General features: G+C 43.7%; 1 protein-coding gene across 1 annotated transcript; it reads right to left on the minus strand.

Moving 5' to 3' along the window:
- Nucleotides 1-28457: 28457 nt before the first annotated feature.
- Nucleotides 28458-50149, minus strand: LOC308239007 (uncharacterized protein). Its single transcript, XM_080651563.1, has 3 exons — nucleotides 49866-50149; nucleotides 32308-32431; nucleotides 28458-31268 (listed from the first exon to the last, which is right to left on the minus strand). Exons 1-3 carry the CDS (start codon nucleotides 49866-49868, stop codon nucleotides 29035-29037), a joined length of 2361 nt encoding a protein of 786 aa, XP_080507689.1. The 5' UTR covers nucleotides 49869-50149; the 3' UTR covers nucleotides 28458-29034.
- Nucleotides 50150-72089: the final 21940 nt, after the last annotated feature.

Consider the following 72089-nt stretch of genomic DNA (forward strand, 5'->3'; position numbering starts at 1 on the left):
GAGCATCCTCCCGTAAAGCACCCCCACTAAAGGATAGTGTCTTTGAAAGGGCGCCTAACTGGGTTGCAAATTTGATCCTTGTTTGGAAAGCATAGAAGAGGCAATTGACCCATGTTTCCTTTCATATCAATGCTTCTTTGTCACCCTCTCTCCTTCCCTCCCTTCCTCTCTCCCTCTAAAATTCATAAACTAATCCCTAAGAGAATTAAACAACTAAGGTGTTGATGTTTCAAGTACATATGGTTAAATCTAACGCTATCTCTCTAGAAGAGTTATCAGAATCATCTGAACTCAGTGGAAGTGTGTCTCCTTTCATGTAAGAGGCTACAAGAATCGATATCACGGATTTCAGAAAAACGCCACATTATTAGTGACATAAGTCATGATCCCCATCTTGTTTTTATTTTAGCTCTAAAATGTGATGGTTTCTGATTAAAGGCATCTCTTTATATTTTTATCTTAGGTAGTCTTTGGGGATTAAAATTAACTTTCCCACGGAAGAAGCTGTTTCTGAGGGTTTCCAACATAACTTTAGACACTGGAGTGAGCAGTGCCCATGGTGAACTAGAAACTGTGCTTTCCCTAGTGAAACCCATGTGTTAATGTCTATAAATACTGCCAGTGACGCAGGAGGCATGAGGCAGCCAACTTGCAGTCTTTCTCAAAGCAGAGAATCCTGTGGAGACCACATGGAGGCTGGTGTTGGGATTCGAAAGATGATTTCCTGAGACAGATGTATTGTAAATGTCTAAGGCTCCTCAGGATCTCACATATTATTTCTTCTATTGCATATCCTGCCCCATTACTGTGTCCTCCAGCGGATTTTTTGAAATTCAGTGGAAGCTTACCATCATCACTGTCTCCTTGTACATTTTTTGTTTGTCATTTTCCTCTGGAGAACTATGTTTGTGGTGAGTAAACTAAAGCACCTTACAGATGCACTTTTACTCATAAATAAACAAACATTTTTAAGCCCGTGGATTCTTTATGTGCATTCAGGACTGTAAATTTCCCTCTGGCAATGATTTTTCTGAAGGGGCTGCCCATCAGCCCTTCTGACGGCAGCCTGGGGCTGGAGGCAAACTGTGAGGCCTCCTGAGGAGAAGGTCAAGTCTTGCCACAGCGCCCACATGCCAGTCAGGACCCCCTTTTTAATTTTAGTTGTCCAAGGAAGCCACAGTGACCTCCCTTCACCTCCCAAACGGGGGAATAGGGGGTGGAATCTGCTAGCAGGCTTTCCAACTGGACTCTACCATGCCTTCTCAGATTTACTCAGGGTGGCCCACACTGACCACCACTGGCTTTACCTTATGCCTGAGCTCCTGTCACCTGTCACAGCTGTCCTGTTCATTGTCTGTGGGCTGTCCTCCACTAGGACACCAGCTCCTAAGGGAAGGGGACTCTATAACTCTGTAGTCTGAAACAGTTGGGCTCAACAGTGTCCTTACAAGTCTCAGATGTACCCACCCTTGGCTGCTGCCTCTACATCCAGTCTGATTCCAATTCTCATCCCTAGAGCCTTCCCTCTGCCCACCCACTCAAGGACCCTGCCTCTCTCCAGCCCTGTCCCAGACCCCAACCTCTCTGCTCCTTCACCCACACACCCAGCAGCACACTATGCCCAGAGTTCAGGTTCCATCAACTCACTTGAGGAGCATGTCTCATCTTTAGTGGAAACATCCCAGGCACAGCCAACAAGGAGTGTAGAGGGGTGGGCTGTGCAGGCAGTAGACCAGTCTCAGTGCAGCACGGTGGATGTTTACCCATAAAGAAAAGATCAGGGACACATTCTCTCTCTGGATTGATAAATATCTAGAACCTCCTTTAGTGGCTAAACTTTAAGACACTTGTAACACAGCACAGGACCACCTGGCTCAGCAGCCTGCAACCCCTCCTGCTGGGCAGATAGGGAATCAGCCTCTGCAGAGACAGGTCCTCTCCCTCCCTGGGCAGGGCAATGGCTGGAGCACTTAATTACAGTGGACTAGGTTGGCCCTGCCTGGGTCACAGCTTTTCTTGGAGCACATGCTGATTGCCAGGTTATGACCCCCCAGGAATTTCTGCAGCAGAGTCTGCTCCATTTCCCACTAACCAAGGCCCCAAAGAACAGAGCATCCACCAGCCTGCACTGTGACTAGAGAGGGCCTCAGAGCCACACACATGGCCCAGCACCAATTCTTTCTGGCAGCTTCCCTGGGCCCTGTCCTGCTCACAGCCTTGAAACCGGAGAGGAATCGGGACACTTCATCTCCCTGAATCTGAAATAGGTCATTCTCCACATCCAGCTGGAAGGTGCAGAGACCAGAAGGGCATGTCCTGGAGGATAATTCTCCTGGTGCTTTTAGTCACAGAGATCACACTGATGCCATCATCCCCTGGGGGTGATTGTGCAGCTCAGCACTGGTTCCCCACCTGCTACACTGACAGCAATGGTAGCTTCCATACTGTTCTCTGGGTCATTGCCTGCTCTGCCCTCATGAGAACCATGGCTGCTGGTCACCACGGCGCCCTGGGCTGTGCTGGTGTTCACAAGTGTGTGGACTATTTGGGTGATTAAAACATATATGTATATTTTGAAGAGGGAGAAAAATAGGAATATATATATCTATGGAGAGAGAGAGAGCGAGAGAGATCCATTATTGTTCCTTTATTTTTATACGTTTTTGTTTGGTTCTTTTAATCACCTTGACCAGGGATGGAACTTGCAACCTTGGCATTATTAAGATGATGTTCTGACCCACTGCATGGTCAAACAGATGTGAAATTTTAAGTGAAATAATCCAATAATGTACCTGAGAATAGATAGATACAAAAAACAATAACAAAAAAACCATCATGATGACAGATAGTGGTGAAAGGCTGGAATAGTGTTCATGGGTTCCATAAGTATCGTTTTCACATGGATATATTTCAGGTAAGCTGTTCCATAGGCAGACTGTATTTTTGCATCAGTTGTTTTTTATGCCAAAAGTGAAGCACTGATAAGGGCCTCAAGAACTTGGTTTCAGCGATTCAGGCTTGCAGAGAGATTCCAAAAGAGTATGTTTCTTTTTTTTTTCTTCTTTAATGTGCATTTTAAATTAATTCTACTTAAATCAAATTTGAAAAATGTTTAAACTTGATGTTTCCCAATAATTTTGCTCTTTTATTATGAAAGTTCTTGAGCATATTTGGTATTGCTGTATCAGCATATTGGAAATAAAATATAATGGTGTTACTGAAATATCTTATCATGTCCATGTTTAGTTCCATCATGTTGCCAGTTTGAACCTCACAACGATGAGAGTATTTACAGCAGGGATATTAACAAAGATTACCAATGTAGACTGCACTTAATGCATTACTGAAGGTTTGTACCTAAACAGGAATAGCGGAGAATGTTAACAATGCACCGCCCTTTCGGTAACTTACATTTTCAGAACCAACAGGTGGCATTAGGATCCCAATCACTGACTGATCATTGCAAATATGGGAGTCGGGGCACCCAGTCGCGCTGGAAAATGACAAGTCTCATAATTTGGATGTGTTGTCTTCAATTGATCTCTTGTTTTAAGATATTATTTCAGGTTCTGTGATGCTCAGAATGCTCCTTGAGGTGAAAATTATTGTTTCAATTATTCCTGAAGATCACAAATATTAACAGATTTATATACATACTATTTAAATTTATTTTTAAAGAGAGAGACAGAGAGAGAAACACTGATTGGCTGGCTTCTGCAAGGACCCACACAGAGGACCGAGCTGGCATGCCCCCTACCGTGTGCCCTCACTGGGATTGGAACTGGAAACCTTTCTGTGCATGGGAGCATGTTCATCCAATTGAACCACTCCCGGAGGGTTATTTCTTGTTTTGCATATGAAAATATCACACTATGAAGAGAAAAGTAGGTGTTTGTGGCAAGTTCCTCCGTCAGGGGCTTGAGCCATCAGGGTGCAGGAGACTGGAAGAGCCCATGGGTGACGACAGGTGGTTGATGGTTTAGTACAAACACAGCAGCCCAAACCTGGCTGGTCAATGGCACCTTATTCACACAAACAGAAGAAGCTTCATGCCAATGAGTGGTGCTTGAGCTGAATTAACACAAACAGGTCAGATAAGGGTGCTCTGTACAGTGCTAATGCTGAGTGATTGTGCTCGCACATACATAGGGCATAAGAGGACTTACCATTGTAATACTGCTGTGTCCTTTCCTGTATGCATGGGCATGGCAAGTTGGCCTTGAAACTCCAGCGTACTCTGCACAGGGCCCATACAGCAGAGTATCTGTCCAATATAATAAAGAGGGAATATGCAAATTGACTCTGCCACAAAGGTGGTGGCGCCCACAGTGGAGGCGGGGGTTTCTGTAACAAAGATGGCTACACCCACAGCAGAGGCCAAGTTCCCGTAATGAGCCTTAACGAGCAATCAGCAGGGAACTGAGGCTGCGCCCCCACTACCCCCATGGGGCTTGACTGGGGACCTCAGGCTGTGCCCCCCACCCAGTAGGATTTTCCAGGGGACCTGAGGCCATGCCCCTACCCCGGCACCAGGCCAGGGGACTTCAGGCTGCATCCCCGCCTTGGTGCCAGGATGGGGGACCTTAGGCCGTGCCCCCCATCCAGCAGGGCTTGACGGGGGACCTCAGACCACACGCCCTGCCCAATGGGGCTTCACGGGGGACCTCAGGCTGCAACCCCCTGCCATTGCACTGGGCCAGGGGATCTGAGGCCATTCCTCCCACCTGGCGCGGCTTGACAGGGGACCTCAGGACATACCCCCCGCCCTGGTGCCAGGCCAGGGGACCTGAGGCTGTGCCCCCTGCATGGCAGGGCTTGACAAGGTTGGGACCGGCCAGGTCTGGATCTAGCCCAAAGGGGGTGGGGGTGGCCGTGTCTGGGTCTCATGGGATTTTGAGGTGCACGTGGGTGGGCGGGAACTTGACTCTGGGTCCCATGGTGCGCCCCAGACTTTGACAGGAGGAATATTTTCATATACATTTTACTAATTTTTTTCATATCTGACACATCTATTACAGAGGAAAGGCAAATAGTAATATTAAAATATTTCCTCTAATTAATCCCCTTTTAATGGGCACAATTTTTGTGCACCAGGCCACTAATATATATATATTCCTAAGGGACCAAACAACTGAATGACCTTTTGACCCTTTGCTATGATGTGCACTGACCACCAGTGGGGAGATGCTCAACACAGGAGCTGCCCCCTGGTGGTCAGTGCATGCACACAGCAGGATCATTACTCAGCTGACTGACTGAGGAGCTCCAGATGCTGGGCTCACAGTTGGCGAGCCCAGCTGGAGCATTGCCAGCCTCTCCCGCCTCCACAGCAGCATTCTACCTCGCAGCTGCAGATGCAGGCGCAGCGGGGCAGGGATGAGCAGGTGTGGTGCCCGGCCCGGGTACAGATTTATTTATAATACCCGAAACCTGGAAATAAGCAATTTTATAGAAGATCAATAGATAAAGTTGTTATCCATAGAATACAATACTACTCAGCAATAAAACAAATTTGGTATTCACATAAGCATTTGTATTGGATCTCAAAATATCTGTAGCATAAAGGAAATCAGTATTTGTTAAAAAGTACACACCTTATAGTGCCTATAAAATTATGAAATATAATCTAATGTAAAGGATGAAAAATGAATGATTGCATGGAAGACTGGGAAAGTCAGAAAGAGAGATTATAAAAGGCCAGGTGGAAAATGCAGAGTGTAGGAAATGTAGGAGTACAGTGGTTGGTATGAAAAATAATTAATACGTAAAAATATCAGAATAAACTCTGCTTTCACCGGTTACCTCAGCTGGATGGGTGTCATCCAGTGCACTGAAATATCCTGGTTCAATTCCAGGTCAGTACATAGTTCCTCCTGGGTCACCAGTAAGTGTAGTGCAGGAAAGAGCTCATGTATGTATCTCTCTATCTCTCTCTCTCTCTCTCTCTCTCTCTCCCCTTTCCCTCTTCTTTTCCAATAAATAAATAATTAAATATAATAAAGGAATTTTTAATAATATTTTTTAAAAGCATAAGCAGTGCGGTATGTGTAGTCACAACTGAAAGTCTACTTTTGCCACTCCTTGAATACAGTGACAGATACGATTTCACCTGTGGTGGTTTCACAGCTTTATCTCTAGGTCAAGGCTGACAAAATAACACACATTTGAAAAGTGCGCTTTCTTGCATGTCAGTGCTCCTTTCCTGAGAGGAACAGCTTTGCCTCAATGGCAACAAATAGTGGCAAGCAGGGAAGACTACTGCCATGGAATCAACAGGAATGGTTACCGGTTACAAAAGACACATCCTAGGACTGATTACCAGATTATCCTTCCTCCAGCATTGAGCTCTTACATATTGAGAAATGACCTTGCGGGGAACACCTTATAGAAACCAGGGGAATCCTCAAAACAATTAAATTATTTTCTCTGCCAATGACTTCAGCTACAGGAAAAGTTTTGGAGGTGATGAGAATGTCTGTAAACAAAGGACACAACCCATAGGCCCAGGAATATTTTTGGATTTACATTCAAAGCAGACATTTTCAATCTAATTTACTGCAGTTTTTCCTATCGCTATGAATATAGTGTTTCTGTCTCAATAGTAGTTTAACCTCAGAGTCTTAAAACAAGTGTCACAAGACTATGAAATTTTGTACTTCATGACACATGTCTCCTTTGCTTTCCGTGGGGAGGAGTTCCCCTAAACATTGCTGATACATATGTAACACATACTGTGAACAGAACATAATTCCTATTGTGAACAGAAGGACAGCAAAATCCTCCTTTTCTGGGTGACCACTGTCCTCACCAATAACCAAGGTACTGGGGTGTAAATTAAAACTACAAACTCATGCAGTCTTTCTTACAAGGCCTTGGGCAGCAATGCAAAATAAGCAGGTTGTGGACAAAGAGTGATTTTCTGCCATCATTCTCTCCCTTCCAAAGCACTGAAGGTTTGACGTCCCCACAATATCTGTTCACATTTACATGCTGACAGATCACAATAGTGCTTTCAAATCATGACAGGCAGGGAATAGAACCAACACAATTAAAGGTACAACAGAAAAAACACCTTTACTGAAATATCATAAACCACAGCCAGTGGGGTTCAGATTGGTGAACTAGAACATAAGCCAATCATCACAGCATAATGTGAGAACGACATTAAGAGGGACTACTTCTTTGCTGTTGATGGGTATTCTGGACAAACCCTGAGTCAGGCCCATTCCCTAGTCAGAGAGGAAGGAATGAAGACACTGACAAGAGTTCAGAGTATTTATGTATTTACTTATTTACAAATCTGTAACTTTATTTAAATTTCACCAGTTGTTTCTTTATAAAAAACAATTTTATTATTTTTTTCAGAGAGGGAGAGGTAGAAATAGTAACATCAATGATGAGAGGCAATCATTGATCAGCTGCCTCCTGCATGCACCCCACTGGGGATCAAGCCTACAACCCCAGCATGTGCCCTTGAGTGGAATCAAAACCAGGACCCTTCTGTCTGCAGACCAACACTTTATCCACTGTGCCAAATTTCCTAGGGTGTGTTCAGAGTATTGAGAATTTATTTAAGCACAAAAGAGCATGCAGGTTTGTAACTGATTCACACTGTTCATGTGAGCCAGGTGGTAGAGGAGAAATCCCTGCAGCCATAAACCTTCACAGTGATATCAATCACATAGTAGACCTGGGCAGGATAGCCATTGTAGGCAGCTCCTTAAAGCCTCTCTTGTACCGGAAACTTGAGGAATCTAGCAGAGTGTATTTCCTAATAAAAAGGGATCATACTGAGATAAAAATGTATCATAGATTCTCCTTCAGTGTTGTTATTCTGGGTAAGAAAAAGGAAACATTACCTACACATTTAAGGCCTGTCTCCACTGTGAAGTCTCCGGTGTCTTATGAGGCTACAATTTTTGGTAAAAGATTTCCACAATCTGTACACTAATAAGGCTTTTAACCAGTGTGAACTCACTGATATTTATTAACATTAGACTTACTTCTGAAGGACTTCTCACATTCACTGCACTTATAAGGCTTTTCTCCAGTGTGAATTCTGTTGTTGAATGAGTTTACAATTCTCACTCAAGGACTTCTCAACTGTACATTCATATGGCATTTATGCAGTGTGAACTCGCTGGTGTCTGTTGAAATAATACTTATATCTGAAGGACTTCTCACATTCACTACACTTATAAGGCTTTTCTCCAGTGTGAATACTCTGATGTTTAATGGGGATAGAAACCGCATGGAAAAACTTTCCACAACCTGTACACTCATATGGCTTTTCTCCAGTGTGAATTCTCTGATGTTGAAGGTATTTAGAACTCCTACTGAAGTACTTCTGACTACCTGTACACTCATATGGCTTTTCTCCAGTGTGAACTCGCTGGTGTCTATTGAAATAAGACTTATATCTGAAGGACTTCTCACATTCACTACACTTATAAGGCTTTTCCGCAGTGTGAATTCTCTGATACTGAATGAGTTTAGAACTCTGACTGAAGGACTTCCCACAATCTGTACACTCATATGGCTTTTCTCTAGGGTGAACTCGTTGGTGTTTCTTGACATTAGACTTACATCTGAAGGACTTTCCACATTCACTGCATTTATAAGGCTTTTCCGCAGTGTGAATTCTCTGATGTTGAATGACTTCACAACTCTGACTGAAGGACTTTCCACAATCTGTACACTCATATGGCTTTTCTCTAGTGTGAACTCGTTGGTGTCTATTGACACTAAACTTACATCAGAAGAACTTACCACAATCTGTACACTCAAATGGCTTTTCTCCAGTGTGAACTCGTTGGTGTCTATTGACATCAGTCTTACGTCTGAAGGGCTTCCCACATTCACTACACTTATAAGGCTTTTCTCCAGTGTGAATATTCTAATGTTGAATGAGTTTAGAACTCTCACTGAAGGACTTCCCACAATCTGCACACTCATATGGCTTTTCTCCAGTGTGAACTCGCTGGTGTCTATTGACATCAGACTTACTACTGAAGGACTTCTCACAATTACTACACTTATAAGGCTTTTCTCCAGTGTGAATTCTCTGATGTTTAATGAGGGTAGAAACCACACGGAAAAACTTTTCACAACCTGTACACTCATATGACTTTTCTCCAGTGTGAATTCTCTGATGTTGAATGAGTTTAGAACTCTTACTGAAGTACTTCTGACTACCTGTACACTCATATGGCTTTTCTCCAGTGTGAACTCGCTGGTGTCTATTGACATCAGACTTACGACCGAAGAACTTCCCACATTAACTACACTTATAAGGCTTTTCTCCAGTGTGAATTCTCTGATGTTGAATGAGTTTATACCTCTCACTGAAGGACTTCCCACAATCTGTACACTCATATGGCTTTTCTCCAGTGTGAACTTGTTGGTGTTTCTTGACATTAGACTTACCTCTGAAGGACTTCCCACAATCTGTACACTCATATGGCTTTTCTCCAGTGTGAACTTCCTGGTGTTTATCGAAAGAAGACTTATATCTGAAGGACTTCCCACATTCACTACACTTATAAGGCTTTTCCGCAGTGAGAATTCTATGATGTTGAATGAGTTTAGAACTCTCACTGAAGGACTTCCCACAATCTGTACACTCATATGGCTTTTCTCCACTGTGAACTCTCTTAGGTTGAATGAGGTTAAAGATGCCTCTGAAAACATTCCTACATTTGTCACAATCATAAATCAGTTCTCCAGAACAGACACCATGACATTCAACAACTTTCTGTTTCTTGCTGGCAGCTTTTACACATTCAGCCCATTGGTGATGACTTGTTCCACTGAGATATTCTTGTGAAACCTCATAGCCACTGTGTGGCTCCTCAGTGTTATGAGAGGCTGGCGCCTGGAGAAGCTCTGAGGGAGCTTGGACATCTTCCCTAACCTCCCTGTTGTTTGAAGGTACCTCTGATAAATAGAAGCTACACCTGGTAACAAATGAGGGTCTGTCCATAGTTTCTTTCCAGGAGGTCTCTTCACTGATATCCTTCTGTTGCTGGTGAGGGTTTGCACTGAAACAGAAGTCTCTCACACATGAGTCACTGAAGAAGCATTTGTGCTCAAAGTATTCTGCTTGTAACTCAGTCAGGTACAAAATATCTTTTATCACTGTGAAACACCGCTTACAGAAATGTGACTTCTGGATTGCTGGAGCTGTATTAGAAGCCCTGACATGTGACTCTCCTTGTACAGATACACTCTGATCAGAACAGGCCTCCTCCTCATCCTTTTTATGCCAACAACCTGAAAACAGAAAAAGGGTGAGGAAATGATTGAGGACTGTGGGGACAGGGGGAATGTCCATTACAAAAATGTGTAGCCAGTAATGACACCTGGGCTCCATGCAATTTTCAGAAAAGAAGAGATGTGATAGAAGCATTAATAAGAGGCTTCTGTGAAGTTCTGGGCCTCTGCAGATCCTAAAGGAAGGAAGACCACACCAGGAATATGACACAAAGATGGAAAGCACCACATGGAAGAGTGGTAAGACTTCCAGCCCTTCCTTAGTTTAACAGTGTTCAGCAGGGCTTGCTGCAGGTGACATAGGCAAGCTCTGCAGAATTTTTCTTACGTCTTATTTCAAGAAAAATTCCATAAACGAGTAGCTGATGTTTGAAACCTACTTGAGCATGTATGTGTAATTCATAACACATATGTAAGTCAGTGTTAAAGAATACAGCAGAGGCAGCAATGCATAGGAGCAGATGACGTAAAAATGCCATAAAGGTAAACATAGCCGGAAGCCAGGAACTCACAGGTGAAATGACATGTCAGAAGGAGTCAAGTAGGTAAAAGATAAGGTAGAAATGTGGTGTAGCGAGTGGCATGTCCATCTGAACACTGATGGAAAAGAGCTGGTTCCTGGTATGAAACAGAGGGTCTTACAAGAATAGTACATGGTTCATGCAAGTAAAGACCGTAATCTGGCACAGATAGTCATCCAGGAATTTAGCTATAGGAAAGGGGTAGAAATGGAAGCCATGGATCTGAATATGGTCACCCTCCCAGGAAGAAACAGCAGGTGGGATCAATTAAGCTGTCTGTAAGACCCCTTACTCCCAGAAACTTCCTGCACTTGCTGAGGCAAATGTTGTAAGAGAAGTTTGTGGAGTCTATTGCTCAGGGCATTCCACAGTGCTCAGCACTGGCAGCCATAGTACATTTGAAAAGACAGTTAGGAATATTTGCAGAACCTATGGTCTGGCTGTGAGACAGAGAGTGCTATGCCTGGAGAATAAAGTAAGAGAGAACATCACCTCAGGACACTGAGATGTGAAGTTCTTACCTACAGATGCAACAAGTGCAAACACTTCCAGGATCACATCGCAGTACAGACGTCTCTGAGCCTCATCAAGGAGCACCCACTCCTCCTGAGAAAAAGTAATGACCACATCCTCAAAGTGCATATCCTGTCAAAATGGGGACAGTACAGCCATGATCAGATTCTCTTCTAATATTCCAATTCTGTCATATTGTTAACTCACCACATCCATCTGCTCCCTCTACTCCCCACATCAGAGAAGATACCAGGCCTCGGTCCCATAAAATTCAATCTATCCTTCTATTCCTACTGATGCTCTGTCTTCCACAACAATAAAGGCAGTTGAGCAAATAGAAGATACCTGTGCTCTGGGCCTCAATGTGAGTCACACTGCCCCTTCGCAATAACAGTGGGTGTCAGGACCTTAGGGTTATGAGAGCTGTTGTACATAAAGGGAGTGTGAGTGATTTGGCACTGGTCTTGTCAGGTAATATGCTTGTTTTCTCTGAATTTTTCCTCCAAGACTCCAAAAAACATGGCATCACACTTCACCATTCTGACTCCAAACCGAGATTGTTGAGGCCATTACATTTCACTACATCACTTTTCGTCACATAATTCTTTGAACCACACTCCTCTCATGCAGCTTCATTCCAACAGGAACAATCTCACTGGTAATATGAAAATGCTGTGACAAGGACAGGTTGTTGCCTAGTTAGCTTCTTCTCTCAAAATTCTAATTTATCACCTCTATAATGTATTTCCCTCTTATCGTCTCCCTTGCTCATGTCAGTGGAGGTTTTCAAGCACAGGTGACACTGATGTATGCTATCTCATTCCTATTGATCACTGGGGCAGCCCTCAACAAAAAACAGCAGTTGAATGTGTGTGTCTGTGTGTGTCTGTGTGTGTGTATATATATATAGTAAGCTGTTCATCTGGCATGCAGAACTACAACAACTTCTCTTTTCAGGAATTACCCTAAAATTCCCCATGTCATACCATCCAGTCCCCACTAGCAATGGACTCACCCTTCTTTCATTATTATGTTAATGTCAGGGCCCTGCAGCCATAAATTCACATACCCTCTCCAAGTGCAGGACATTTTTTCCTACCACACCTGTCCCACACCTGCACTCCCATATCCTAAGCACCCAAACTCAACTCCTTGGCCTCATACTCACTATTGAGCAGGTATGACCCAGAGAATGCCTAGAAAATTCAAACTGGGTGATGTACTACCCATAATCTCATAGTTCACAACCAGAGAGGAAGTGTTGTGTCCTGCTGTGAAGGTCTCCATCACTGATTGTTTTTTTCCCTCCCACCTCACCTAATGTGAACCACATCAGATCTCAGATATTCAGAGCCCACCTCCACTGGTGCTGCACTTGATGTCTCTTCACCATTCTCAGCCTTTTGTCACTTAAATCCCATCACTTGTGGTCTCTACCCCATGCCCAGTGAACTCAGAGATGACCACTCATGCCCCTAAGCAATTCCGCTAAACTGACTGCAACAATCCAGGCACAGTGTTGGTAATAAAAAAAAAAAAACAGCCGAAACCGGTTTGGCTCAGTGGATAGAGCGTCAGCCTGAGGACTGAAGGGTCCCGGGTTCGATTCCGGTCAAGGGCATGTACCTTGGTTGCAGGCACATCCCCAGTGGGAGGTGTGCAGGAGGCAGCTGATTGATGTTTCTAGCTCTCTATCCCTCTCCCTTCCTCTCTGTAAAATATCAATAAAATATATTTAAAAAAAAAAAACACAAAAAAACAAAAAAAAAAAACCTGGTAAGTGTTTAGAGAAGAAAATAAGCACCAACCAAAGTCTCATCTTGTTTGAAATACTCTTTGGCATCCAATTCTAAACACAAACACCCCCCCACACACAAACAAACAAACAAAGGTGATCTACAACTCCTATGTGGTCTATACATTTTCCACTACATTTAAGGAAGTCTTCCTATTGAACTCTCATCAGAATTCTAGACGCTCTTGAACTGCTCTCTGAAATACCCTAACAGGCCAGAAAATAAAAGTTTTTGTATCTGCTATGAACATAACACTTCCTACTATGAATTTCTCCATCTGAGTTGATGGTGTTTCCATACATTCAGGTGCTAAATCGAAGCCTTAATTTCAATTGAGACTATGACCTCTCTGTCTCTCTCAAGCCCAACATTAGAAAATCCAGGTGGCCACACCTAAATCACCGATCCAGTATTCAACTGCTACTTCCATCTCCACAGCCACCATCATGAGCCAGATACCATCATCCTCAACCAATCTATCACAGCTGCTTCCTTCCTAGTCTTTCTGCCTCCTACCTCACAGGCATATTGTTCATCATGCTGCAGCCACCAGGAGTCTAATGAGATCTGGTTCAGATCACCTGTCATCACTTCTACAAATCTGCCATACTCCCATCACCAGCAGAACAGACTCTAAAGTTGTCACAAAGCTCCTCTAGATATTATTTTCTCCCATTTTTAATACGTCCCTCTTTTTAATTATTTCATTTTATTTTTAAAGACTTTTTAAAAAAAATATTTTCTTGATTTGTTACCGAGAGGAAGGGAGAAAGATAGAGTTAGAAAAATCGATGAGAGCAACATTGATCAACTGCCTCCTGCACAATCCCTACTGGGGATGTGCCTGCAACCAAGGTACATACCCTTGACTAGAATCGAACCTGGGACCCTTCAGTCTGCAGGCCGATCCTCTATCCACTGAGCCAACCTGGTAGGGCTACCTCCCTATTTTTAAAAAGAGGATGCCTACAATTCTCTGAACAGGTTTGGTCTTTACTCCATGTGTTTACACATCCTGGGAGGACCTCCAACATCTCATTCCTCTAATTGCCAAAATCAGGGAGTACTTCATACAACCCTAGACCTTAATTTAGGATCTGGGCTTACTATTTGTTCAAGCTTCCCAGGCCCAAAGGCTGGAAGAGTGGCAGAGAGTCCCAGGACTCCACTATCTCAGAGGCCACAAGAGTGTGAGGCCCTGAAATAAGCTCCACAAACCAGTACCCCTAAGCGATGTTGCATTTGCAGGAATTTGTGGAAAGCAAAGGTCTGTTGAGAGCCTTGCAAACACTGCCAGGATCCATGGGCTCTGGCCGCTCAGTACCTTTCCCTAGGCCCAGGGCCAGATAACCTGGAGATGACCACATTACATCAGGGCCTCAGTCCTAAAGGCACACTCTTGCCTAGTTTGCTATCTTTCAAAGGATTTCTCACTCCTGCCCCCTGCTGGTATCCTCTCCCTTCTAGGTTCTTCTTCCTCTGAGCAGTTAGGAAGGTAAGAACCCTATTTCAGATAATGTCCCTCATTTATTCTCCACCACCGATGGCCCCAGGTTCCTGAGAATGAAACTGAAACTTCTCACACAATATTTCGCCTTGTTTTCTTTTTTGCCTTTAGATACAAAACAAGCCGAGGATTCCTGAATTCTTTCAGCTCAGCCGCACCAACCGAAACTTTACAGGGTGGCATTGCAGCCTGTCACCCTCTTTCATCCCTCACACCATCTATCACCCACAAGTGACTCACTGTTCTGGATGTTGTGACCTGGGCTTCAGGACCTGACAGGCACCCAAGGATGGAGGTAAATGGAATGAGGAGGAATAGAACTCTGTAAGCAAAACAGAGTCAGGGAGGCACATAGGCCTCAATACTGGCTGTTGCTGCTCAACAAGCTTCAGACAAACCACTGCACAAGGGGGCTCTGCCTCTGATGCCTCATCCTCTTGTGATCCAGCACTGGAGCCTATGAATATGTTAACACAACAAAGAGCTCAAAATGCCCACCTTGAGAAAGAAGCTGAAAGAAATACCCAGCCAATCACCACAGGTAAATACACCTGTTCTGGGCTTTCATTGGCTAAACACAGCCATCATTGGGCGCCTTGCCCTTTGGGTAACTTACGTTTTTTTGGCCCAGCAGGTGGCATTAGGATCCCAGTCACTGACTGATCATTGCAAACATTGGTATTGGAGTGCCCCAGGGGCACTGGGAAATGGTAACTTTCGGATTTGGTGGCTGGTCCCAGGTTTCTGGGAAGTGCAACTGATCTCTTATTTGGAGATATTATTTCAGATTCTATGAGCATTTCAGAATGCTCACTAAGGTGGAAAACATTATTCAGTTATTCCTGAAGACCACAAATCTGAATGGATATATTGTTTTTTATTTGATTTTTAGTATAGAGAGTAGAAGGGAAAGGAAAAGAGAGAAACACTGATTTGTGCCTCCTGATGGCCCCTCCCACCGACTGGGAATCCACCAAGAAAGCCTGGCTTGTGCCTCACCAGAAATCAAACTGGTACCCTTTCTGTTTATGGGACTATGCTCAACCAGAGACCCACTCCAGTCGTCACATTTTTTAGTTTTAACAAAAAATATCACATTACTAAGATAAAATATACATAATCCTATCGTATTTGTTTAAAAACAAAATTTGAAAACATACATAGGTGAACAAGTTGACATTTCCTACATTGTTTACATGTTTGTAGTCATTACACATTGTGAAGCTATGGGGTTAAGAGTTACTGAATGTTTATTACATGTGCAAGGCCATGGATTCAATGCTTCACATGCATTATTATTTTAAGGTAAATCGACTGCTTGTGGAGTTTAAGTCTCCCCAAATTCAAGAAGATTGAAATCATACCAAGCATCTTCTCAGACCATAATGGCATAATATAAGAAATAAACTTCAATAAAAGCAACCCAAAATACTCAAAACACTTGGAAGCTGAATAACATGTTATTAAATATTGATTGGGCTACGAATGAGATCAAAGAAGAAATTAAGCACATCCTGGAGATTAATGACCATAAAAACACAAAAATGCAAATGCTATGGGACACAATGAAAGCAGTCCCGAGAGGGAAGTTCATAGCTCTACAGGCATACATAAAAAAACAAAAAAAAACAACAACAAGAAAAAATGGTTATAAATCATCTAACTCTACAACTCAAAGAATTAGAAAAAGAGCAACAAGAAAAGCCAGAATGAGCAGAAGGAAGGAGATAAAGATTAGAGCAGAAATAAATGACACAGAGACCAAAAAAAAAAAAACAAACAAAAAAACAAAAACAAAAGATCAATGAAACAAAGAGCTGGTTCTTTGAAAGGATAAACAAGATTAACCAACCTCTAGCCAGGCTTACCATGAAGCAAAGAGAGAGGACCCAAATAAACAAAATCAGAAATTATAGAGTCGAAATAACAACAGACCCCACGGAAATACAAAGGATTGCTCTAACTGGTTTGGTTCAGTGGATAGAGCGTCAGCCTGCAGACTGAAAGGTCCCAGGTTCAATTCCGGTCAAGGGCACATACTTTGGTTGCAGGCACATCCCCAGTAGGAGGTGTGCAGGAGGCAGCTGATCGATGTGTCTGTCTCATTCATGTTTCTAACTCTCTATCCCTCTCCCTTCCTCTATGTAAGAAAATCAATAAAATTTATTAAAATAAATAAGAGAAAAATCACTAAAAGAAATTTTTAAAAAAAGAAATACAAAGGATTGTTAAAAAATACTATGAACAACTATTCCAACAAACTAGACAACCTGGAGGAAATGGACATATTCCTAGAAAAATACAACCTTCCAAAACTCAATCAGGGAGAATCTAAAAATCTCAATAGGCTGATAACTGTGGAAGAAATAGAAGCAGTCATCAAAAAGCTTCCAGCAAACAAGAGCCCGGGGCCAGATGGCTTCACAGGAGAGTTATACAAAACATTCAAGGAAGAACTAAAACTTATCCCCCTCAGACTATTCCAAAAATTCAAGAGGAAGGAACACTTCTAAGCTCATTCTATGAAGCCAGCATCACCCTAATACCAAAACCAGATAAAGACAACACAATGAAAGAGAATTACAGGCCAATATCCCTCATGAACAGAGATGCAAAAATCCTCAACAAAATTCTAGCAAATCTGATCCAGCTGTACATCTGTAAGATCATACACCATGTCCAAGAAGGATTTTATCCCAGGGATGCAAGGATGGTACAATACCCGCAAATCAATAAACGTGATACATCACATAAACAAATAGAGAAAAATCACATAGTCATATATATTGAAACAAAATGCATTTGACAAAATCCAACACCCATTTTTGATAAAAGCTCTCAGCAAGGTGGGGATAGAAGGATCATACTTCAACATCATAAAAGCCATATATGACAAACCCACAGCCAACATCATACTCAATTGGCAAAAACTAAAACCATTTCCCCTAAGAACGGGAACAAGACAGGGATGCCCACTCTCACCACTGCTGTTCAACATAGTACTGGAAATACTAGCCATTGTTATCAGACAAGAAGAAGAAATAAAAGGCATCCAAATCGGAAAAGAAGATGTAAAACTGTCATTCGCAGATGACATGATACTGTACATAGAAAACCCTAAAGACTCCATCACAAAATTATTAGACTCAATAAATGAATTTGGCAAGGTAGCAGGATACAAAATTAACGCCAAGAAATCTATGGCATTTCTATACACCAACAATGAACTTACAGAAAGAGAGTCTGAAAAAGCAATTCCATTTACCAATGCACCAAAAGAATTAAGATACCTAGGAATAAACTTAACTAAGGAGGTTAAAGAACTATATGCAAAAAACTACAGGACACTGAAAAAAGAGATAGAGGAAGACATAAACATATGGAAGAACATACCGTGTTCATGGACTGGTAGAATCCACATCATCAGAATATCCATAATACCCAAATCAATCTATAGGTTCAATGCAATCCCCATTAAAATACCAACTGCATATTTCACAGACCTAGAAAGAACTTTCCAAAAATTCATCTGGAATGAAAAAAGACCCCAAATAGCTGCAGCAATCCTGATAAAGAAGAACAAAGTAGGTGGGATCTCAATACCATATTTCAAGCTGTATTACAAAGCCACTGTTCTCAAAACTGCCTGGTACTGGCACAAGAACAGACATATAGACCAATTGAATAGAATAGAGAACCCAGAAATTGACCCAAACCACTATGCCCAGTTAATATTCGACAAAGGAGGCATGAACATACAATGGAGTCAAGAGAGTCTCTTCGATAAATGGTGTTGGGAAAATTGGACAGATACATGCAAAAAAAATGAAACTAGACCACCAACTTACAACATACACAAAAATAAACTCAAAATGGATCAAGCACTTAAACATATGACGGGAAACCATAAAAATACTAGAGGAATCTCAGACATATGCCGAAGGAACTTCTTCACTGATACTATTCCTTAGGCAATGGACAATAAAGAGAAAATAGACAAATTGGACTACATCAAAATAAAAAGCTTTTGCCTAGCAAAAGAAATCATCAGCAAAACAACAAGAAAGCCCACATATTTGCCAATGATATTACCAAGAAGGGTTTAATCTCCAACATTTACAGGGAACTCATACAGCTTAACAAAAGGAAGACAAACAACCCAATCAAAAAATGGGCAACGGACCTAAATAGAATCTTTTCGAAAAAATACAGAAGGGAGGCCAAGAAACCCATGAAAACATGCTCAAAGTCACTAAGTGCCCATCAGCAGATGAGTGGATTAGAAAACTGTGGTACATCTACACAATGGAATACTACACTGCGCTAAAAAAGAAGGAATTCCTACCATTTGCAACAACATGGATGTAACTGGAGAGCATTATGCTAAGTGAAATAAGCCAGGCAATGAAAGAAAAATATCACATGATCTCACTCATCTATGGGAAATAATGAACAACATAAACTGATGAACAAAAACAGACCTGGAGACAGGGAAGCTTCGATCAGACTGTCAAACCTCAGAGGGAAGGTAGGGGATGGTAGAGGTAAGGGGGAGAGATCAACCAAAGGACTTGTATGCATGCATATAAGCCTAACCAGTAGTCTCAGACAACAGGGTGGGTGGGGGCATGACTGGGTGGGGTTTGGGAAGGTCATGGGGGGGTGAGGACAAATATGTAATACTTTAATCAATAAAGAAATTAAAAAATACAAAAACAAAACAAAACAAAAAAGCAGAACAATAATGCCAGCAGTTTTATTTATAAAACCCCAAACGTGAAAATAAACAAAACCATAGACAGATCAAAGGATAAGTGGATAATCCAAATAATACAATATTTCTTAGAAACAAAAAATCAACTATTTACATAAATGTCATTGCTGAATCTCAAAATAACTGTGTAGCATGAAGGATGTCAGTGTTGCTTAAAGATTATACACCTTATAATGCCTATAAATAATGAAAAATATGAACTAATCTATTTCAAAAGAAGTTATATCAATGCTAGCATGGAGGGCTTGGGAAGCAGAAAGAGTATAAAAGGGGAGGAGGGCCTTAGCTTGTTTGGCTCAGTGGACAGATAGTTGGCCTGCGGACTGAAAGGTCCCAAGTTTGATTTCAGGCAAGGGCACATGCCAGGGTTGTGGGCTCGAACCCCAATGGGGGCATGCAGGAGGCAACCAATCAATGATTCTCTCTCATGGTTGATGTTTCTATCTCTCTCTCCGTCTCCCTTCCTTTCTGAAATCAATAAAAATATATTAAAATAAAAGGGCATGAGGTAAATACAGGGTGTGGCAAAAATAGATTTACAGTTGTTGGTATTGAAAATAATTAATAAATGATAATACAAGTATAAACACCACCATATCCAGTGTGGTTCAGTTAATTGAGCGTCATTCCATTCATTAAAATGTCACTGGTTCAATTTCAGGTCAGGGCACATGCGTTCCTGGATCCCCAGTAGTGGGCTTATAGGAGCCGGAGGTTGATGTTTCTCTCCTCCTCCCTTCCTCTCTAAAAATCAATGAAGATATCATTTCAAATATATAACGTAGTTATTTAAGAACACAGAATAAACTGTGTTTTGCATACTCACAACTGTAAGCCTACTTTTGCCTCACCATGGATATGTGTAACAGAGAAGCTTATTTCACCTGTGAACGTTTCAGAGCGTGATCCGTATGTTCAAACTCACCAAAGAGTACACATCAGAAAAGTACATTTCATTGTTTGCCAGTGATACATATGCCTAAGTAAAGCCTTAAAAAGCAGATCCAAATAAAAACCTAGGTATGCCTCCGTTAGAAAATTAAGTTGAGCAGATAGAAGTTACCTGTGCTCTGGACCCCCATGTATGCCACACTGCCTCTTATCAATAGAGTGGGTGTCAAAAACATAGGTTAGAGGTGGATGTTGGCCATAAAGAGAGTGTGAGTGATTTGATACTGTTCTTCTCAGGAAATAGCCTGTAGACCCTCGGATTGTTCCTCTAAGACACCAAAAACATGGCATCTCACTTCACCCTCTTGACCCCATTCCCAAGGTGCTGAGGCCAACACTTTTCACAATCGGCTGCACATAGTTCTTTGAACAACACTTCTCTCACACAGTTTCATTCCCAGAGGCACCCCTTCAAAGGTAATGCAAATTAGCCATGGTGAGGATAAGTTATTTCATAATCACCTTCTTTTCCAAAATTATAGTTCACCACCTCCAACATCTATTTCTCTCTTACCCTTCTTCCTTACCCATGCCAGTGGAGATTTACACGCCTGGTAACATTGATGTATGCTATCTCATTCCCATCAACCAGTGTTTCCTCCCAACAACAAAAGTCAGGTGGTTAGTTAAATGGCACCTAAGCCCTTAACCTAGAATGTAGCACCCAAACCCCTTTCTTTACAGGCAGTTACCCTAAAATTCACCTTATTGTTACATCCAGGCACAACCAGAAACAGACTCTTCCTTCACTCACTCTTCTGTCAATATCATGGTGCTGTGGCCATGAATTCACATTCCCTCTCCAAGTGCACATGACTCTTTCCATCACACCTCTCTCACACCTGCACTTCCACAGCCCCGGCCCCCATACTCATATCCTGGCCTTTTACTTATTACTCAGCATGTGTGGTCCAGAGGATGGTTGCCAAATGGAATTAGGATCAAGCACTGCCCAGACTCTGACAGTCCACACTCATAGAGGCAGCCTTGAGTCCTGCTATGTAGGCCTCTCTCCATGGCTGTTTTTTTCCTTCAACCTCAACTATTAAGAACAACAATCAGATCTCAGAGATCCATAGGCCACCTCCTGTGATGCTGCACTTGATGTCCCTTCACTAGTCACAGCCAACATCTCTCAGTTAACCGTCACTCAAGTCCCAGCCCCGATGGCCCTCTGCAGCATGCCCAGTGAGTCTCACAGATGACCACTCAAGCCTCTTAGCTAATCCACAAGACTGACTGCAACTCCCCACAGCCAGGACACACCGAGGGTCACAACAAAATCCTGGTGAGATTTTCAAAATGTTGGTATGTATCAGCCCTAGTCTCATTTTGTTTTAATTAGTTTTCGGCCTCGGCCACCGAAAAACCATTATCTGTCCCCCACACTCTACATAACAACGTCTGTCCTTGTGCTGTGTTATGACACCAACCTCCAACCAACAGTGGCCCCAGCAAGAAAGCCAGTCCTCAGGCTCACACTTTCCCTTCTGGGCTACTACTACCATTACCAACCTGACCATGATTCCCTGTATGTAAGTGATCTGCAGTCCTGGCTGATGTGTCTCAGTTGGTTGAGCATAGACCCCTTCACTGGTAAAGTCACATGCTTGGGTTGTGAGCTGGATGCACTGTAGAGGTTGTGCAGGAGGCAACAAACCGTTGTTTCTTGCTCATCCCTGTTTCTCCATCTCTCTCTCATTTCATTTGTAAATATAAAATCAATGAAAATGTGTATGTATTTTAAAAAACATACCTGCAGGTTACTAATTCAGCTCACTGTTTACTCCAAGCCTTGGCACATTCTGGAACCTATGTCCTGGAAGAACTGCCACTCATCCCACTGGTGGCCAAGAACAAGGTGTACACCATGAAGGCCTAGTCGTGGCCTTAGGATTCAAGGCTCAGTGTCTGTTCAAAGTCCCCAGGTCCAAGGGCTACAGGAGGGGCTGACAGTCCCAGCGCATCACTATCTCTGAGGCCACAAGTGTGTGAGGCCCTGAAATAAGCTCCACAAACCCGTACACCTAACGATTCTGCATTTGCAGGAATTTGTGGAAAGAAAAGGGTCTGTTGGGAGCCTGGCAGCCACCAGGCTCTATGGCTCAGGCTGCTCAGTACCTTGCCCAGCCCCGAGGCCAGGTGCCCTCCAGATCCTGTATGATCTCAGGGCTCAGTCCTCAGTGCTCACTCTTGCCAGTTCCCTTACCATTTACAGGACTTCCCCTTCCTGTCCACAGCTGCTGTCCTCTGTCTTCTAGTCTGTTCTTCCTCTGAGCAATGTTAGGAAAAGTTAGACCCTTACCCCAGAGAATGTCCCTCTTTCTTTCACAACCCACTGTCCTGAGAATGAAAGGAAAACTCCTCGTGCAAAACCACACCTCATCCTTGTTGCCTTTAGACCCAAACAGGCCCGGGTTTCCGAATCCTCCCAGCTCAGTCGCACCATCACGTCCTTACAAGGTGGCACTGCAGCCTTCCACCCTCTTCCCCCATCACCCATGTGTCACCACGAGGGACTCACCGTCCTGAACGCTGGGACCTGGGCGGCAGGACCTGAGAGGCGGGTCCCCCAGGCTGGAGGGTGAAGTGGGGTCAGGCTGCGGGAACGCTGTGAGCAGAGAGGAGTCCGGGAGGCACGGAGACCCGATCTCGGTCTGTTGGGGCTCAAGGAGCCTCAGACACACCCCGCACCGCAGGCAGCTGCCCCCCAGGCCTCCTCCTGCTCCCGACCAGCGCCCTGAAGCCTGTGACTCTGTGAACAGACCTAAGAGGTTAAAATGTCCACCGCGAGGAGGAAGCAGGAAGTCCCGCCCTAACCGGATGCGCAGACACCAAAATGCCCTTTAGCACCGCCCACATGAGTGCAGTTCCTTCTGGGTAATGCAGTTTTCTCACCGCCCAGGACAGTACTAGCCTCCCAGTCCATGGGAATGAAGGTGTGTGGCAGAGAGAGTGAGGCCTGGGGCGGACTAGATGGGATCAGAGGCCTGGCTAACAGGAGCCCATGAACAGATCTCCAAGGGGAAGGAGGTGGGAGGAATGCAAGAGATCCAACCAAGAATATATACAGAGGGGGACATGGGAGACATAGATAAAACTATGAATAAAAAATATATGTATTTTTGTAAATTTTAAAATAATGAGCCCACCTGGTGTCGCTCAGTGGTTGAGCCTCGACCTAAAAACCAGGTCATGGGTCTTTTTATTTTATTCTTATTATTTTTAAATTATTTATTGTTTAAAGCATTACATATAGTTTTACATATAACTCCTTTTTCCCCCATTGAGCTCTGACCAGCCACCCCCTTCAGCATATGCCCTTACCCCCCATTGTGTCTGTGTGCATTGGTTATGCTTATATGAGTGCATGTAAGTCCTTTGGTTGAACACTTGCCTCCACTCCCTCCCTTAAATTCCCTCTAAAGTTTGACAGTGTGTTCGATGCTTCTGTGTCTCTGAATCTACATTTGTTCATCAATTAATGCTGTTCATTATATTCCACAAATGATGAGGTCATGTGATACTGGTTCTTTTCCTCCTCAGGGCACATACATGGCATGCAGGCTCAATTTCTAGTGTGTGGGTGGAGTCATGCATGAGGCAATCAATCAGCAATTCTCTCTCATCATTGATTTTTGTTATCTCTCCCTCATCCTTCCACTCTCTAAAAACAACAAAAAATTTTTAAGCAAAGTATACACATATATGCATAGGCCTTGGACTAAGACAATGTAGTGAGGGACTAGAAGCAGTGGGGCAGGGTAGGGGGATGGAAGGGTGGAAATTGGGAACATTATAATAGAGTCACCAATAAAAAGTAATAGTGTGTACAACGGTGGGGCTCAGTGTTTGGGCGTGTACCCATCAACCAACATATCGCTGGTTCGATTCCAGATCAAGGCACATGCCCAGGTTGGGGGCTCCATCCCAGTGGGAGGAATGCTGGAAGCAGCTGGTCAATGATCATCTCCCATCATTGATGTTTCTTCCTCTCCCTTTCTCTCTAAAAAGTCAATAAAGACATTTAGAAAATGAACAGTGTTAGGACTGATTTAACTCAACAACAACGAAGTGATTGTGGGCCATCACGTTTTCCTCCAAGTCTTGTAAACAGAGTCATGCCTTGTTCTGTCTTTACACAGGATGTACCAGGCATAGCTCTAGGGAACGGGAGCGTGCCTGGAGCTGGTCTGCCTCAGCTTGGCCTATAGTGTTTGAGTTCTTGACTTCACGCAGAAGATTTCACAACAGGAGTTCAGAGATTTTGAGGGAACATTTATTAAAGATGGGGATAATGAAAAACATCGAGGGCTTAGGATAGAACAAGGAACAGCAGAGAGACTGGGTGGGGCTCCTTGGGCTCTCTAGAAACACTGCTGTGAGCTCACTGGAGAATCAGCGAAAAGGAGGGCTTGAGCTCAGGTTCAGGGGGTTAGCCCGGGATGAGCTGTCACTGCTCACTGCTGCCTCGGTTGCAGGTCGTTCGGGATCTCTTAAAAGCTTAGGAGAGCCTGGCTGGTGTGATTCAATGGTTGAACATTGACCAATGAACCTGGAGGTCACAGTTGCATTCCCAAACAGGACATGGTCAGGTGGTGGGCTGGATCCCCATTATGAGGCATGCAGGAGGCAGCCTATCAGTGATTCTCTCTCATCATTGATGTTTCTATCCCTCACTTCTCCCTTCCTCTCATAAATCAATAAAAATACACACTGAGTGGCCAGATGATGATGATCTCTGAACGCATAATAATCTGGCCACTCAGTGTATAGCCTATATAATAAAAGGCTAATATGCAAATTGTCCCCTCAAACAGGAGTTCGACCAGCAGGCATGCTGGCCAACCGCCCATGTCCCCGCGCCCTGGCCAGGCTGGCTGGACACCACCCATACATGAACCAGGCCTCCTATATATATATATATATACACACACAGACACTGAGTGGCCAGATTATTATGCATTCAGAGATCATAATAATCTGGCCACTCAGTATATTTTTGAATGTATGTTCTAAATCAATTATACTTACATCAAAGTTTAAAAAATGATTAAAACTTGACATGTCCCAATTATTTTACTACTTTATTATGAAAGTTCTTGAGCATGTTTGTACCTATTTATTAATAAGTTGGAAATAAAATATAAGGTGTTACTGCACTATCTTATCATGTCCATGTTAACCTGGCTGGTCAGCGGCACCTTATTCACACACTCAAAAGAAAGAAGCCTCATGCCAATGAGTGGTGCTTGAGCTGAATTAACACAAACAGGTCAGTTAAGGGTGCTCTGTACAGTGCTAATGCTGAGTGATTGTGCCTGCACATACATAGGGCATAAGAAGACTTACCATTGTAATACTGCTGTGTCCTTTCCTGTATGCATGGGCATGGCAAGTTGGCCTTGAACCTCCAGCGTACTATGCACAGGGCCCCTACAGCAGACTATCTATCCTATATAATAAAGAGGGAATATGCAAATTGACTCTGCCACAAAGATGGTGGCGCCCACAGCGGAGGCAGGGGTTTCTGTATTAAAGATGGCTGCACCCACAGCAGAGGCCAAGTTCCCGTAATGAGTCTTAATGAGAAATCAGCAGGGACCTGAGGCTGTGCCCCCGCTACCCTCATGGGGCTTTCCAGGGGACCTGAGGCCATTCCCCTTGCCTGGCAGGGCTTGACAAGGTTGGGACCGGCCAGGTCTGGATCTAGCCCAAAGGGGGTGGGGGTGGTTGTGTCTGGGTCTCATGGGATTTTGAGGTGCATGTGGGTGGGCAGGGACTTGACTCTGGGTCCCATGGTGCGCCCCAGACTTTGACAGGAGGAAGATTTTCATATACATTTTACTAATTTTCTTTCATATCTGACATATCTATTATAGAGGAAAGGCAAATAGTAGTATTAAAATATTTCCTCTAATTAATCCCCTTTTAATGGGCACAAGTTTTGTGCACCAGGCCACTAATATATATATTCCTAAGGGACCAAACAACTGAATGACCTTTTGACCCTTTGCTATGATGTGCACTGACCACCAGTGGGGAGATGCTCAACACAGGAGCTGCCCCCTGGTGGTCAGTGCGTGCACACAGCAGGATCATCACTCAGCTGACTGACTGAGGAGCTCCAGATGCTGGGCTCACAGCTGGCGAGCCCAGCTGCAGCAGTGCCAGCCTCTCCCGCCTCCACAGCAGCATTCTACCTCACAGCTGCAGATGCAGGCGCAGCGGGGCCGGGATGAGCAGGCGTGGTGCCCGGCCCGGGTACAGATTTATTTATAATACCCGGAACCTGGAAATAAGCAATTTTATAGAAGATCAATAGATAAAGTTGTTATCCATAGAATACAATACTATTCAGCAATAAAACAAATTCGATATTCACGTAAGCATTTGTATTGGATCTCAAAATATCTGTAGCATAAAGGAAACCAGTATTTGTTAAAAAGTACACACCTTATAGTGCCTATAAAATTATGAAATATATGAACTAATCTAATGTAAAGGATGAAAAATGAATGATTGCATGGAAGACTGGGAAAGTCAGAAAGAGAGATTATAAAAGGCCAGGTGGAAAATGCAGAGTGTAGGAAATGTAGGAGTACAGTTGTTGGTATGAAAAATAATACGTAAAAATATCAGAATAAACTCTGCTTTCACCCGTTACCTCAGCTGGGTGGGTGTCATCCAGTGCACTGAAATATCCTGGTTCAATTCCAGGTCAGTACACAGTTCCTTCTGGGTCACCAGTAAGTGTAGTGCAGAAAGGAGCTTATGTATGTATCTCTCTCTCTCTCTCTCCCCTTTCCCTCTTCTTTTCCAATAAATAAATAATTAAATAAGTAAATAAATATAATAAAGGCATTTTAAATAATATTTTTTAAAAGCAGAAGCAGTGCGGTTTGTGTAGTCACAACTGAAAGTCTACTTTTGCCACTCCTTCAATACAGTGACAGATAAGATTTCACCTGTGGTGGTTTCACAGCTTTATCTCTAGGTCAAGGCTGACAAAATAACACACATTAGAAAAGTGCGCTTTCTTGCATGTCAGTGCTCCTTTCCTGAGAGGAACAGCTTTGCCTCAATGTCAAAAAATAGTGGCAAGCAGGGAAGACTACTGCCATGGAATCAACAGGAATGGTTACCGGTTACAAAAGACACATCCTAGGACTGATTACAGGATTATCCTTCCTCCAGCATTGAGCTCTTACATTTTGAGAAATGACCTTGCGGGGAACACCTTATAGAAACCAGGGGAATCCTCAAAACAATTAAATTATTTTCTCTGCCAATGACTTCAGCTACAGGAAAAGTTTTGGAGGTGCTGAGAATGTCTGTAAACAAAGGACACAACCCATAGGCCCAGGAATATTTTTGGATTTACGTTCAAAGCAGACATTTTCAATCTAATTTACTTCAGTTTTTCCCATCGCTCTGAATATAGTGTTTCTGTCTCAATAGTAGTTTAACCTCAGAGTCTTAAAACAAGTGTCACAAGACTATGAAATTTCGTACTTCATGACACGTCTCCTTTGCTTTCCGTGGGGAGGAGTTCCCCTAAACATTGCTGATACATATGTAACACATACTGTGAACAGAACATAATTCCTATTGTGAACAGAAGGACAGCAAAATCCTCCTCTTCTGGGTGACCACTGACCTCACCAATAACCAAGGTACAGGGGTGTAAATTAAAACTACAAAGTCATGCAGTCTTTCTTACAAGGCCTTGGGCAGCAATGCAAAATAAGCAGGTTGTGGACAAAGACTGATTTTCTGCCATCATTCTCTCCCTTCCGAAGCACTGAAGGTTTGACGTCCCCACAATATCTGTTCACATTTACATACTGACAGATCACAATAGTGCTTTCAAATCATGGCAGGCAGTGAATAGAACCAACACAATTAAAGGTACAACAGAAAAAACACCTTTACTGAAATATCATAAACCAGAGCCAGTGGGGTTCAGATTGGTGAACTAGAACATAAGCCAATCATCACAGCATAATGTGAGAACCACATTAAGAGGGACTACTTCTTTGCTGTTGATGGGTATTCTGGACAAACCCTGAGTCAAGCCCATTCCCTAGTCAGAGAGGAAGGAATGAAGACACTGCCAAGAGTTCAGAGTATTTATTTATGTATTTACTTATTTACAAATCTGTAACTTTATTTAAATTTCGCAAGTTGTTCCTTTATAAAAAAGAATTTCATGAGAGGCAATCATTGATCAGCTGCCTCCTGCATGCACCCCACTGGGGATCAAGCCTACAACCCCAGCATGTGCCCTTGACTGGAATCAAAACCAGCACCCTTCTGTCTACAGACAAACACTTTATCCACTGTGCCAAATTTCCTAGGGTGTGTTCAGAGTATTGAGAATTTACTCAAGCACAAAAGAGCATGCAGGTTTGTAACTGATTCACACTGTACATGTGAGCCAGGTGGTAGAGGAGAAATCACTGCAGCCATAAACCTTCACAGTGACATCAATCACATAGTAGACCTGGGCAGGATAGCCATTGTAGGCAGCTCAGTAAAGCCTCACTTGTACCGGAAACTTGAGGAATCTAGCAGAGTGTATCTCCTGATAAAAAGGGATCATATTGAGATAAAAGTGCATCATAGATTCTCCTTCTGATGTTGAATGAGTTTAGAATTCTCACTCCAGGTCTTCCCAACTGTACATTCATATGGGTTTTATCCAGTGTGAACTCGCTGGTGTCTGTTGAAATAATACTTATATCTGAAGGACTTCTCACATTCACTACACTTATAAGGCTTTTCCGCAGTGTGAATTCTCTGATGTCGAATGAGTTTAGAACTCTGACTGAAGGACTTGCCACAATCTGTACACTCACATGGCTTTTCTCCAGTGTGAACTCGTTGGTGTTTCTTGACAGTAGACTTACATCTGAAGGACTTCCCACATTCACTACATTTATAAGGCTTTTCCGCAGTGTGAATTCTCTGATGCTGAATGAGTTTATACCTCTCACTGAAGGACTTCCCACAATCTGTACACTCATATGGCTTTTCTCCAGTGTGAACTCGTTGGTGTTTATTGACATTAGACTTATATCTGAAGGACTTCCCACATTCACTACATGTATAAGGCTTTTCCGCAGTGTGAATTCTCTGATGTTGAATGACTATACAACTCTGACTGAAGGACTTCCCACAATCTGTACACTCAAATGGCTTTTCTCCAGTGTGAACTCGTTGGTGTTTCTTGACATTATTCTTACGTCTGAAGGACTTCCCACAATCTGTACACTCAAATGGCTTTTCTCCAGTGTGAACTTGCTGGTGTCTATTGACATCAGACTTACGTCCGAAGGCCTTCCCACATTCACTACACTTATAAGGCTTTTCTCCAGTGTGAATACTCTGATGTTGAATGAGTTTAGAACTCTCACGGAAGGACTTCCCACAATCTGTACACTCATATGGCTTTTCTCCAGTGTGAACTCGCTGGTGTCTATTGACATCAGACTTACTACTGAAGGACTTCTCACAATTACTACACTTGTAAGGCTTTTCTCCAGTGTGAATTCTCTGATGTTTAATGAGGGTTGAAATCGCACGGAAAAACTTTCCACAACCTGTACACTCAAATGGCTTTTCTCCAGTGTGAATTCTCTGATGTTGAATGAGTTTAGAACTCTTACTGAAGTACTTCTTACTACCTGTACACTCATATGGCTTTTCTCCAGTGTGAACTCGCTGGTGTCTATTGAAATAAGACTTATATCTGAAGGACTTCTCACATTCATTACACTTATAAGGCTTTTCTGCAGTGTGAATTCTCTGATGTTGAATGAGTTTATACCTCTCACTGAAGGACTTCCCACAATCTGTACACTCATACGGCTTTTCTCCAGTGTGAACTCGTTGGTGTTTCTTGACATTAGACTTACATCTGAAGGACTTCCCACAATCACTACACTTATAAGGCATTTCTCCAGTGTGAATTCTCTGATGTTGAATGAGTTTATACCTCTCACTAAAGGACTTCCCACAATCTGTACATTCATATGGCTTTTCTCCAGTGTGAACTCGTTGGTGTTTCTTGACATTAGACTTACATCTGAAGGACTTCCCACAATCTGTACACTCATATGGCTTTTCTCCAGTGTGAACTCGCTGGTGTTTATCCAAAGAAGACTTATATCTGAAGGACTTCCCACATTCACTACACTTATAAGGCTTTTCCGCAGTGAGGATTCTATGATGTTGAATGAGTTTAGAACTCTGACAGAAGGACTTCCCACAATCTGTACACTCATATGGTTTTTCTCCACTTTGAACTCTCTTATGTTGAATGAGGTTAAAGATGCCTCTGAAAACATTCCTACATTTGTCACAATCATAAATCAGTTCTCCAGAACAGACACCATGACATTCAACAACTTTCTGTTTCTTGCTGGCAGCTTTTTCACATTCAGCCCATTGGTGATGACTTTTCACACTGAGATATTCTTGTGAAACCTCACAGCCACTGTGTGGCTCCTCAGTGTTCTGAGAGGCCGGCGCCTGGAGAAGCTCTGAGGGAGATTGGATATCTTCCCTAACCTCCCTGTTGTTTGAAGGTACCTCTGATAAATAGAAGCTACACCTGGTAACAAATGAGGGTCTGTCCATAGTTTCTCTCCAGGAGGTCTCTTCACTGACATCCTTCTGTTGCTGGTAAGGGTTTGCACTGAAACAGAAGTCTCTCACACATGAGTCACTGAAGAAGCATTTGTGCTCAAAGTATTCTGCTTGTAACTCAGTCAGGTACAAAATATCTTTTAACACTGTGAAACACCGCTTACAGAAATGTGACTTCTGGATTGCTGGAGCTGTGTTAGAAGCCCTGACATGTGACTCTCCTTGTACAGATACACTCTGATCAGAACAGGCCTCCTCCTCATCCTTTTTATGCCAACCACCTGAAAACAGAAAAATGGTGAGAAAATGATTGAGGACTGTGGGGACAGGAGGAATTTCCATTACAAAAGTGTGTTGCCAGTAATGACACCTGGGCTCCATGCAATTTTCAGAAAAGAAGGGATGTGATGGAAGCATTAATAAGAGGCTTCTGTGAAGTTCTGGGCCTCTGCAGATCCGAAAGGAAGGAAGACCACACCAGGAATATGACACAAAGATGGGAAGCACCACATGGAAGAGAGGTAAGACTTCCAGCCCTTCCTTAGCTTAACAGTGTTCAGCAGGGCTTGTCTGCAGGTGACATAGAAAAACTGCAGAATTTTCCTTATCTCTTATTTGAAAAAAAATTCCATAAACGAGTAGCTGGTGTTTGAAACCTTCTTAAGCATGTAAGTGCACTTCATAACACATGTGTAAGTCAGTGTTAAAGAATACAGCAGAGGCAGCAATGCAGAGGAGCAGATGATGTAAAAATGCCATAAAGGTAAACATAGCCGGAAGCCAGGAAGTCACAGGTGAAATGACATGTCAGAAGGAGGAAAGTAGGTAAAAGATAAGGTAGAAATGTGGTGTAGCGAGTGGCACCTCCATCTGAACACTGATGGAAAAGAGCTGGTTCCTGCTTTGAAAGAGGGTCTTACAGGAACAGTACATGGTTCATGCAAGTAAAGACCATAACCTGGCACAGATAGTCACCCAGGAATTTAGCTATAGGAAAGGGGTAGAAATGGAAGCCATGGATCTGAATATAGTCACCCTCCCAGGAAGAAACAGCAGGTGGGATCAATTAAGCTGTCTGTAAGACCCCTTACTCCCAGAAACTTCCTGCACTTGCTGAGGCAAACGCTGTAAGAGAAGTTTGTGGAGTCTATTGCTCAGGGCTTTCCACAGTGCTCAGCACTGGCAGCCATAGTACATTTGAAAAGACAGTTAGGAATATTTGCAGAACCTATGGTCTGGCTGTGAGACAGAGAGTGCTATGCCTGGAGAATAAAGTAAGAGAGAACATCACCTCAGGACACTGAGATGTGAAGTTCTTACCTACAGATGCAACAAGTGCAAACACTTCCAGCATCACATCGCAGTACAGATGTCTCTGAGCCTCATCAAGGAGCACCCACTCCTCCTGAGAAAAGGCAATGATCACGTCCTCAAAGTGCATATCCTGTCAAAATGGGGACAGTACAGCCATGATCAGATCTCTTCTAATATTCCAATTCTGTCATGTTGTTAACTCACCACATCCATCTGCTCCCTCTACTCCCCACATCAGAGAAGATACCAGGCCTCGGTCCCATAAAATTCAATCTATCCTTATATTCCTACTGATGCTGTGTCTTCCACAACAATAAAGGGAGTTGAGCAAATAGAAGATACCTGTGCTCTGGGGCTCAATGTGAGTCACACTGCCCCTTCTCAATTACAGTGGGTGTCAGGACCTTAGCGTTATGAGAGCTGTTGGACATAAAGGGAGTGTGAGTGATTTGGCACTGGTCTTGTCAGGTAATATGCTTGTTTTCTCTGAATTTTCCCTCCAAGACTCCATAAAACATGGCATCACACTTCACCATTCTGACTCCAAACGCAGATTGTTGAGGCCATTACATTTCAGTACATCATGTTTCATCACATAATTCTTTGAACCACACTCCTCCCATGCAGCTTCATTCCAAGAGGAACAACCTCACTGGCAATACGAAAATGCTGTGACAAGGACAGGTTTTTACCTAGTTAGCTTCTTCTTTCAAAATTCTAATTTATCACCTCTATAATGTATTTCCCTCTTATCGTCTCCCTTGCTCATGTCAGTGGAGGTTTTCAAGCACAGGTGACACTGATGTATGCTATCTCATTCCTATTGATCACTGGGGCAGCCCTCAACAAAAAATGGCAGTTGAATGTGTGTGTGTGTGTGTGTGTGTGTGTGTGTGTGTGTGTGTGTGTATAGTAAGCTCTTCATCTGGCATGCAGAACTACAACAACTTCTCTTTTCAGGAATTACCCTAAAATTCCCCATGTCATACCATCCAGTCCCCACCAGAAATGGACTCACCCTTCTTTCATTATTATGTTAATGTCAGGGCCCTGCAGCCATAAATTTACATACCCTCTCCAAGTGCATGACATTTTTTCCTACCACACCTGTCCCACACCTGCACTCCCATATCCTAAGCACCCATACTCAACTCATTGGCCTCATACTCACTATTGAGCAGGTATGACCCAGAGAATGCCTAGAAAATTTAAACTGGGTGATGTACTACCCATAATCTCATAGTTCACAACCAGAGAGGAAGTGTTGTGTCCTGCACTGAAGGTTTCCATCCCTGATTGTTTTTTTCCCTCCCACCTCACCTAATGTGAACCACATCGGATCTCAGATATTCAGAGACCACCTCCACTGGTGCTGCACTTGATGTCTCTTCACCAGTCTCAGCCTTTCGTCACTTAAATCCCATCACTTGTGGCCTCTACCCCATGCCCAGTGATCTCAGAGATGACCACTCATGCCCCTAAGCAATTCCGCTAAACTGACTGCAACAACCCAGCCACAGCGATGGTAATAAAAAAACAAAAAACAAAAAACAAAAAACAAAGAAAAACAAAACCTGGTAAGTGTTTAGAGAAGAAAATAAGCACCAACCACAGTCTCGTCTTGTTTGAAATACTCTTTGGCATCCAATTCTAAACACACACACACACACACACACACACACACACACACACACACACAAACAAAGGTGTTCTACAACTCCTATGTGGTCTATATATTTTCCACTACATTTAAGGAAGTCTTCCTATTGAACTCTCATCAGAATTCTAGATGCTCTTGAACTGCTCTCTGAAATACCCTAACAGGCCAGAAAATAAAAGTTTTTGTATCTCCTATGAACATAACACTTCCTACTATGAATTTCTCCGTCTAAGTTGAATGTGTTTCCATATATTCGGGTGCTAAATCCAAGCCTTAATTTCAATTGATACTATTACTTCTCTGTCTCTCTCAACCCCAACATTAGAAAATCCAGGTGGCCACACCTAAATCACCGATCCAGAAGGCAACTGCTACTTCCATCTCCACAGCCACCATCGTGAGCCAGTTACCATCATCCTCCACCAATCTATCACAGCTGCTTCCTTCCTAGTCTTTCTGCCTCCTCCCTCACAGGCATATTGTTCATCATGCTGCAGCCACCAAGAGTCTAATGAGATCTGGTTCAGATCACCTGTCACCACTTCTGCAAATCTGCCATACTCCCATCACCTGCAGAACAGACTCTAAAGTTGTCACAAAGCTCCTCTAGATCTGATTTTCTCCCATTTTTAATACGTCCCTCTTTTTATTTATTTTTAAAGACTTTTTTTAATATTTTATTGATTTTTTACCGAAAGGAAGGGAGAGGGATAGAGAGTTAGAAACATCGATGAGAGCAACATCGATCAACTGCCTCCTGCACAGTCCCTACTGGGGATGTGCCCGCAACCAAGGTACATGCCCTTGACCGGAATCGAACCTGGGACCCTTCAGTCCACAAGCCGACACTCTATCCACTGAGCCAACCCGGTAGGGCTACCTCCCTATTTTTGAAAAGAGGATGCCTGCAATTCTCTGAACAGGTTTGGTCTTTACTCCATGTGTTTACACATTCTGGGAGGACCTCCCACATCTCATTCCTCTAATTGCCAAATTGAGGGAGTACTTCATACAACTCTAGACCTGAACTTAGGATCTGGGCTTAGTGTTTGTTCGAGCTTCCCAGGCCCAAAGGCTGGAAGAGTGGCAGGAGAGTCCCAGGACTCCACTATCTCAGAGGCCACAAGAGTGTGAGGCCCTGAAATAAGCTCCACAAACCAGTACCCCTAAGCGATGTTGCATTTGCAGGAATTTGTGGAAAGCAAAGGTCTGTTGAGAGCCTTGCAGACACTGCCAGGATCCATGGGCTCTGGCCACTCAGTACCTTTCCCTAGGCCCAGGGCCAGATGACCTGGAGATGACCACATTACATCAGGGCCTCAGTCCTAAAGGCACACTCTTGCCTAGTTTGCTATCTTTCAAAGGATTTCTCATTCCTGCCCCCTGCTGGTATCCTCTCCCTTCTAGGTTCTTCTTCCTCTGAGCAGTTGGGAAGTTAAGAACCCTACTTCAGATAACGTCCCTCATTTATTCTCCACCATCGATGGCCCTAGGTTCCTGAGAATGAAACTGAAACTTCTCACACAATATTTCGCCTTGTTTGCTTTTTTGCCTTTGGATACAAAACAAGCCCAGGATTCCTGAATTCTTTCAGCTCAGCCGCACCAACCGAAACCTTACAAGGTGGCATTGCAGCCTGTCACCCTCTTTCATCCCTCACACCATCTATCACCCACATCACTGTTCTGGATGTTGTGACCTGGGCTTCAGGACCTGACAGGCACCCAAGGATGCAGGGTAAATGGAATGAGGAGGAATAGAACTCTGCAAGAAAAATGGAGTGAGGGAGGCACATAGGCCTCAATACTGGCTGTTGCTGCTCAACAAGCTTCAGACAAACCACTGCACAAGGGGGGCTCTGCCTCTGATGCCTCATCCTCTTGTGATCCAGCACTGGAGCCTATGAATATGTTAACACAACAAAGAGCTCAAAATGCCCACCTTGAGAAAGAAGCTGAAAGTAATAGCCAGCCAATCACCACAGGTAAATACACCTGTTCTGGGCTTTCATTGGCTAAACACAGCCATCATTGGGCGCCTTGCCCTTTGGGTAACTTACGTTTTTTTGGCCCAGCAGGTGGCATTAGGATCCCAGTCACTGACTGATCATTGCAAACATTGGTATTGGAGCGCCCCAGGGGCACTGGGAACTGGTAATTTTCGGATTTGGTGGCTGGTTCCAGGCTTCTGGGAAGTGCAACTGATCTCTTATTTGGAGATATTATTTCAGATTCTATGAGCATTTCAGAATGCTCACTGGGGTGGAAAACATTATTTCAATTATTCCTGAAGACCACAAATCTGAATGGATGTATTGTTTTTATCCTTTTTATTTGATTTTTAGTATAGAGAGTAGAAGGGAAAGGTAAAGAGAGAAACACTGACTTGTGCCTCCTGCATGGCCCCTCCCACCGACTGGGAATCCACCAAGAAAGCCTGGCTTGTGCCTCACCAGAAATCAAACTGGTACCCTTTCTGTTCATGGGACTACGCTCAACCAGAGACCCACTCCAGTTTTCACATTTTTTAGTTTTAACAAAAAATATCACATTATTAAGATAAAATATACATAATCCTATCCTATTTGTTTAAAAACAAAATATGAAAACATACATAGATGAACAAGTTGACATTTCCTAGATTGTCTACATGTTTGTAGTCAGTACACATTGTGAAGCTATGGGGTTAAGAGTTACTGAATGTTTACTACATGTGCAAGGCCCGGGATTCAATGCTTCACTTGCATTACTATTTCAAGGTAAATCGACTGCTTGTGAAGTTTAATAAAAGGCAGGACTAGAAGTCAAACCCGTGTGTCTCTAACAACAGAGCTCTGGCTCCTATGTTAGGCTCTACTGCATCCTAGAGAGTAGAGTTGGTAATGTATAACCATTAGGATGGGCTAGATATTATTGTGGATAACAAACTAAAGAAGGTCCCTTTCTTGGTTATGCTACATGTCCTCCCTGGTTCTCCTGGGACTGGTACAAAAGGAACCCACCATGTAGATACCTCCTTCATACTCAGAGATGGACAGCGACAGTGGCCACTCTCAGTGCTTCCAGATTTTTCTGTTAGAAGTGACAGCTTCACTCCCAGCATATTTCATTGATCAAAGCACAATTCAGGGGGTCAGGATGAGAACTTGACCTTCTTGATGGGCCTCATTTCTGTGATCACACGTGGCCACCTCTTTTGGGGCTGTGCAGAGGCAAAGGAGATGGGTGGGTTTTGGTAGGCAATGACAGTGGAAAAAGCCAGTATGGTTCTCTCTTTCTTCATCCACGTGGACTTTGTCCCAGAGCTGCCTAAAACCATCACGGTCAAGATTCAAAGGAGTTAACTTCAACAAAAGGAGACTGGTTAGATATCATTGGCAGCAAACTTAGAACCCATTTCTGAGCGTGACCTTTGATAAATTCCTGGCTGTCTCGCTTCCCCCATTATTGCTGAAGTGAAGACCCACATGTTAAGAATGTGATTGGGAAGGATACAGGACTTGAAGCATTCCAGCATCCATGTTCTTTGAAATCAGCATCAATCACTACTCTACCTCCAAGTCTCTATCTTTTGCATTGGCCAGGTGAGTGCTCCTTCAGGTGGGGCTAATTGTCAAAATGCTGACATTAACACCAATGTTGCTACTAGGTATCCATTCATTCTGTGCCTGAACTTGTGCTAAATGTGGCCGCTCCATAGTTCTCTCCATCCTCATTGGAGAGAGCACTAGGCCTAATTTTCCCTCCTCATCCCAATGTTCCTGGGTGTCCAAGCTCACCTAGTAAATTATGAGAGCCCAGATGTCAAAAACTGATGCTCTGAGCAGCCCCAGGCACATTCCCTATGAAGTATCAGCCTAGCTTACACATGGGCAAGAAATTGACCTGCTCATCAGGGACCAGGAAGACCACTAAACTCTCCTAGCCCTCTCCAGTTATTCATTCCTACGGGGGAATCAGGAACCTAGAATTCTTCCCCCCATATACACACATCCACTGATTCCTTTCAAGGATCCAAGATCTCCCCGATCCTCCCCGAAGGCTTAGAGTACTTCCAAAACAGCACCTCCATATTCTATACCTTCTTTCTGCCATCAGAGTCTCCCCCAATTCCCCACCTTTGCTCAGACTGGGGTTCTATGACCCTTCACTTCATCCACCCATAAGCCTGACATGGGAACCAAAGGGGTAAAACAGAGGCTTGGAAGAGCAGGTGAAAAAGGGGCTCAGCTTGGGAAGCAAGGAAGATGAACATACTATCCTCTAAATCAACCCTATGGAGATTGCCTATGCATTTGCCTGTTGTTGGGGTGCACACATACACAATCTCACAGGGAACATACAGACACCATAAGCAGAGAAACGCACAGGCACAGAACACCCCCAGGCAAAGACGGGTTCTCAGGAACAGAGCTTGTGCCCAGGCTCACACAGACCCAGACTACAGACTTGGACATCACTTTGAGGGGAACACACACAAACACACAGATAAGATCACATGGGGACACCAAGACAATGTCAGAAGGCACACCAACACACACAGTGGACACACACCGGCACACAAAAGAAGAGACATACATGGAGACAGAAGAGTGACACAAAGGGAATAAAAACACACACAGATACAATCAGGCACACACAAAGTAGCAGCAAATTCACACATACAACCAATACTCACACATGCAACAGAAACACTCTCTCAAATGCTGAGTCCTACTAATACATGGTTTGAAGGAAACATTAAGAATTATAGTGTTTCCTGGCCACGTGGCTCAGTTGGTTGGAGCATCATCTCATAACACCCTAACCCCCCAAAAAGATTGTGGATTTGATCCCTAGTCAGAGCATGTACAGGAAGCAAGTGATCCATGTTCCTCTCACACCGTTGTTTCCTTTCTCTCTCTCTCTCTTCCTCTTTCTCAAAAATCAATAAACATATCCTTGGCTGAGGATTAAAAAAGAAAAAAATAATTAAGGTATTGAATTTTGAAGAACATAGAGTTAAATATAGAGCCATCCTCTAAAACAGTTGTCTTCTTCATTTGAACTCAGTTGATGCCTGTCTTTTTTTACTTAAGAAGCTAATAGAATCAATTTGTAAAACATATATCTGGCGGGGAGAACACCGGCGGCACAGAAACCATGCCATCTTGAAAACCATAAGTGTTTGAGACTAGGATCCTAGCCACGCCACCACACAGTCTGGTCTCGGTAGCAAACCAGTACCATACAGCTGTTCTGGTAGAAGATCTGGGAGCACAGCTGCAGACACCATGACTCCAGGCACCCCAGCTGCAGATTTCTGTGAGTCACAAAGCCAATCCCCCTCCTGCACTGTCCCCGTGGGACCGGATCGGAACTGCCAGACCCTGCACTAACAATAGGGCTTTCTGAAAACACACAGCAGTGGCAGCTCTACCTGACTTTAAGTCTTGGTGTCGGACACAGAAAGTTTGTTTCCTGCGAGAAGGCTCCGCACCAAGGCAGGGAGACTGCTGAATTTGACCCTAAGTGACATCTTTGGGGAGACTGTTTGCAGAGACCAGATTCCACGCCCACGCAGGGCAGGGAGACAGCACTGAATCTGAGCCTGGACTTGTGCACTAGGGGAAGTTTGTTTCCCGTGAGCAGGCTCTGTGCCAAGGCAGGAAGACTGCTGAATTTGACCCTAAGTGCGCATCCTTGGGGAGACTGTTTTCTGCAATCAGATCCCGCACCCATGCAGGGTAGGGACACAGCGCTGAATCTGAGCCTGGATGCTTTAAATCAAGGTATTTGTCTCCTGCAACTAGGCTCCATGCCTAGGCAGGGAGACTGTGCTGAATTTGATCTTAGGCATGCATCCTTGGGGAGACTGTTTTCTGCGACCAGATCCCACGCCCACACAGGGCATGGAGACAGCGCTGAATGTGAACCTGGATGTGCAAACTAGGGGAATTTGTTTCCCACAAATAAACTCCACGCCCAGGCAGGGAGGCTGTGCTGAATTTGAGCATAGGTGTGCGACCTTGGGGAGATTATTTTCTGCGACCAGATCCTGCACCCATGCAGGGAGACAGTGCTGAATTTCAGCCTGGGGGTGCAAACCCGAGGAGATTGTTTCCCACGACCAGACCCTACACCAGGGGTCCTCAAACTTTTTAAACAGGGGGCCAGTTCACTGTCCCTCAGACTGTTGGCGGGCCGGACTATAGTTTAAAAAAAAAAAACTATCAACAAATTCCTATGCGCACTGCGGGCCCAGGACAAGTCGGCTGCTAAGCAGGACAGGCAGCGGCACCAGGCGAACCGGATAAATCTCCTCGGCGGGCCGCATGTGGCCCACGGGCCATAGCTTGAGGACGCCTGCCCTACACCCTGGCAGAAAGGCTGTGCTGAATTTGAACCTGGACGTGCAAACCCAGAGAGTTTGTTTCCCTCACCCAGGCTCCACGCCCAGGCAGGATGTGCTGAATTTGAGCCGAGGTACACAACCTTGGGGAGATTGTTTTCTGCGACCAAATCCCATACCCATGTGGGGAGACAGTGTTGAATTTGAGCCTGGGGGCACAAACTCAGGAAGTTTGTTTCCCAAGACCAGACCCTGCACCCAAGCAGGGAGGCTGCGCTGAATTTGAACCTGGACGTCAGAACTTGGGGAGTTTGTTCCCCAAGACCAGAACCCGTGAACACACAAAGGGGCAGCACTGAATTTAAACCTAAGTGCATGGATACGGGGAGATTGTTTCCCGCAGTGCACACCCGCGGAACCAGACCCCACACCCACACTGAGCAGCAGTGCCACCTGACTTTGATTCAGGGCAAGCGCACACAGAGGCTGTTTTCCGCAGGGCAAGAGTGGACCTCCTGCCAACACAGTGCGACTGTGCAACCCAGTCTCCCAAGCAGATCGGGGACCCTGAATCTCCACGCAAGGGGCAGCAATGAGCACCAGGGACTAGACTCTGTTTCTCACTGCATGCGCCTGGGATCCCTGATTCCCAGTACATTCACACTAAGAGCAAGTGACTCTAATTCTTAGCGCATGCACACACAGGGACCCTAATTTTCGGTGCGAGGTAGCACCAAGCAACAGAGACTCTGATACTCGATTCTCAGCGCGGACACAGGAAGCATCTGACTCCTGACACGCATTAGGGGACTTTGATTGTTGGCACACCTAAGCAGGTTCTCTGTTTCAACGTGACACAGGCCGGGCCCCAGATTCTAGGTGCACACACGAGGCCACACTAAGCGCCTGTGACTGACGCGGGGCGAGCGTGGCTCACACCATCCCATAGCAGCTGCACGTCATGGTGTCAGAGCTCTTCAGTGACACTTGGGGGTGCAAAACTCCCACTGCACATGGCCCAGGCCCCCGCGACTCTGGTGATAGTCAAAATGAGGAGACAACAAAACAATCCCAGAGGAAATAAAAGGAGGAATCGCCAAGAAAGGAAATAAGTGAAACGGAAGCATGCAACATGACAGAAAAAGAATACAGAGTAATGGTCATACAGTTCATACACTGGATGGATGAGAAAATCAACAATCTATGCAAAAATCAGGAAGAAATGAAAAATGATATAGCTACAATCAAAAACACCATGGAAGGCTTCAACAGTAGACTGGAAGAAGCAGAAGACTGAATTAGTGAATTAGAAGATAAAGTACAAAAACAAGCCCAATATGAACAGCAAATAGAGAAAAAAATGAAAAAGCAGGAGGAGAGCCTAAGGGAGCTTTGGGACAATGCAAAACGAAATAACATACGTATAATAGGGCTGCCAGAAGGACATGAAGAGCAGCAAGGATTAGAAAATCTATTTGAAGAAATAATGACAGAAAACTTCCCTGATATGGAGAAGAAAAAAGTTACACAAGTACAGAGTCCCAAGCAAGATGAACCCCAAAAGACCCACACCAAGACACGCCATAATTACAATGGCAAATGTTAATGACAAAGAGAGAATCTTAAAGGGTGCAAGAGAGAGACAGAGAGTTACTTATAAAGGATCCCCCATCAGATTATCAAATGATTTCTCAATAGAAACATCAAGCTAGAAAGGAATGGAAGGAGATATACAAAGTGATGCAAAACAAGCATCTAAATCCAATAATACTCTATCCTGCAAGACTATCAATAAAAATTGAAGGGGAAATCAGGAGCTTCGCAGACAAAAAAAGGCTAAGCGGTTTATCACTACCAAGCCAGCAATGCAGGAAATGCTAAAGGGAATGCTGTAAAAAGAAGAAATAAAAAGGTAAGAAGGAACACAGGCTCAAAAAAATAAAAATGGCTTCAAACAAGTACTTTTCAATAATAACTTTAAATGTAAATAGATTAAATGCTCTAATCAAAAGACATCGAGTGGCTGAATGAATAAAAAAATGACCCATATATATGCTGTCTACAGAAGACCCACCTCAAAACAAGGGACTCACACAGACTGAAAATGAAGGGATGGACAAATATCTTCCAGGCAAATGGAAATGAAAAAAAAAAAAAAAAGCTGGGGTAGCAATACTTATATTAGACAAAATAGACCTCAAAGTGAAGGCCATAACAAGAGATAAGGAAGGCAACTTCATAATACTAAAGGGATCAATACTACAAGAGGATATAACCCTGGTAAACATATATGCACCCAAATTAGGAGCACCCAAATACATAAAAAATCTCCTGGAAGATATCAAGGGAGAGATCGACAATAATACAATCATATTAGGGAACTTTAATACACCACTGACTTCACTGGATATCCTCTGGACAGAAAATCAGCAAAGATACAGCAATCCTAAATGACTCACTTGATTAGATAGACTTAAGTGACTGCTTCAGAACATTTCACCCCACAGCCACGGAATATACATTCTTCTCAAGTGCACATGGAACATTTTCAAAAATAGACCACATATTGGGTCACAAGCAAAGTCTCCCCAAATTCAAGAAGATTGAAATCATACCAAGCATCTTCTCAGACCACAATGGCATAATATAAGAAATAAACTACAATAAAAGCAATCCAAAATACTCAAACACTTGGAAGCTGAATAACATGTTATTAAATATCGATTGGGCTACCAATGAGATCAAAGAAGAAATTAAAAACATCCTGGAGACTAATGACAATTAAAACACAAAAATGCAAATGCTATGGGACACAACGAAAGCAGTCCTGAGAGGGAAGTTTATAGCTCTACAGGCCTACATAAAAAAAGAAAAAAAAAGAAAAAAATGGTAATATATCATCTAACTCTACAACTCAAAGAATTAGAAAGAGAACAACAAGAAAAGCCCAGAGTGAGCAGAAGGAAAAAGATAATAAAGATTAGAGCAGAAATAAATGACACGGAGACCAAAAAAAAAAAAAAAAATACAAAATATCAATGAATCCAAGAGCTGGTTCTTTGAAAGGATAAACAAGATTGATGAACCTCTAGCCAGGCTTACCAGGAAGCAAAGAGATAGGACCCAAATAAACAAAATCAGAAATTATAGAGTCAAAATAACAACAGACTCCACAGAAATACAAAGGATTGTTAAAAAATACTATGAACAACTCTATTCCAAAAAACTAGACAACCTGGAGGAAATGGACATATTCCTAGAAAAATACAACCTTCCAAAACTCAATCAGGAAGAATCTAAAAATCTCAATAGGCTGATAACTATGGAAGAAATGGAAGCAGTCATCAAAAAGCTTCCAGCAAACAAGAGCCCGGGGCCAGACGGCTTCACAGGAGAGTTTTACCAAACATTCAAGGAAGAACTAAAATCTATCCCCTTCAGATTATTCCAAAAATTCAAGAGGAAGGAACATTTCCAAGCTCATTCTATGAAGCCAGCATCACCCTAATACCAAAACCAGATAAAGACAACACAATGAAAGAGAATTACAGGCCAACATCCCTCATAAACATAGATGCCTAAATCCTCAACAAAATTCTAACAAATCTGATCCAGCAGTACATCAGAAAGATCATACACCATGACTAAGCAGGATTTTATCCCAGGGATGCAAGGATGGTACAATACCTGCAAATCAATAAACGTGATACATCACATAAGCAAATAGAGGGAGAAAAATCACATAGTCAAATATATTGACACAGAAAATGCATTTGACAAAATCCAACACCCATTTTTGACAAAAACTCTCAGGAAGGTGGGGATTGAAGGATCATACCTCAACATCATAAAAGCCATATAGGACAAACCCACAGCCAACATCACACTCAATAGGCAAAAAAATAAAACCATTTCCCCTAACAACAGGAACAAGACAGGGATGCCCACTCTCACCACTCCTGTTCAACACATTACTGGAAATACTAGCCATTGTTATCAGACAAGAAGAAGAAATAAAAGGCATCCAAATCAGAGAAGAAGAAGTAAAACTGTCCTTATTCACAGATGACATGATACTGTACTTAGAAAACCCTAAAGCCTCCATCAAAAAATTATTAGACTCAATAAATGAATTTGGCAATGTAGCAGGATACAAAATTAATGCCAAGAAATCTATGGCATTTCTATACACCAATAATGAACTTACAGAAAGAGAGACTGAAAAAGCAATCCCATCTGCCACTGCACGAAAAAAATTAAGATACCTAGGAATAAACTTAACTAAGGAGGTAAAAGACCTATATGCAAAAAACTACAGGACACTGAAAAAAGAGATAGAGGAAGACATAAAGAGATCAAAGAACATATCCTGTTCATGGATTGGTAGAATCAACATCATCAAAATATCCGTACTACCCAAAGCAATCTATAGGTTCAATGCAATCCGCATTAAAATACCAACTGCATATTTCACAGACCAAGAAAGAACTATCTAAAAATTCATCTGGAATAAAAAAAGACCCCAAATAGCTGCAGCGATCCTGAGAAAGAAGAACAAAGTAGGTGGGATCTCAATACCAGTTTTCAAGCTGTATTACAAAGCCACTGTTGTCAAAACAGTCTGGGACTGGCACAAGAACAGACATATGGACTAATTGAATAGAATAGAGAACCCAGAAATCGACCCAAACCACTGTGCCCAATTAATATTCGACAAAGGAGGCATGAACATACAATGGAGTGAAGGGAGTCTCTTCAATAAATGGTGTTGGGAAAACTGGACAGATACATGCAAAAAAAAAATGAAACTAGACCACCAACTTACACCATACACAAAAATAAAGTCAAAATGGATAAAGGACTTAAACATAAGACGGGAAATCATAAAAATACTACCGGAATCCACAGGCAGAGAAATCTCAGACATTTGCTGAAGCAATTTCTTCACCGATACAGCTCCTAGGGCAATGGAAGCTAAAGAGAAAATAAACAAATGGAACCACATCAAAATAAAAAGCTTTTGCACAGCAAAAGAAACCATCAGCAAAACAAGAAAGCCCACATATTTGCCAATGATATCACCGATAAGGGTTTAATCTCCAACAATTATAGGGAACTCATACAGCTTAACAAAAGGAAGATAAACAACCCAATCAAAAAATGGGAAACGGACCTAAATAGAATCTTTTCGAAAAAATACAGAAGGGAGGCCAAGAAACCCATGAAAACATGCTCAAAGTCACTAATTATCCGAGAGATGCAAATCAAAACGACAATGCGGTACCATCTCACACCTGTCAGAATGGCTATCATCAACAAATGACAAGTGCTGGCGAGGATGCAGAGAAAAAGGAACCCTCGTGCACTGCTGGTGGGAATGCAGACTGGTGCAGCCACTGTGGAGAATAGTATGGAGTTTCCTAAAAAACTAAAAATGGAACTCCCATTTAACCCAGTGATCCCACTTCTAGGAATATATCCCAAGAAGCTAGAAACACCAATCAGAAAGGATATATGCACCCCTATGTTCATAGCAGCACAGTTCACCATAGCTAAGATCTGGAAACAGCCTAAGTGCCCATCAGCAGATGAGTGGATTAAAAAACTGTGGTACATTTACACAATGGAATACTATGCTGCGCTAAAAAAGAAGGAATTCCTACCATTTGCAACAACATGGATGGAAATGGAGAGCATTTTGCTAAGTGAAATAAGCCAGGCAATGAAAGATAAATATCACATGATCTCATCATCTAGGGGAAATAATGAACAACAGAAACTGATGAACAAAAACAGACCCGGAGACAGGGAAGCATCGATCAGACTGTCAAACCTCAGTGGGAAGGTAGGGGAGGGTGGGGGTAAGGGGGAGAGATCAACCAAAGGACTTGTATGCATGCATATAAGCCTAACCAGTTGTCACAGACAACAGGGAGGGGGGGGATGAGTGGGGGGGGGGGCTTGGGAAGGTAATGGGGGGATGAGGACAAATATGTAATACCTTAATCAATAAAGAAATTAAAAATCAAAACAACAACAACAAAAAAACTTGTATCTGTAGAAAAAAACAGCACAATAATGCCAGCAGATTTATTTATAAAACCCCCAAACGTGAAAAGAAACGAAACCATACACAGATCAAAGGATAAGTGGATAATCCAAATAATACAATATTTCTTAGAAACAAAAAATTAACTATTTACATAAATGTCATTGGTGAATCTCAAAATAACTGTGTAGCATGAAGGATGTCAGTGTTTCTTAAATATTATACACCTTATAATGCCTACAAATAATGAAAAATATGAACTAATCTATTTCAAAGAAGTTATATCAATGCCAGCATGGAGGGCTTGGGAAGCAGAAAGAGGATGAAAGGGGAGGAGGGCCCTAGCTTGTTTGGCTCAGTGGATAGGTCGTTGGCCTGCGGGCTGAAAGGTCCCAGGTTCAATTCCAGTCAAGGGCACATGCCAGGGTTGCGGGCTCGATCCCCAGTGGGGCATGCAGGAGGCAACCAATCAATGACTCTCTCTCATGGTTGATGTTTCTATCTCTCTCTCCCTCTCCCTTCCTATCTGAAATCAATAAAAACATATTAAAATAAAAGGGCATGAGGTAAATACAGGGTGTGGCAAAAGTAGATTTACAGTTGTTGGTATTGAAAATAATTAATAAATGATAATACCAGTATAAACACCACCATATCCAGTGTGGTTCAGTTAATTGAGCGTCATTCCATTCACTAAAATGTCACTGGTTCAATTTCAGGTCAGGGCACATGCGTTCCTGGATCCCCAGTAGTGGGCTTACAGGAGCCGGAAGATTGATGTTTCTCTCCTCCTCCCTTCCTCTCTAAAAATCAATAAAAATATCATTTAAAATATATAACGTAGTTATTTAAGAACAGAGAATAAACTGTGTTTTGCATACTCACAACTGTAAGCCTACTTTTGCCTCACCATGGATATGTGTAACAGAGAAGCTTATTTCACCTGTGAACGTTTCAGAGCGTGATCCGTATGTTCAAACTCACCAAAGAGTACACATCAGTAAAGTACATTTCATTGTTTGCCAGTGATACATATGCTTAAGTAAAGCCTTAAAAAGCAGATCCAAATAAGAACCTAGGTATGCCTCCATTAGAAAATTAAGTTGAGCAGATAGAAGTTACCTGTGCTCTGGACCCCCATGTATGCCACACTGCCTCTTATCAATAGAGTGGGTGTCAAAAACATAGGTTAGAGGGGGATGTTGGCCATAAAGGGAGTGTGAGTGATTTGATACTGTTCTTCTCAGGAAATAGCCTGTAGACCCTCGGGTTGTTCCTCTAAGACACCAAAAACATGGCATCTCACTTCACCCTCTTGACCCCATTCCCAAGGTGCTGAGGCCATCACTTTTCACAATCGGCTGCACATAGTTCTTTGAACAACACTTCTCTCACACAGCTTCATTCCCAGAGGCACCCCTTCAAAGGTAATGCAAATTAGCCATGGTGAGGATAAGTTATTTCATAATCACCTTCTTTTCCAAAATTATAGTTCACCACCTCCAACATCTATTTCTCTCTTACCCTTCTTCCTTACCCATGCCAGTGGAGATTTACACGCCTGGGTAACACTGATGAATGGTATCTCATTCCCATCAACCAGTGTTTCCTCCCAACAACAAAAGTCAGGTGGTTAGTTAAATGGCATCTGAGCTCCTAACCTAGAGTGTAGCACCCAAACCCCTTTCTTTACAGGCAGTTACCCTAAAATTCACCTTATTGTTACATCCAGGCACCACCAGAAACAGACTCTTCCTTCATTCTCTCTTATGTCATGGTGCTGTGGCCATGAATTCACATTCCCTCTCCAAGTGCACATCACTCTTTCCACCACACCTCTCTCACACCTGCACTTCCACAGCCCCGCCCCCATACTCATCTGCTGGCTTTTACTTATTACTCAGCATGTGTGGTCCAGAGGATGGTTGCCAAATGGAATCAGGATCGAGCACTGCCCAGACTCTGACAGTCCACACTCATAGAGGCAGCCTTGAGTCCTGCTATGTAGGCCTCTCTCCATGGCTGTTTTTTTCCTTCAACCTCAACTATTAACAACAACAATCAGATCCCAGATATCCATAGGCCACCTCCTGTGATGCTGCACTTGATGTCTCTTCACTAGTCACAGCCAACATCTCTCAGTTAACCGTCACTGAAGCCCCAGCCCAGATGGCCCTCTGCACCATGCCCAGTGAGTCTCACAGATGACCACTCAAGCCTCTTAGCTAATCCACAAGACTGACTGCAACTTCCCACAGCCAGGCCACACCCAGGGTCACAACAAAATCCTGGTGAGAGTTTAGAAAAGTTGCTATGTCCCAGCCCTAGTCTCACCTTGTTTTAATTAGTTTTCGGCCTCGGCCACCGAAAAACCATTATCTGTCCCCCACACTCTACATAACAACGTCTGTCCCTAAGCTGTGTTGTGACACCCACCTCCAACCAACAGTGGCCCCAGCAGAAAGCCAGTCCTCTGGCTCACACATCCCTTCTGGGCGACCACTACCATTACCAACCTGACCATGATTCCCTGTATGTAAGTGATCTACAGTCCCGGCTGATGTGTCTCAGTTGGTTGAGCATAGACCCCTTCACTGGTAAAGTCACATGCTTGGGTTGTGAGCTGGATGCACTGTAGGGGTTGTGCAGGAGGCAACCAACCGTTGTTTCTTGCTCATCCCTGTTTCTCCATCTCTCTCTCACTTCATTTGTACATATAAAATCAATGAAAATATGTATGTATTTTAAAAAACATACCTGCAGGTTACTAATTCAGCTCACTGTTTACTCCAAGCCTTGGCACATTCTGGAACCTATGTCCTGGAAGAACTGCCACTCATCCCACTGGTGGCCAAGAACAAGGTGTACACCATGAAGGCCTAGTCGTGGCCTTAGGATTCTGTGCTCAGTGTCTGTTCAAAGTCCCCAGGTCCAAGGGCTACAGGAGGGGTTGACAGTCCCAGCGCATCACTATCTCAGAGGCCACAAGTGTGAGAGGCCCTGAAATAAGCTCCACAAACCCATACACCTAACGGTTCTGCATTTGCAGGAATTTTTGGAAAGAAAAGGGTGTGTTGGGAGCCTGGCAACCACCAGGCTCTATGGCTCAGGCTGCTCAGTACCTTGCCCAGCCCCGAGGCCAGGTGCCCTCCAGATCCTGTATGATCTCAGGGCTCAGTCCTCAGTGCTCACTCTTGCCAGTTCCCTTACCATTTACAGGACTTCCCCTTCCTGTCCACAGCTGCTGTCCTCTGTCTTCTAGTCTGTTCTTCCTCTGAGCAATGTTAGGAAAAGTTAGACCCTTACCCCAGAGAATGTCCCTCTTTCTTTCACAACCCACTGTCCTGAGAATGGAAGGAAAACTCCTCGTGCAAAACCACACTTCATCTTTGTTGTCTTTAGACCCAAACAGGCCCGGGTTTCCGAATCCTCCCAGCTCAGTGTCACCATCACGTCCTCACAAGGTGGCACTGCAGCCTTCCACCCTCTTCCCCCATCACCCATGTGTCACCACGAGGGACTCACCATTATGAACGCTGGGACCTGGGCGGCAGGACCTGAGAGGCGCGGGTCCCCCAGGCTGGAGGGTGAAGTGGGGTCAGGCTGTGGGAACGCTGTGAGCAGAGAGGAGTCCGGGAGGCACGGAGACCCGATCTCGGTCTGTTGGGGCTCAAGGAGCCTCAGACACACCCCGCACCGCAGGCAGCTGCCCCCCAGGCCTCCTCCTGCTCCCGACCAGCGCCCTGAAGCCTGTGACTCTGTGAACAGACCTAAGAGGTTAAAATGTCCACTGGGAGGAGGAAGCAGGAAGTCCCGCCCTAACCGGATGCGCAGACACCAAATTGCCCTTTAGCTCCGCCCGTGTAAGTGCAGTTCCTTCTGGGTAATGTAGTTTCCTCAACGCCCAGGACAGTACTAGCATCCCAGTCCATGGGAATGAAGGTGTGTGGCAGAGAGAGTGAGGCCTGGGGCGGGACTAGATGGGACCAGAGGCCTGGCTAACAGGAGCCGATGAACAGATCTCTGAGGGGAAGGAGGTGGGAGGAATGCAAGAAATCCACCCAAGAATATATACAGAGGGAGAAATGGGAGACATCGATAATGCTATCAACAATAAAAAATATATGTATTTTTGTAAATTTTAAAATAATGAGCCCAGCTGGTGTTGCTCAGTGGTTGAGCCTTGACCTAAAAACCAGGAGGTCACAGTTCTTTTTATTTTATTCTTATTCTTATTTTAAATTATTTATTGTTTAAAGCATTACATATAGTATTACATATAACTCCTTTTTCCTCCATTGAGCTCTGACCAGCCACCCCCATGCCTCAGCACATGCCCATACCCCGCATAGTGTCTGTGTCCACTGGTTATGCTTATATGAATGCATATAAGTCCTTTGGTTGATCCCTTAACCCCTCCCTTCCCGGACTTCCCTCTGAAGTTTGACTGTCTGTTCAATGCTTCTATGTCTCTGAATTTATTTCTGTTCATCAATTTATGCTGTTTATGATATTCCACAGATGATGAGGTCCTGTGATACTGGGTCTTTTCCTGGTCAGGGCACATACATGGTTTGCAGGCTCAATTCCCAGTGTGGGGGTGGAGTCATGCACGAGGCAACCCATCAGCAATTCTCTCTCATCATTGGTGTTTTTCTCTCTTTCTCCCCATTGCACTCTAAAATCAACAAAAATATTTTAAACAAAGTATGTACATATATGCATAGGCCATGGACATAGACAATAATGTGGTGAGAGATTAGGAGCAGGGGAGGAGGGTAGAGGGAGAAAAGGGTAGAGGAGGATGGCAGAAATTGGGAACATCTGTAATAGAGTCAGCAATCCTATATAATAAAGAGCTACTACACAAGTGGTCGTCGCGCCTTCGCCCTGCGCCCTCACGCCCTCACGCTGGTGTAGGGGGACCTGAGGCCAAGTGGGGGGACCTGAGGCTGCGCCCCCGCTCAGAGAGGGTTGACGCGGGACCTGAGGCTGCGCCCTCCACCCTGGCACTGGGGCAATATGACATGAGGCCTGGCCAGGGGACCTGATGCCGAGTCCCCCACCCCAGTGCTGGGGCTGAGGGACCTGAGGCCATACCCCTGCCCTATGGTGCTTAATGGGGGTTGGCCGGCTGGGTCTTGGTCTCATGCAATTTTGAGGTGCACACGGGTTAGCGGGCACTTGACTCTGGCTGGCCAGCCAATCTCCTGCAAGCCCTATCCCCACCTGGCCCCATCCTAGATCTGCCCCCCCACCCACCCACCCCATTCAGGGCAGGGCTGGCCTAACCACAACCCACAGCCCTTCCCTAGGCCTGCCTCATGCTCAATCAGCACCCCAACCCCAATCGGGGGCAGGGCCCATTAGCAAATTACCCATGGCCCCTTTCCCCAGCCGGCCGGCCCTGATCAGGCCCTGATCAGGCCCTGATCTGGCCCTGATCTGGACTTGAGCCAACCAACCTCCTGCCATCTCTTCCTTCTGACAGGCCCAGCCCTGATCTACCCTGATTGGGGCTGGACCGGTGGGACCCCACCATTGGACGAATTCGTGCACTGGGTCTCCAGTAAAAAATAATAGTGTGCACAGCCGGTGGTTCTCAGTGGCTGGGCGTGTACCCATCAACCAACATATCACTGGTTCGATTCCAGGTCAAGGCACATACCCAGGTTGTGGGCTCCATCCCAGTAAGGGGAATGCTGGAGGCAGCCTATCAATGATTCTCTCTCATTATTGATGTTTCTTCCTCTCCCTTTCTCTCTCAAAAATCAATAAAGACATTTGAAAAATGAATAGTATTAAGATTGATTTGACTGAACAACAACAAAGAGATTGTGGGCCATCACGTTTTCTTCAAAGTCTTGTAAGCAAAATCATGCCATGTTCTGTCTTTACACAGGATGTCCCAGGCATAACTTTTAGGGAACAGGAGCCTGCCTGGAGCCGGTCTGCCTCAGCTTGGCCTATAGTGTTTGAGTTCTTGACTTCATTCAGAAAAGATTTCACAACAGGAGTTCAGAGATTTTGAGGGAACATTTATTAAAGATGGGGATAATGAAAAACATCGAGGGCTTAGCATAGAACAAGGAACAGCAGAGAGACTGGGTGGGGCTCCTTGAACTCTCTAGAAACACTACTGTGAGCTCACTGGAGAATCAGCGAAAAGGAGGGCTTGAGCTCAGGTTCAGGGGGTTAGCCCAGGATGAGCTGTCGCTGCTCATTGCTGCCTTGGTTGCAGGTCGAGCAGGATCCCTTAAAAGCTTAGGAGAGCCTGACTGTTGTGGTTCAAAGGTTGAGCATTGACCTATGAACCTGGAGGTCACGGTTGCATTCCCAGTCAGGAATCATGCTCAGGTGGAGGGCTGGATCCCCTCTGTGAGGCATGCAGGAGGCAGCCTATCAGTGATCCTCTCTCATCATTGATGTTTCTATCACTCACTCCTCCCTTCCTCTCTGAAATCAATAAAAGGTTTTTGAATGTATGTTTTAAATCAATTATACTTACATCAAAGTTTAAAAAATGATTAAAACTTGCCACTTCCCAATTATTGTACTATTTTATTATAAAAGTTCTTGAACATATTTATACCTACTATATCAATAAGGTGGAAATACAATATAATGATTTACTACTGAAATACCTCATCAGCCCATATTCAGTGCTGTCACTTTGGAAGTTTGAAAGTGACGATGATGAGAGTATTTACACCAGAAAATTGACAAATACTACAGACCTTGACTTCACTTAATATACTGTTGATGCTTCAACTTAAACTGAATGGTGGAGAATGTTAGCAACGTAGGCTAATCTTATAAGTGTATCATGCAAGTGGGCTTTAAATTGTACATAGGATACAATTTTAGAGAAACAATTTTCCTTACAGTGTTCAAAACATAAAGTTCCAAAGGGCAAAGAGAGAAGTTGAGTCCTTGAGGGATGAGTGAGGTGAAAACAGATGTGTTAGGTGGTGAAATGACTTCCTATTGATTAAATCATGAATTCATTTTAAAAATTGGCAAAAGTTTTCTGACCAGACTTTTCAACAAAGGAGATAAAGACAGTGTAAATAAATGCATAAAGAAATGCCCACAATAAAAATTTCTTAGGGAAATGGAATTAAAACAAAACAAGTTAACAATACTTATTTTCAGGCCTACAATTAATATTACACATCGCATGTGCTCACAGGGATAATAAAAACTAGAATTTTCATTATTGTGGATGTCTGGGAAGGCAAAGAAAGGACCATGTTAGATCACAGTTCTGCATATCTTAAAAAGTAAAACACTCACCTATATGGCAATAGTTAGATAAGGAAAACATACATTTGTACAAAGAACTGAACCCAATATTCCCAGAAAATTTATTGATAATAACTCAAACCTGGAAATAACAACAACAAAAAAAACCAGACAGATCAATAGATTAAGTGGTTATTTAGAGAACACAATACTAAACAGAAAAACAAAAAATTAACATTTCACATAAACATTAGTGTTGAACCTCAAATTAACTGTGTAGCATGAAAGAGTCCCATACTTGTTAAAGAATACACACATTATAGTGTTTATAATATTATAAAAAATATGAACTAACCTTGTAAAGGAAGGAAAATCAATGATTGCATTTAGAGCTGGGGAAGGCAGAAAGAGAGGTTATAAAAGGGCAGGAGGTAAATATAGGGTGTGATAAAGTACGTGTAGAGTTGTTGGTAAGGAAATTAATACAATAGTTAGTAAATAATAACATAAGAATAATCTCTTCCCTGGCCATTGTACTTCAGTTGGTTGGGCACCATCCCTTGCCCTGAAAGCTCACTGGTTCCAGTCCAGGTCAGGCCACATGCCCACCTGGATGCCCCGTAGGTGGCAGACAGGAGGCAGCAGTTCAATATTTCACATATCTCCATGTCTCACTCTCTCCCTTTCTTTCTAAAAGGTCAATAACTTTATTTTTAAAAAGAAAAAAGACTTATATAAAACTAGTGGCCTGGTGCACGAAATTCATGCACCGGGGTGGGGGGTGTCCCTCAGCCCAGCCTCCATCCTCTCCAATCTGGGACCCCTGTGGGATAGGGCCTAAACCGGCAGTCGGACAACCCCCTCACAATCCGGGACTGCTGGCTCCTAACCGCTCACCTGCCTGCCTGCTTGATCACCCCTAACCACTCTGCCTGATGGCCTGCTTCCCCCAACTGCACCACCCTGCTGGCCTACTCACCCCCAACTGGTCCCGTCTGCCTGCCTGCTCGCCCCCAACTGCCCCCCTGCCAGCCCTCCCACCCACTCACCCCCAACTGCCCTTCCCTCCTGGCCTGCTCACCCCTAACCACCTCTGCCTCGGCCCCGCCAACATGGCTTTGTCCGGAAGGACGTCTGGAAGGTCTCATGGTCTAATTAGCCTATTACCCTTTTATTAATGTAGATAGGATATGACATACTGCCATAACTATAACATATCTACCAGTATTACTCTATGAGAATAAGTACTTCATGCGATAGAAAGGCATCTAATACATTACATTGTATATGTTGTAAGTAGTAGGAAATACTGTATTCATAGCAATAATATACACCCTGTGACTTCCCTTCCTGAATTGGGAATGCTTCCCCAGTTCTTTGAACGTTTCCTGGCCCCTAATATATATATTTTTGGTCATTCAGTGTAACTTTATTTACTGTTTATTGCACATGATTTGAGGTCTTTAATTTCTAACCACCAAAGATTCAAAGGACTATTTTTGCCATAAAGTTTAACATTAACATCAGTGAATTCATGTACTCATGTGTTTTTATTGTAAACATCTGAATTATTCACATTGTCATAGATCCTGAACTCATAAGCGTGGACCATGCATAGGCTGGCAGCAAGCCAGGAAGCCACTCTGCAAGCAGATACTCTGCATGAGAAGAAAAGTCATAGCACAACATTGAATGTCCAACCTGAGTCACCTCACAATGTTATATAAATTGACTTCTTAATTCATGTAGTATTGGGAACTCAACTGCTTGGTTGGTGACGGGGTTGACCTGGTTTCAGGAGGATTATTACTAAAATAATTAAGGAAGGGGGGGCTCAATCTTACTTCTTGGTTGAAGGTGCTTGATCCTCCCCAGCACCTTCATCTTTCCTCTCGTCCTCAGCTTCTTGGGCATCTTCTCTTTCACCTTCACCTCCTTCTTCCTCCTTTGCATCCTCAAATTCTTCCTTGGCACCTTCCTCCTCTTCCTCTTTCCTCTTCCTCAGCCTCCTCCTTCTCCTTCTCCTTCTCCTCTCCTTCTCCTTCTCCTCCTCTTCAGCTTCTCCTTCATAAGGGGGTTCATCCTTAGCTTCCACGGCTTTTGCAGCCTCAATGGTCTCCTCCAACTCGATCTGCTCCTCCTGGATGTGGCTGGTGTATTAAGAAGGGAAGGAGCAAGCGGATGTCAAATAGGAGCTGTTCTGTAAACCACCGTAGGCAGATCGACCAAAGACCTGGGAACTCTGGGAGTAGCCACTGGCTTTGCTTCCCACCCTGGTGAAACTGAGCCGGGTCTCCTCACCTTCCAAGAGTTTCCTGTAAGCTGCAAGGTCAGTGTCCAAAGCCATCTTCACATTGAGGAGGTCCTGGTATTCTTTTAAATGTCGTGCCATTTCACTCTTTGTAGTTCTCATTTTCTGATTTGTTGGTTGTGTCCTGCATAGCACTAACGTCGGCGTTCTGCTTATCCTCCAGCTCTCGCAGCTGCTTTCCCAGCGCTTCGTTCGTGCCCCGGCTTGCTTTGATCTCCAGGGTCTTGGCCTTGAGCAGGAGGCGGCTTTCAGACACCTCCTCCTTGGCGGCGCGCACCCTGTAGGTGTTCTTGGCATTGCTCTCGGTCAGCATGGTGAAGCGGCTCTTGCACCATTCTTCGGCATTCTGCATGTTCTTGGCAGCCAGCTTCTTGTACTGGGCGCAGATGTCCTTGAGTGCGGCGAAGAGGTCGGACTTGGAGAACACGTCCATCTCCACGGAGATCTGAGCGTATTGGATCTGCGCCTGCAGCTCGGCGATTTCCTCTTAGTGCACCTTCCTCAGAAAGGCGATTTCGTCCATCAGGCTGTCGATGCACTTTTGAGCTCAGTGCAGTTGAGAGCCGCCTCATCTGCACCTTTGCTCACCTCCATCAGCCAGCCCTCCGCTTCATCATGGTTCAGCAACTCTTCCTGGTAGCACGCCTGCAGGTTGCTCCCAGTCCCTTCCAAGCCCCGGTACCTGCTAACTGCCCACTGCCTTCTCCTTACCAGGGATGGGGCATGGTGGGCGGGAGCACAGGCATCCCATTTTCATTAAAATGTTCAACCTGGGCCTGCTCCACCAGTGTCCACAGGTGGCCCCGGGGGCAGACACTGATCTGGGAGACGCTGGCTAGCCCCGCCTGCACCGGTCCCGATCACGGCCTGGACCCTGCGGGTGGCGTCTGGCACTGCCCACCCTGCCTGCAAATGCAAATTTACCCATCTTTCTAGGGTTAATTTGCATATCACTACTGATTGGCTGGTGGGCCTCAAGGAGGTATGGTCAATTAGCACGTTTCTCTTTTATTAGTGTAGATAAGAGAATAAACTCTGTGATTTGCACACCCAATTCTGTAAGCCTACTTTTGCTCCAGCCTGCACATGGGTGAGATATATGATTATTTCACATGTGACATTTTTTTAAAATTCCTTTATTGATTAAGGTATTACATATGTGTCCTTATTCCCCCAGTACCCCCAAGGCCACATTCATGCCCTTACCCCCTGTTTTCTGTGTCCATTGATCAGGCTTATATGCATGCATTTAAGTCCTTTGGTTGATCTCTCTCCCTTACCCACACCATTCCTTACCTTCCCTGAGGTTTGACGTTCTGATCGATGTTTCTCTGTCTCTGGATCTGTTTTGTTCATCAGTTTATGTTGTTCATTATATTCCACAAATGAGTGAGATCACGTGATATTTATCTTTCTCTGCCTGGCTTATTTCACTTAGCATAATGCTCTCCAGTTCCATCCATGTTGTTGCAAATGGTAAGAACACCTTCCTTTTTACTGCAATATAGTATTGCATTGTGTAGATGGACCACAGTTTTTTAATCCAGTCATCTGCTGATGGGCATTTAGGCCGTTTCCAAATCTTAGCTATTGTAAATTGTGCTGCTATGAACATAGGGGTGCGTATATCCTTTCTGATTCATGTTTCTAGTTTCTTGGGACGTATTCCTAGAAGTGGGATCACTGGGTAAATGGGAGTTCCATTTTTAGTTTTTTGAGGAAACTCCATACTGTTCTCCACAGTGGCTGCACCAGTCTCATTCCCACCAGCAACGCACGAGGGTTCCTTTTCCTCTGCTTCCTCGTCAGCACTTGTCGTTTGTTGATTTGTTGATGATAGCCATTCTGACAGGTGTGAGATGGTACCTCATTGTTGTTTTGATTTGCATCTCTCAGACGATTAGTGACTTTGAGCAGGTTTTCATATCACACGTGACATTTTTACAGCTTTATCCATATGTCCAAGCTCACCACATAGTACACATTAGAAGATCGCATTTTGTTGCATGTCAGTTATAAATAGATTTAATAAAACCTTAAAAAGAACTTCCAACTAAAGAACTGGAGATCCCTGTCTTGTTAGGAAATTAAAATCGCAACCGTATATAGGCTCTACCATCTCTCTCCTAATTTCCTGGGAGGACCAGCCTTGCCACAGGAGCAGCAAATATCGGCAAGCAGTGAAGACTTTTGCCATCAGAATCCATAGGAATGCTGACTGGTTACAAAAAAATACATCCTGGGGCTGACTATAGGATCATCCTTCCTCAGCTCTGATGTCTAGCCAGTTGAGGAAACCTTGAGGTGAGGCCAGGGACTCCAACGAACTCTTGATTTTTTCTGTCAATGACTTCAGCCACAGAAAACAGACATGGAGGCCCTGACAATGTCTGTTAGCAAACATCACATAAGCCACAGACTTTGATCATTTTTGGGAAATGTTCAGAAGGGCACTTTTCCTCCAGTTTACTACAATCTTTCCCACTCATTGTGAATACAGTGTTTCTATCCTAATGGTGGTTCCATTTAAAACTCAGAGTCTTACAACAAATGACACCAGTGTATGAAATTTCATACTACCTGGCACATGGCTCTTTTGAAGTCTGTGGGGAGGAGTTTCTGGAAACATTGCTGAGAATTATGGAATACTTACTGTGAACAAAGAATCTATCGTATATAATAAAAGGGTAATATGCAAATTGACCCTAACAGTGGAACAACCGGGAACGACCAGTTGCTATGATGCACACTGACCACCGGGGGGTAGACACGCAGACCAGTAGGTTAGCTTGCTGCTGGGGTCTGGCCTATTTGGACTGGACAAGATGGCGCAGATTTGTCCCAATCTCTGGCTAGGTAGAGAGACCCCACCTGTGCACAAATTCATGCACTGGGCCTCTAGTATAATTCATATTGTTCACACAAACTCAATAAAGGACTCCTATTCTTTATCACCATTGATCTCACCAATCACAGAGGCACCAGGCTACAAATTAGAACCACAAAGTCATGCAGACTTTCTTTCAAGGCCTTGTTCAGCAATGCAAAATAAGCCAATATTGGACAAAGAGTGATTTTCTGCCATTATTATGTGCCTTCTAAATCACAGAAAGTTTGGGACCCCACAAATGCTGAGTCATATTCATTTACTCTCTTAAAGGAAGCATTAAGAATTAAGTGCTGCCCTGCTCAGGGGGCTCGGTGGGTTGGAGCATCCTCCAGTAAAGCTCACCCCCAAAAATTGATGGCCTGTTTGATTCATGGTAAGGGCACTTAACTAACAGGTTTCAAATTTGATCCTTGTTCAGAAAGCAAAGAGGAGGCAATTGAACCATGTTTCCTGTTTTATCGATGCTTCTTCTTCCCCCCCCCCCCACCTCTCTTTCTCTCCCTTCCTCTCTCTATCTCTATCTAAAATTAATAAACAATTCCCTCGGACAGAATTTTAAAAAATTAAGGTGTTGATGTTTCAAGTACATCTGGTTAAATCAAAGCTATCTCTCTAGAACAGTTATCAGAGTCATCTGAACTCCGTGGAAGTCTGTCCCCTTTCATGTAAGAGGCTAAAAGAATCAATATCATGGATTTCAGAAAAACCCTACAATATTAGTGTCATAGTCATGATCCCCACCTTGTTTTTATTTAAGCCCTTAAATCTGATGGTTTCTGATTAAAGTCATGTCTTTGTGTTTTTAAATTAGGTTAGTCCTTGAGTGATAAAAATTAACTTTCCCACCAGAGAAGCTGTTTCTGAGAGATTCTTACAAAAATTTAGACACTGAAGTGAGCAGAGCCCATGGTGAACTGGAAACTGCTTTCCCCAGTGAAACCCATGTGTTAATGTCTATAAATACAGCCAGTGACACAGGAGGCATGAGTCAGCCAACTTGCAGTCTTTCTTAAAGCAGAGAATCCTCTGGAGATCAAATGGTGGATGGTGTTGGGATTCCAAAGATGATTTCCTGAGACAGACATATTGTAAATGTCTAAGGCTCCTCAGGATCTCACATATTATTTCATCTATTGCATATCCTGCCCCATTACTATGTCCTCAGCCAGTTTTTTTTAACTTCTATGGAAGCTTACCATCATAACTGTCTCCTTGTACATTTCTGTGTTTATCATTTTCCTCTGGAGAACTACGCTTGTGGTGAGTAAACTAAAGCACCTTATAGATGCACTTTTACTCATAAATAAGCAAACATGTTTAAGCCCCTGAATTCTTTATGTGCATTCAGGACTGTAAATTTCCCGATGGCCATGATTTTTCTGAAGGCGATGCCCATCAGCCCTTCTGAAGGCAGCCTGGGGCTGGAGGCAAACTGTGAGGCCTCCTGAGGAGAAGGTCAGATACTGCCACAGCACTCACATGCCAGCCAGGACCCCCTTTCTAATTGTAGTTGTCCAAAGCAGCCACACTGACCTCCCCTCACCTCCCAAATGGGGGAGGGGAGGCATACTCCCAGCAGGCCTTCCAACTGGACTCTGCCACACCTTCCCAGATTGTCTCAGGGAGGCCTCTCTGACCACCACTGGCTTCACCTTCTGGCGTCATTGTCTGGGGACTCTGATAAGGGCCTGCGGAACTTGGTTTCAGGCATGTATGAAAACATAAACAGGGTATACTGTGTTTATTAAATGTCCATTTTATATCAATTCTACTTGAATCAAACTTTAAGAAAGCTTTAAACTTGATGCATCCCAATAATTTTACTGTTTTATTATGAAAGTTCTTGAGCATATTTGGTACTGCTGTATTGGATGTTGGAAATAAAATATAATGATGTGCTACTGAAATATCATGTCCATGTTCAGTGCCATCATTTTTCCAGTTTGAATGTCAGGACAATGGGAGTATTTACCCCAGGGATATTAACAAGGATTACAAATGTAGACTTCACTTGCTTAGACTTAATAAGTTTGGTGGAGAATGTTAACAGTGCAGATTAAATCTGTAAGTGTATGGTACAAATGTGTTTAAATTCTACATGGGTTAAAAACTGAGAAAAATAATTTCCAATGCAATATTTAAAACCTCTGGTTCCATATAGCAAAGAAATCATTGCAGTCACTGAGAAATGAGTGAACTTCAGACATGTCTTACATTGTACACTGTCCTCCTATTGGTTAAATTAATAAATGTATTTTATTTGTTAAAATTCTTTATAGTTGAAAGCATTGCATATATCCCTTTTTTCCTCTCCAGCCCACCTCTAGCTCCAGACCAGGCCTTCACTCCCCTATTGTCTGTGTTCAATAGTTATGCTTATACTAGAGGCCTGGTGCATGAAATTCATGTGCTGGGTGATGGGTGTCCCTCAGCCCAGCGTGCACCCTCTCCAATCTGAAATGCCTCTCACTATTCAGGACTGCTGGCTCCCAACTGCTTGCCTGCCAACCTGCCTGATTGCCCCTAACAGCTTCTGCCTGCCAGCCTGATCACCCCCTAACCACTCCCCTGCCAGCCTGATCGATGCCTAACTGCTCCCCTGCTGGCCTGGTTCCCCCCAACTGCCCTCCCCTGCAGGCCTGGTCGCCCCCAACAGCCCTCCCACTGCAGGCCTAGTCACCCATAACTGCCCGCCCTTGCTGGCCTGGTCACCCCCAACAGCCCTCCCCCACAGGCCTAGTCATCCCCAACTCCCTCCCTACTGCCCTCCCATGTTGGTCTGATCACCCACAACTGCCCTCCCCTGCTGGCCATCTTATGGCAACCATCTTGTGTCCACATGGCGTGGCCATCTTTGACCACATGGGGGTGGCCTTCTTGTGTGTTGGAGTGATGGTCAATTTGCATATTACCTCTTTATTATATAGGATGCCTACAACTTCGTTGGTTGATCTCTTACCCCTCCAAACCCCAGCTGCCCTCTCCTACCTTCACTCTGAGGTTTGAAGGTCTGTTTGATGCTTCTATATCTCCTGATCTATTTTTATTCATCAGTTTATGTTGTTCATTACATTCCACACCGGAGTGAGATCATGTGATACTTATCTTTCTCTGACTGGCTTATTTTTCCTAGCATAATGCTTTCAAGTTAATACATTCATTTAAAAAATTGGTAAAAGATTCTGAGCAGACATTTTAACAAATGTGATAAAGATAGCATAAATAAATGTGTGAAAATAATGCTCACCATAAAAAAATCTCAAGTAAATATAATTAAAAAGAAAGGGAGTTAATAGTATACTCATTTATGATGTTAGTATTTAAAAAGATTAACCATTGGATGTACTGTCGGGTTTGCAGAAAAAGTGGAATTTTATTACTGTGGGTGGTTGGGAGGGCGGAGAGCATGACCATTTTAGATCACAGTCCCACATATCTTACAATGTAACACATTCACCTACACAACATCATGATCAGGAAAACATATATTTATATAGAGAAGTGAACGCAAATAATCCCAGCACATTTATTTATAATATCCCAACCCTGGAAATGACCAAAACCATAGACAGATCAATAGTTAAAGTGGTAATTCACAGGTCATAATACTACTCACCAATAAAAAATTAACTATTCCCATAAGTGTTTGTGTTGAATCTCAAAATAATTGTGCAGCATGACGGAAACCAATATTTGTTAAAGAGCACACACATTAGAGTGCCTATAAAATTATAAAAAAATATGAATTCATGTGTTGTAATGGAAAGAAAATCAATGCCTGCAAGGATGATTGGGGAAGGCACAGGGAGAGACAGAGAGAGAGAGGGAGAAGTAGCGGGGAGGGAGAGAGAGAGAGAGATAGAGAGAGATTATAAAAGGGCAGGAGGTAAATATAGGGTGTGCCAAAAGAAGGTTTAGTGTTTTTGGTATGGAAATTAATACAATAATCAAAAAATAATAATAAAAGAATGTATTCTGCCCTGGCCAGTGTTTCTCAGTCGTTTGGGCATCATCCCCCACACTTAAAGGTCACTAGATCAGGTCAGGGCACATGTCCTCCTCAAACCTCAGCAGGGGAGAGCAGGAGGCAGCTGATTAATATAGGTGTTTCATATAGATGTTTCTCTCTTATTCACCCTCCCTTCCATTTCCTAGATGAAACAATGACAATAATGTTTAAAATACTTTCAAAAAGAATAAACTCTGTGTTTTGGTTGCTCAAAATTGTAAATCTATTTTTGCTCCACCATGTGTGTTGGAGACAGATAAGTTTGTTTCATGTGTGATGGTTTCACAGATTTATATGTACATCAAAGCTCACCAAATAGTACACATTAGAAAGTGCAGTTTATTGCATGTCAATTCTCATTTCCTTGAAGGAACAGCTTGCCTTAAGGAAATGTTGGCAAGCAGTGTAGACTATTGCCATCAGAACCAACAGGAGTGCTTACTGGTTACAAAAGACACATCCTGGGAGAGGGTTATCCTTTCTCTACCTTTCAGTTCTTGCCTGTTGAGCATCAGCCTTCAGGTGAGCAACCTAGAGGGACCAGCACAATCCATAAAACCATTAGGTTATATTCTCTGCCAATGTATAGCAGGATGTTCTCATAACTGAAAACACAGCACCATTTCCTGGAGAATCCATGCTACCTCTGGGACTGTCTTTGTGTGTGTGTGTGTGTGTGTGTGTGTGTGTGTGTGTGTGTGTGTGTGTGTGAAGCTTTATTTTTAATAAAGTAAAAATGGAAAAATTACCCCCAAAATGCAAAAACAGGGACTCAAACAATACCAAAACTTCATGGGTGTGAGTGTGCTGGCCAGAGGCAGGACTTTGCAAAGGTGAACGGGGTTCTGGGCCCAAAGCAACATGGGGCTTCCCGTGAATACAGCTGTAGGTGAAGTTGCAGTGAGCCAGGTGCCTGGAGGATGGGGAAGAGCAGGCTGGAGAGACCTCTGGATGGAGACAGAAGAGCCCTGGCCAGCTCTTCTCAGACGGTTCAAAATTACAGAACCCAAGTCTCTCCCACGTACTTGTCTGGGGATTCTCTCTACCAACTCCTGGGAAAGACAGAGCTTGTCCAAGCTGCACTGGGACCATCCCAGGAACAGGCAAGAGAGCATAAGCAGCAGTGGGGTGTGCAGGTAGAGGCTCCTTGTCAGGGTAGCATCACAGGAGGATATTTTCCCGTTGATTTTTATTCAGAGTGGAAGAATGGGATGGGGGTGGGAGGGAGAGAGACAGAGAGAGAGAGAGAGAGAGAGAGAGAGAGAGAGAGAGAGAGAGAGGAACTTGGAAGTAAGAGACACACATCAACTGGATTCCACCTGCGTGAGCCCCCGATAGTTTCCATGTATTAAACCTTGGACCCCGGTACTTGCCCTTGACCAAGAATATAATTCTCCACCCTTCATGTGTGTAGGCTGATACTCTTACCATTGAGCAACACTGGCAGGCCATGGTGTATGTTTACCCAATAAGGAAAGAAGAGGACCATTTTGTTTCCTTGGATTGATAAATATCTACAACTTTTAGTGGCTAAACCTCAAGACACTTGCACCCCAGGAGAGGACCATGAGTCTCAGCAATTGCAACAGATCGTGCTGGGCCGATAAGGAATCAGCCTCTGCAGCGATAGCTCCTCTCCCGCCCTGGGCAGGTCAATGGCCGAGAACTTCATTACCGTGGACGAGGTTGGCCCTGCCTGGGACACAAGTTTTCTTGAAGGACATGCTGACTCCCAGGTCATGACTACCCTGGTAACTTATGCTCCATCTCCCACTCACCATGGCCCCAAAGATCAGAGTGGCCACCAGCCTGAACTGGGACTAGAGCGGGCCTTAGAGCCACACACATGGCCCAGCACCACTGCTCCCTGGCAACCGCCCTGGGCTTTTTCCTGCCCACACCCACCTGCCCAGCTGCCCACCTGCCCAGCTGCCACTGCTGCTCCCAGCCTTCACACCTGAGAGGAATGTGAGCTCTGCAACCACCGGAATATGAAACAGCCCTGTCTCACCCCCTGGCTGAAGGTGCAGAGACCACAAGAGGCATGTCAAGACCCAGATCTACTACCAGCCCCTTAGGTTTTGGTCTCAGGGAGCACAGATGCCATCATCCCCTGTGGGTGACTGTGCCGCTCAGGTTGGGTTCCCCACCCTCTGCTCTGACAGCTGCGGCACCTCCCATACTGTTCTCTGGGTCATTGCATGTTTGACCCTCATGAGGGCCCTGGCTGCAGGTCACCATGGGGTCCCTGAGCTGTTCTGGTGTTCACATGTGTGTGGATTGACTGGGTGAATAAAACATGTATATTGATTTTAGAGAGAGAAAAAATAGAGAGAAAGAAACATTAATTTGTTGTTCCTTTAATTTTATACAGTGGATTAGATTGGGCCTTCCTGGGTCAGAAATGTTCTTGCATGTGCCCTGAGAACCTGCAATCTTAGCGTTATTGAGATGATGCTCTGACCAACTGAGCTATCTGGGCATGGGCAGACATATCTGGGATTTTACATTAAGTAACCCACTAATGTACCTACGGGTAAATAGATACAAGAACAAGCATCATGGTAGATAATGATGGAAGGCTGGAATAGGATTCATGGAGTTTCACGGGTGTTTTCCTCATATGGATATATTTTAAATAAGCTATTGCAAAGGCAGAATGTGTGCATGCATCAGATATTTTATATGCCAAGAAAGAAGCACTGAGGAGGGCAGCAGGAGCTTGGTTTCAGGAATGCAGGCATGAATGGAAAGATCAAGAGGGCATGTTTAAAAAATGTACATTTTAGCCCTCCCTGGTTCGGCTCAGTGGGTAGAGTGTCGGCCCTAGGACTGAAGGGTTGCGGGTTGACTCTGGTCAAGTGTATGTACCTCCATTACAGAGTTCATCACAGGCACTGGTTAGGGTGCGTACAGGAGGCAACGAGGTGATGTGTCAACCTGAGATGGTTTAAACCTCTATCTCATAGTGAGGAAATCCAGGCTCCGAGACTCCATGTAGATGCCTGACTGTAGAGTAAATAAAAGGCAGGACTAGAAGTCAAAACCATGTGTCTATAACTACAGAGGTCTGGCCTCTAATGTTAGGCTGACATTAACATCAATGCTCCTAGAGAGTAGAGGTGGTACTTCATAACCATGAGGATTGGCTAGATGTTACACCCCTAAAGCTGTAGTGGCTTAGCGTAAAAAAGGTATTTTTCTTGTTCATACCACATGTCCACCCTGGTTCTCCTGAGACTGGAATAAAGGAGGAGCCACCAGGTAGGTACCTGTTGACATTATCAGAGATGGACAGAGAGGGTGGCCAGTCTCAGTGGATTGAGTCTTCTGTTAGTGGTGACAGGCTTCACTCCCACCACATTTCATTGGTCAAAGCACCTCACAGAGCTGCAGCCAACCTCAGGGGGTCAGCAGCAGAACCGATATACTTGATGGGCCTCATTAGGGCGACCATATGGTGCCAACCTCTTGTGGGCTGTGCAAGGGCAAAGGAGAGGAGTGAGTATTGGTAGGAAATGACAGTGGTGACCAGTCAGGATGGTTCGCTTTCTCCTCATCGAGATGGATTTTCAAGATTCAAAGGCGTGAACTTCCCAAAAAGGAGTTTGGGAGGATGTCATGGGCAGCAAATTCAAACCAATTCTGAGTGTCAGTTTGGATAAATCCCTGGCTGCCTGGCTTCCCCTACTATGGTCAAGGAGAATACCCACATGTTAAGGATGTTTACTGGGAAGGGTACAGGACTGCAAGCATTCCAGCATCCCTGTTCTTTTCCATTAACATCAGTCAGTACCTGCTTCCAAGTATCCTTATCTTTTCATTGCCCTGGTGAGTGCTCCCAGTGATGATGATGGTGAAAAATGCTGACTTTAACATCAATGGTGATCCTGTGCTTTCCATTTGTTCTGTGTATAACCTGTGATAAAGGGTCCCTGGATGGTTCTCCACACTGGTCCTAATTCTCCCTCCTGGCCCGTGTTGGGTTAGCCATGCACACCCAGTAGATGACCAGAGGCCATAAGTCCAGGAGTGATGCTCCAGGGAGCCCCTGGTACCTTCCTGTATTAGTTGTCAGCCTAGCTCTGACATGGCAAGGGACACCCCTCTCCTGGGATGTCCAGTTCATTACCAGTGGGGACTTCGGAGACAAGAAGTCCTCCCCCTCAGCTTTTCCCCACATGTATCCATCCTCATATTCCTTCACAAGGATCCTGGATTCTCCAATACCTTCACAAAGACTACTGTACTACTGAAATGTTCCCAATCCACACTCTATATCTCCTGTCTGTCATCAGAGTTTTCCCCAATTCCCCACCTTCCCACAGCCTGGGACTCTCTAAACAGACCCTATGCTTAATCCATCCTTGAGAGCCAGGATGGGAGCTCCATAGGGACACCAGATGCCTGGGAGAGAAGAAGGGGCTCACCTGGGGGTGGGGAAGAGGAACATATTGATATAGAGGAAGGTGCCACTACAACGCCTCTCCGGAGATTGCCTATGCACTTGCCCATGATGGGGGTGCACAGACTCAGAGAGAAACATACAGAGAACATGAGCACAGAAACACGCAGGTATAGAACACTCGCAGCCTCTGCTGGGCACTCAGGTGCTGGGCTTATGTCCAGGTTTACACAGACCCACACTGTAGACATGGGCAATACCCTGAGGACAACACACACACACACACACACACACACACACACAGAGAGAGAGAGAGAGAGAGAGAGAGAGAGAGAGAGAGAGAGAGAGAGAGAGAAACAATTGGGGCAACCCAGATGGTGCCACAGGACACACACAATGGACTTCCCCCATAGTATATTGTCCCTCGGAGTCCAGGCTCCATCACCTCACTTCAGGTGCAAGGGTCTGCTCTGCACAGGCCAAACTTATGGAGAGGGGAGGCCACCTGTAATGCATCCCCCCAATGTCAATGTGGTATCATGTTGAGACCAAGCCTCTCTGAAAACAAGAGGCGTGCAAGAAAAATTAATAGGAGGTTCCAGTGTCCCCAGGCCCAAGGACTAGAACAGATGGAAACAGTCCCAGGACATCGCAATTTCACGTCATAAGATCAGTCAGGTTGGCAAAGTGGTTAGGGCAATCAGGCAGGCAGGCAGGCAAGGAGTTAGGGGCATCAGGCAGGCAGGCAGAGTGGTTAGGGGCGATCACACAGGCAGGTGATCGGTTAGGAGACATCCGTCCCGGATTGCAGTAGGGATGCACAACTGCCAGTTTAGGCCCAATCAGGCCTTACTAAGAGTCGGACATCCTCAGAGGGGTCCCAGATTGTAAGTGAGTGCAAGCTGGGCTGAGAGACACCCTCCCCCCTATGCCTCCTACCCCTGTGCATGGATTTCATGAACTGGGCCTCTAGTAAAATACAATTATTTGCTACTGAAATATCATCATATCCTTGTTCAGTGCCATCATTTTGGCAGTTTGAAACTAACCACAATGAGGGCATTTACATGAGGGAATTTAACAAAGATTATAAACTTAGACTTCACTGAACATATTATTGAATGCTTAGACTTATAAAAGAGTGGTGTAGAACGTTAACCATGCATACAAAACTTGTAAGTATTATGTACATGTAGGTTTAAATTGTACATAGGTTAAAAATTGAGAAAATCAGTTTTCCTTACAGTATTCAAAACCTACTATACTTCCATATAGCAAAGAAGTCAATTCATTATAGAGGAATAAATGAAATTCAAATATATATCTCAGATTGTGAACTGTCCTCATATTGGTTAAAATAATAAATTATTTTAAAAATAGGCAACAATTCTGAGCCAAAGGAGATAAAGACGATGTAAATACATGTATGAAAAAATGTTCACCATAAAAAATTCTTAGGGAATATAAGTAAAACGAAAGCAATTTTACATATAGGCAATTCCAGCCTCATATTTAAAAAGATTAATGCCCAAATGTGATGGCAGGATTGAACAAAATTGGAATTTTTATATACTGTGCCTAGGTGGGAAGTCAAAGTGCATAAATGTGAAAAATTAACCAAGACTGCAAATGTTTGATTAGTAAAAGATCTATCTATAAAAATATCTGAATGCAAATATTCCAAACAGATTTATTTATAATACCCCAAATCTGGAAATAACCAATTTTATGCAGATCAATACATGAAGTTGTTATCCACAGAATACAATACTACTCAGTGATAAAATAAATTCAATATTCACATAAGCATTTGTATTGAATCTCAAAATTAGCATGTTGCATTAAGGAAACCAGTACAGTATTTGTTAAAAAGTACACACCTTATAATCCATATAAAAATATGAAAAATGTGAAATAATCAAATGTAAAGGATATAAAATTAATGATTGCATGGAAGACTGGGAAAGTCAGAAAGAGAGATTATAAAAGGGCAGGAGGAACAGGTAGAGTGTGGGAAATGTAGGATTAGAGTTGTTGGTATGAAAAATAATTAATACATAAAAATACCAGAATAAACTCTGCTTTCACCGGGTACCTCAGCTGGGTGGGTGTCATCCAGGGCACTGAAACATCCTGGTTCAATTCCAGGTCAGGACACAGCTCCTCCTGGGTCCCCAGTAAGGGATGTTCAGGAGAGAGCTCAGGTATGTTTATCTCTCTCTCTCCCCTTCCCTCCTTTTATTCCTAAAAATATAAATAAAATAAAAGTATATTTAATAATATTTTTTAAAAGCACAAGCGGTGTGGTTTGTGTACTCACAACTGAAAGTCTACTTTTGCCACACCTCGTTTATGAGTGACAGATATGATTTCACCTGTGGTGGTTTCATGCTTTACCTTTAGGTCAAGGCTCACGAAATCACACACATTAGAAAAGTGCACTTTCTTGCATGTCAGTGCTCATTTCCTGGGAGGAACAGCTTTGCCTCAATGGTAGCAAATATTGGCAAGCAGTGAAGACTACTGCCATGGGAATCAATAGGAGTGCTGACTGGCTACAAACGTCACATCCTGGGACTGATTACAGGATTATCCTTCCTCCAGCCTCGAGTGCTTACATATTGAGAAATGACATTGAGGTGAACACTTTATAGAGACCAGGGGAATCCACAAAACCATTAAATTGTTTTCTCTGCCATTGACTACAGCTACAGGAAACAGTTTTGGAGGACTGAGACTGCCTGTAAACAAAGGTCACACAAGCCACAGGCCCAGGAACATTTGTGGATTTACATACAATAGAGACACTTTCCATCTAATTTACTGCAGTCTCTCCCATCACTGTGAATACAGTGTTTCTGTATCAATAGTAGGTTAACCTCATAGTCTTACAACAAATGTCACAAGACTATGAAATTTCGTACTTCATGGCACATGGCTCCTTTGCAGTACATGGGGAGGAGTTCCCCTAAACATTGCTGAGAGTTATGTAACACATATAGTGAACAGAGAACATAATTCCTATTGTGAACAGAAGGACAGCAAAATCCTCCTCATCTGGGTGACCACTGACCTCACCAATAACCAAGGTACTGAGATGTAAATTAAAACTACGAAGTCATGCAGTCTTCCTTACAAGGCCTTGGACAGCAATGCAAAATAAGCAGGTTGTGGACAAAGAGTGATTTTCTGCCATCATGCTCTCCCTTCCGAAGCACTGAAGGTTTGACGTCCCCACAATATCTTTTCATATTTACATGCTGACAGATCACAACAGTGCTTTCAAATCATGGCAGGCAGTGAATAGAACCAACACAATGAAAGTACAACAGGAAAAACACCTTTGTCATAATTGCATAAATCAGAGCCAGTGGATTTCAAATTGGTGAACTAGAACCTAAGCAAATCATCACAGCATAATGTGAGAGCCACCTTAAAGAGGTACTACACTTCTTTGCTGCAGATGGGTATTCTGGACAAACCCTGAGTCAGGCCCGTTGCCTAGTCAGATATAAAAAGATCCTGCCAAGTGTTCAAAGTATTTAGAATTTATTCAAGCACAAGAGAGCATGTGGGGTTTGTAACTGATACACATTTGTAACTGGTTTGTAACTGGTTCAGGTGAGCCAGGTGGTGGAAGGGAAAACACTTCAGCCACAATCACTCACAGTGACATTAATTGGATAGTAGGCCTGGGCAGGATAGCAGTAAAAGCAGCTCCTTCAAACCTAACTTATACCTGCAACCTATGAGGAATCTAGCAGAGTGTATGTCCTGATAAAAAGGGATTATATTAAGGTAAATGTGTAAGATAGGGTCTCCTTCAGTGTTGCTATTCTGAGTAAGAAAATGAAACATTCCCTTACATTTAAGTCTTTTCCGCAGTGTGAAATCTCAATGTCTTATAAGGTTATATTTTTGGCTAAAAGATTTCCCAAAATCTGGACACTCATAAGGCTTTCCCCCAGTGTGAACTCTCTTATGGGAAAGGAAATGATTATTTTCCTAAAAGACTTCCCGCATTCACTACACTCATAAGGTTTTTCTCCAGTGTGAACTCTGACATGGCAAATAAGGTGAGACTCACAACTGAAGGACTTGCCACAATCCATACATTTATAAGGCTTTTCCAGTGTGAACTCTCTGATGTTCAATGAGGTTAGAACTCCAACTGACGGACTTCCCACAATCACTACACTTATAAGGTTTTTCTCCAGTGTGAAGTCTCAGGTGTCTCATAAGGCTACATTTTTGGGTAAAAGATTTCCCACAATCTGTACACTTATAAGGTTTTTCTCCAGAGTGAATTCTCTGATGTTGAATGAGGTTAGAACTCTCACTGAAAGACCTCCCACAATCTGTACACACATACGGCTTTTCTTCAGTGTGAACTCACTGGTGTTTATTCACATCAGACTTTTGACTGAAAGTTTTCCCACATTCTCTACACTCATACCGCTTTTCTCCAGTGTGAATTCTCTTTTGTTGAATGAGGTTAAAGATTTGTCTAAAAACTTTACTACATTTGCCACACTCATAAATCAGTTCTCCAGAACAGACACCCTGAGATGCAACAACTTTCTGATTGTGGCTGACAGCTTTTTCACATTTATCCCATTGGTGATGACTTTTTGCACTAAGGAATTCCTGTGAAACCTCACTTCCACAGTGTGGCTCCTCAGTGTTGAGAGTGGCCTGATGCAGGAGAAGCTCTGAGGGAGCTTGGGAGTCATCCCCAACCTCCCTGCTGTTTGAAGGCACCTATGATAAGTAGAAGCTGCACCTGGCTGCAAATGAGGCCTTGTACATAGCTTCTTTCCAGGAGGACCCTCCACTGGCATCCCTCTGTTGCTGGTGAGGGTTTGCTCTGAAACAGAAGTTTCTCACAC

This window comes from Plecotus auritus, assembly GCF_963455305.1.
Source record: "Plecotus auritus genome assembly, chromosome: 15".
NCBI classification, from domain to species: Eukaryota; Metazoa; Chordata; class Mammalia; order Chiroptera; family Vespertilionidae; genus Plecotus; species Plecotus auritus.

What these genes read in the sequence shown, in the direction of transcription:
- LOC308239007 (XM_080651563.1), bottom strand. An exon ending in TGCACTTGTTGCATCTGTAG is followed by an intron (nt 31,269 to 32,307) that starts GTAAGAACTTCA and finishes TTCTGTTTTCAG; the next exon opens with GTGGTTGGCATAAAAAGGAT.